This window comes from Lepidochelys olivacea, assembly GCF_965140295.1.
Source record: "Lepidochelys olivacea isolate rLepOli2 genome assembly, chromosome: 6".
In the NCBI taxonomy this organism is placed as follows: domain Eukaryota; kingdom Metazoa; phylum Chordata; order Testudines; family Cheloniidae; genus Lepidochelys; species Lepidochelys olivacea.
In genome coordinates this window covers 22,509,742-22,581,830 of record NC_140416.1, presented here as the reverse complement: position 1 = coordinate 22,581,830, position 72,089 = coordinate 22,509,742, and the positions used below count along the sequence as shown (strand labels likewise).

The window sequence follows — 72,089 nt, the reverse complement described above, 5'->3', positions numbered from 1 at the left end:
CCTGGCTGAAAGGAGGGACTGCGTCACGGGTGGCAGGGAACAACAGGCAGCTGTCTCTGCATCTGCCCTGAGCTGCTTATCAGCAGTGCCGCAAGAGCTTCTCCATTTAGGGCAGTGTTTGCTTTGCCCAACTGTGGAAGTGTGATAGGGGCTGTGATGAGACACACGTTCCCCTCCAGCCCCTTACGTCAGAGCTGTGTGCGTGTGCACTTGACTCTGCACAGACAGAGCCTGGTCTGCGTGCCATGTAAGATGGGGACTCTAAGAATCATCTCATTCTTGCTGCCTGAGCATGGGTTTCCTTAAAGTCAACGAAGCAAAATGTACCATAAAAACAAATGCCAACGCGTCTTGTGTGTATGTAGGCCCCCTCCTTAGCCGGGACCCTGCTGTCTAGCGATTCTTGTATGTGCCCTAGCATGGAATGGTATCAGCCTTACAGAAGAGCAATCTCAAAGAAAGAAAATTCCACCTCCGAAATATCAGGCCAGCACAGAAAACCCATCTGTGAATGCCACCCTGAACCAGTTCTAATCAGTCTTTTCTCTGCTTCTCGGGGGCTTGGCTTCCATGGAGTTGCACCAATGTAACGGAGAGAAGAACCTGTCCCCTGGAAGTTTTGCTGTGCCTTGTCTCATGCCTGAGTGGCACAACACACAATGCCCTTTCCTCAAAGGTAGTACACAGCTGGCACTCATCAACAAACCCCTGCACTCCTCCCCCCATCTCTTTCTTTGCACATGAACATACACATACAAACATACTTAGCCTGTCCCTTCTTGTGTCTCCATCAGAGATTGGAAAACCCCCTTCCTGCATCCTAATCCCTTCATTTCCTTCGAAAGCCCAAGAGGAATGATTGGATTTCACTTGGTAATTTGCAAAAAAACAAGTGCCAGGCACAGATGCTGATATTGTTGATGGTGCTGCAATTACACCACGTTTCTGTCAGGACCGCCCAGCTCATTACCCCTGCAAGGTTATTTCTCAGCCAATTTCAAGAATAAATGGCTCCCATTCTCTCCCTAATGGAAGACCACTTGAAGGGATGATTTGGTACGCAGAGAAGGAGACAACTTAGTGGGTGTCCTAATGACAGGTTATCAGGCACAACAATACCTCTCACATTACTAAGCACTGGCGAAAAAACTCCCCCAAGAAGTGCTAATCCTCCAGCATCTCAAAGGGACCAGCACGCTCTGGGGTAATGACCCCTTCGGAGCATGCACTGGACAGGTGTAAAGATAATTTGGGAAGAGGTGAACCTAGAATTTGTGCTGATAATTATTGTTTGTATTGTAGTAGTGTATTGGAGACACAGTCCTGGACTTGAACCCCAGTGTGTAAGGTGCTGTACAAACACAGAACAAAATGACAGACTCTCTTTCCCAAAGAGTTTCCAATCTAAGCTCTTCTGCCTCAAGAACATTCTTATTAACATGTATATTGCAGAGGGGCCTACCAGCTGCAACCAGATTAGCCAGCATTGTGCTAAGAAATGTGCAAACACATAATAAAGGACAATCCTTGCCACAAAAGCTGACATCTGCTGGCAATAATTTTAGTTAAGTTAAACTATGAAGTTATAAAGAAGGTGAAAAATGAAAAAACAAAAAGCAAACCCATATATTCCAAAATATGACAAAGCTTGAAAGATATAGGCAAAGCAGCTGGCTAATGTAAGAACCAAACCTTAGTCCCCAAAACTTGACACTGGGCCCATCACTAGATCTTTATGATTCAAAAAAGTCTGGCTAACTACTGGGTGCTTATTTGAACCAAAGCTGCAAGGTCTGAGATTTCCCAAAAGTGACTGGTGATTTTAGATGTCTAACTTCAGACCCCCAAATGGGCCTGATTTGCAGAAAGAATTAAGCACTCACCTTCTGAGAAGCAGGCTCCTACAGTGTGCCTAACACTGAGCATCCAGAAATTCAGGCACCCAAAAATCACTGGTAGGACTGTCCAGAAAACAAGATTAATGTTTGGTGAAAAATGTTAAGGTTTAGACATTTATTTTCTTTGTGCTTTGGAAGAAAAACTAGACCTTTCAAAAAATTTCTTGAAAAAACAAGAAAGAGAGATCTCAGAATAGCCTGTTTCCAGTGGGAAGGGTGTTCACTTGGGATGTGGAAGACACAGGTTCAAATCCTTGCTCTGTCTGATTCAGAGCAGACACTTTCACCTAGGTCTCCTACATCCCAGGCAAGTGCCCTAATCACTTGGCTGCTCTGGGGTAGGCCTCTCTCTGCCTGACCAGAAATTTCATCCTGGACCCGAGGAAATCTTTTCAACGAAGCAGCATTTTTTAATGAAAAACCACTTCACTGAACATTTCCTGACCAGTTTTAATCACTAGTCGCTTAAAAAATTCTTGACCCAAACCTTTTAACTTTTAATTCTTTTTTCATTTCTTTTAAGAAAAGAGAATGAATAGATGGGGATGGGTCCTCACTTTTATTGTTATTATTTGCTTACCATAGTGCCCACTTTCTAGACAGACAAAATGACTTAGTCCCTGCCTCAAAGATCTCACAATCTAAGAAGAGAGAGATGCTCAGAAAACAGAGGTTAGGGAGAAGATGTTACTAAAATGTTACTGTAATGCTTGATCAGGTCATGGGAAACACAACGTTTACATATGTTTGCAATATGTTAGCCTAAGTCAACTAGGTTCCCAGTAGGCAGCCTAGAAAAAGTGGATCTGCAGGAGGGACTTGAAAGTGGACATGCTAGAGGCCTTCTGGATGAACACTGGGAGGGTTCTCCATGTGTAGGAGGAAGCATGGACGGATAGAAATGGTTATGTGAGAAACTGACAACATCAGACTTTTCCCCTGTTTCTCTGTCTCTGGATAGATTGCCTAGGACTGGAATCCAGAGCCAATTTACCAGTCTAAAGTAGAATCTGCCCGCAACACGTTCTCCTGGGAGAACTGGAACTGGCTGTTCTCTGAGGTAGGGCAGATATTAACCAATCAGACCTGCTTTGCTCAGAGTGTGGGAGGAAGTGAAGGGTGTCTGCTGCCCCTCCCCCAGGGTGCTTGAGCCTATTTTTATTTTCCCAGCTGTTCTTGCTTGCATGTCTCAAATTGTTTCTCTTGGAGTCAACCTGCCCCTTTACTCAGAGGATCACAGGGAGATTGACAGTGCCACTTCCAATTCTGAGCCCGGGAGGGACAGAACTGCCTTGTTGCCTCTGGCAAATGATCAGCTCTTTTACGTTTATTGTAAAGATAGTGGTTTAGGATGATAAAAAGCAAAGCCACTGATAGCATTTAAGCTCTAGAAAAGTTTCACAGGGGAAAAAAAGAGCGGGTGTGGTTAGACAGAGGAGGGTCCCCACCATTGGAGTCATGGTGGTCATTAGAAGCTGCTCCTGCCTAGTTGAGGGAATAGAGGCCCCCAGGGACTGTTTCTTAGCTGCTCTACCCCTTTCCCCTAATCTCACTCAGACAGTCATAATTTTGAGCTGTTTGGTGTCAGGGCGACAGTGACATTTGCCAGGTTTTTAGAGCAATGTAAAAGAACATATTAAAGCTTCGGTTAGTCTATGTATCTCCCTAATCCTGATCCACTTCTGTCTCTCTCAAGGATTAAAAACCATCCTGAGCTTTCTCTCTCTTCAGGGAGGTCCTATGCTTCATCCCTGTGACAGAAAATCCGGTTTATTATTGATCAGACTGCCCCAGACTGAATGGGCCAGGTCCTCAGCTATTGGAAATCACTCAGCTCCAGTGAAAACAATGGAGCTCTGTCAGTTTACACTAGAGAGGTGCATGTCTCATTACAGCTTTACTGAGCATTGGGGGAGGATTCTGCAAGAAAATACACAGGGTCTCAGGGGAAGGATCCCTAGTTTTCACTTGGGAGCCCATCCCATCCCCCTAATACCAGATGAGTGGCTTGGGAAGTCAGATTTTGGGCAGGAGGCCTGAAATCAGCTGCATCTGCAATAGCAAAAGACATCATAGGAAAGTGTTAAACTAAGCTTCCGCCATTCTATTATCGAAAAGAAAAGAATCAAAAAGGAGATAATCCTTGTTTAAATATCACAAGCGGCAGCTGAGTCAGTGGGAGCCTTAGGCTGGAAATGTCAGGGAGGAATTTAGATTTTCGGAGCAGTTGCTAGCCTGCAATTATCATAAGTCACTTATGACGACCCCTTGACCTTCATTGCCCCCACCTGCACATCCATAGCAGTGGGAAGAGGAAGTGGAGACAAAACACATGGCCCGAGCAGTGGGAGATAAGGCAAATTGAACAGGATCCCAGTTTAGGTACAAGACAATTCCCTTCAGGCTACAGCAAGGTTTGTGCGTGTGTGTGTGTGCGTGTGAGATGGACAGAGAAAAAGATGGGGGCGGAATCACAAAGAAGGAAGGAGAATAGGGGAAGAAAAGAGAGAGAAATGGAGGCAGGGAAGAAGACAAAGCAAGAAGGTGGGAAAGAGATGGCAGATGAGGGAGATCATGGGCTAACTCCAGGTAAAGGAGGGATGGATTAGCAGAGGATGCTTTCAGCATCTGATTGCTTTTAGAGCTATTTTGAAGGTGGGGGTTGAGGGAAAGGAAGAAAGTTCCAACAAAGTCAATTTTTCTTCTGCATTGTCTCCTTCTTTGGTTCTCCTAATGTCCTTCTCTGACAACCCAGCCACTCTCAGAGCAATTTAGCATGGTACTATATTAAGTAGACGGAACCATCTCTAGTAACTCCTCTTGCTGGAGGTTGGGGTGTCAACAGGGATGGGCAGCCTTGAGAACATATCCTTGGAGGGCTGGGGTTCATTGTCACCAGATCAAACTCCCAAGGCCAGCTCTCAGCAAGACGATAAGACATTGCTTGGCACTGTGAGGAAGACATTTAGTTACTACCTGGGCTCTTTTCACTCCTGGGCATAGCTAGCTGGTACCCAGCTGAATGAGTCATTTAAGGGTAGTGGTCTTCTTGTGTTAAGATCTCAGAGATGGTTCCTGCTTGGTGGTTTTGTAGCAATGGGGCACACATATTGGATCATCAAACTACATTGCCTAGTCACTTTGAAATAGCCCTAAAGTGCAGTCACCCCAAAAACTTCCTATAAGGCACCATGGAGAATTCAGGGAACTAATAACTGAAAACAAAGTCCCACTTCAATGGCCACCTAAATCATCCTTTGCTTTATTTTTATTTGTCTGCATTTTTGGGGAGAGTCTCTCTTATTAAAGAGGTACCTTTCTTTTGGCATTGAGTGATAATGGGCCCCGATCTTGATCTTGCTTCCACTGGTTTTACACAGGGGAATCTCTGGCCACTTCAATGGAGTTACTCCTATTTTGCATCAGTGTGGATGAGACCAGAATCGGGCCCCATTTTTGCCTAAGGCTCCCAGGTAGGTTTTGGGGACAGCTGAGATTGAAAGGGGAGGGAGGAACATTAAATCATAGTGAGTTCTGGAGAATGTTTTGTACAAACGCGCCTTTGTACTTCTAAAAGACCCTGATGGCTGAGCCATCGCACATGCCACAAGGCAGGAAGTATTTTAAAATATAGGTTGTCGGTGTATCTCTGGATTTTGTAACTGCATTACATGTGGCCATGTTCCTAGTTCTACAGCTTCCTTGGACCTGCTGGTATATCCATTCTGTTTCTACACTGACTCATTGCTAGATTTGACAAAGTACTGGAGAGTCATGGATTTTGAGGCCAGCAAGAACTATTACATCAGCTAGTCTGACCCTCTGCATAAAACGCAGCATAGAATTTTGTCCCATTACTCCCATATTGAGCCCAGTAATTTAAGTTATAACTCCCAGAAAGGCATTCAACCTTGATTTGAAGACCTCAAGAAACAGGGATTCCCACACTTGCCTTGGTGGCTTGTTCCAATGGTTAATCAACCTCACTATTAAACATTTGTGTCTTATTTCTAATCTGAATTTGTCTGGCTTTAACTACCAGCCATTGGTTCTTGTTAATGCCTTTCTCTGTTCGTGGAGGGAACACTCCTGTAACAGCAAAGGTTATGGAACATATAACATAGTCAGAGTCAGATTCACCATTGTGTTACTCCAATTTTACATTGATATAAGTCCACTGAAATCAACCATGATACACCAGTGTAAAACTGCAGTAATGCAATGGCGAACCATGTCCAAGTCTTTTTGGTCCTTAATGCCAAGAAACTTGGATCAGAAAATCGCTTTTGATATATCCCGAAGGCACAAAAAGTGGGCCCAAAATGTGGAGTAAAAACAAACTATCCCTAACCCTGAGTGGGTTGAACGAGGCTTGTCACTGGTCAACATATTGTGTTCCTCTTTATCTGTAAAAAGAGGGACATAATGTTTTCTCATGCTCTTTCCCTTTTATTTAACTCATGAAAATAACTCATGATTCAGCTGGTGTGAATCAATGTAGCTTGCATGGACTTCATTGTGAAATACCGTTGGCAAATTCTGATTCAGAATTAGTTGAGTCTACATAATAAATCTCATCCATTCAATGCTGTATGTAAAATATCTTTCTATTGCCATACAAATAAGCATCTGTATGAAGTCAATATGGTGCTATTTCCATATGATCTGGGACTCCTAGCATAGCCCTTGATCCTAAAATTATATCAGACCTTTTGTTTGACAGATGGATCATTTTCATTCTCTGACGCCTGAGGAGAGACCCACCAAAGCGGATAAGAAGTGGGTTATTTTCTGTGCACGCAGTAGTACTGAGCTGCACTTTACTGTCATCTGTTCCTATTGTCTTCTTGGCTGACATGGAGCTGCTGCTGTTAAAAAAAAATGAGGAAAAGCGGTGGAAGGATATTTAACAGAAATTACATGTTACTGACAAGGGAGAACATTCAGCAAACACTGCCTGTGATGGAAACCCATGACTTTCTCTGTGGTTGCCACTTTCTATTTGCATCTGCAGTCAGATCCCAAAATGAGTTGCTGGGAAGCTCTAAGGGAAAGGGCATTTATAAATGAAGGGGTGAAAAACCTGGCCCCCTTGAAGTGCATGGGATTTTGGTATCAACTTCGATGGGGCAAGGATTTTGCCTGAAATCATTTGCTGTAAATAGTGAAAGTCTTCTAATCATTCCAAAGGGAGACAGAAACTGGTTTGTGAGCTTTGATACTGGCTTTCCACTCCCCCTTCTGTTGCTGGCACGAATTATATAAATTATTTCCTGCTATAGAAGGCTCAGAAACAGCGGACAACGGTAAAACTTTCAAAAGTGCCTAAATGATTTAGGTGCCTGCACCCCCTTTTCAAAAGTGACTTATGCACTAAGTATGAGAGCCTAAGTCTCATTGAAAGACAATGATTTTTCAGAGGGTGCATGCTCAGCACTTTCTGAAAATCAGGCCCCTCTAAGGTGTCACACGCTGGGTGCCCAAACTCACTTGTCATTTTTGGAAATCTTAGCCACTGCTTTGTATCAAAAACGACTCGTTTTCTCCAGACACAAATACATAGTCCATGTCGTGTAAAGTTTGCCACACCTGGTGGGCCCTGAGGGGTTCCTGTGCAGAGAGAAACTCCCTGCTTTCTTTAAATGTACTGTTCATTGCACCATTCATTCTTGCGCTTTGGCCTACCCTGAGGAGAAGTGTTGGAAACTCAGTCTACTCTAGTTTCAGCCCAGAGCTGCATTCACATTTAGCACATAAAGAATTACTGTACCCCTTTTTGAAACTCCACTGCAGCACGTTCAGTTTATGCCTGGTAGCAGGTAAGAACCTCTCAACTTTTCCTTTTTATCTATAGGGGGAGCCAGAGAGCTTAATATGCTAATAAATCTGGCAGCATGTAGGTACACACACTCAAATTTCACCTATAGATGGGGCCAGAGAGCATCTGTTCCCTGCAAACCTCCTAGTTCTGAGGCATACAGCTGGGATAGGTGAAAAATAAAGTGGTCATTTTTTTTTTGCTTGTACACAGTATTAGGGGACAGTCTGCTGGCAGTGCCACAGGGAAAAAGAGTCCTTTCCCAGATTCTTGCAAATTGCAGGAAAGCAGAATCCAGCACTCCTCTGGCCCCTCAGTTGTCCAGGTGGAGTTCTCCAGTCTTCCTGCTTGATGCAGGGAATATTTTCTAGGTTATACTCTTCATCTGAATTTGCTCTGTGGGAAATGGGGATATCTTAAAATAGGCACCAGGTTGGCGTTTACGGTGGGAGGGGTAGAAGCAAGAGCACCAATATAATTGTCCATGATCTCTGTCAAAATACAGCTGGTGATGGTCCTGTCTGGTGAATGACTAACTAATAAGATCTGAATGTCTCTCTCTTATTGCTTTTCAAATGTGTAATTTGTCAGAGACTTGTCAAATGCTACAAAGGATGGGTTGGAGGCGTGGTATATGCCCTGTAGACATAAGGTGACCAGATATCAACTGTGAAAAAAAGGGACACAGGGTGGGGGTAATAGGCACCTATATGAGAAAAAGTCCCAAAAAACGGGACTGTCCCTATAAAAACAGGACATCTGGTCACCCTATGTAAACACAGTGTGAGCGACAGGGCATGAGCCTTCATCTGCAGTAGGACAGGACTCAAGAAGGTTAAGCCAGTCAAAGAAGATAGTTGAGCAGAGAGAGCCTTTTGGTGCCCACGAAGGTGATACACTAAACTAAAATTACCAAAGAACCAGCTACATGAAGAGGAGATATTTAGGCATCTCGGAAATAGATCTACAAATGCACCTTAATTCTAACTTACGAAATACCCTACTGGTCCTGTCCTTAGGCCCATAGGCATTTCTACCATTGCACCTCTAACCAAACTTGTTACATATTCCCCTGTTCCAGTGCATCATCATCAGCAGCAATGCCTTCCCAGTGCATCAAAATCCCAGTTCACAATACCCCTTTCAAGACTTGATTTGCAGTTCAGGCCTGAAGTGCATGAGACGTACTGGGTTGGAACCTAGATTAGAACAGATGGGGATGTAGCACGATAGAGTGGAGATGCATTTGCAAAGCACTGTGAGGATGAACTACTTTTGAGTTTGTCTCCTTTTCATGACCAAGAGGATTTGTCCCTAGATAGAAGCTTTGTGGAAGGAGAATCCAGCCAAATACTAAAGTGCTTATATTGCTCTCTTCATTTACAAAGCTCTGTAGAGACATGAACCAATTATTCCTTACAATAGCACTAGGAAGTAAGAAGCCATGAAAACTATTAACGTAATCTACAGAGGGGAATATTAAGGCAGAGAGTTATATGACTGGCTCAAGGCCCCATAGTGAGCCAGTAGAAAGGCAGCCCTATGTTTGCTCCACTCGTTCATGTAGCTGCTCTGTAGATGTAATCAGCCCTTGACAATTGATTTTTTTTTTTAAATTTCAGATTGCTTCTGGTGTTTTGCCCTCTCAGCTTTTGGTATAAGGATAACCGTGTAATTTTTTTTTTTACAGTTGAGAGATAGTATTGCCAACTCCAAATGTTTAAAAATCCTGAGTCAAGCTACCCAAATTCATCAGCTAGGCTTAAAAATCACAAGAAGTAAAAATAAAATAACAATAATAATTTGGGCTCTTCATATTTGCACTCTGGTTTCCTTCTGGCTACACTTGGATCACATTTTCAGGCTTTGCTCCACAGCCATTAGGGCTAGAAACTTGAAAGCTGAGGTTCTCATGCAATCACCTGACTCCTGGAGCTTGCAGTAAAATATTAGCTATCATGAGATTCATCTTAGAATCACAGAGGGGCTGACCTCTATAGGGGGAAGTAAGAGGTGCATAGGCCTTGTGCTGACTCTACACAGGGTTGAATTTTACTCTGTGTAAAATATGTGCTGTCCTTAGTTGATTCTGATTCGTCACCTGTGTCGAATTTGGTGCTCATGGATGTGTGTTTTTTGTTAATGGCTCCTATGAGGTGGACTATCACAGGACACTGGAAGGCAGCAGAGAGGATTGATGGAAATATGGGCAAACCTCGTGACCTCTCCAAAGATCTCACAGCATTCTGATGTAACCGGGGAGCAGAACTATCTCCTCTGCTATTTATTTAATTTGTTTAATTATTTAATTTGTTTATTTGCTGTATCAATGTCCTTACAAGTGACATTTTGGGGAAATATCTACATTGGCTGTGTGGGTGTGAGGAGGTGACCAATTAGCTTTACAAGTCTTTACAAAGCCTTTACAAGTTTACAAAGGTTCCAAGGGAAGGTACACTTTATTTTGCCTCCTGCCAGCTGCCTGTCTGTTCGCTGCCCATATTTCCAAAGACCAAATGACACTTAAGTGCTTCCCCATTGATCCAAGAGGAGATCGTTGTTTTGGATTCTGCAGTGACGGTCAAATCATCAATATGATGTTTCTGAATTCTCACTCAGATGCTCCTTGGCCATTTCCTGGCTCTTGTTAGTGCTAATTGCTGCAGCATTTCTCCCTCGGATGCAGAAAGTGAGAGATTGTTATTTTTTTCTGAGACGTCAAGACTGAATTCTAAGCTATGGGGTCATGTGAAAACACCAATTTTGCATTTGTTCTTGGGAAAAAAAGTTCACCCTTTTGCTCAGAACCACGTTATTATCCTTCCAACATTTGATTAGTGTGAAATTTTCACAGAATGGCAATTGCCCATTGAACCATATGTGGTTTCAATATTTGGCTTGTTTCAGTGCAAAAACTGAGCTTTTGAGAACAAAATTTTGAATTTTAATACCATCAAGAGCTCTGCTTGAAAACAGGATCAAATATGAGTAAAACCAGGCCCATTTGCATTCCAAAATGTCCTATCTTTGAGAAGGGGAAAAATTGCAGAAATTTATCATAAAATTGAATCAGTTTCACAAATTGTAAAACCTCAGATTTTGAGGTTTTCAGATACTAAGATATTGAATCTGTGCCTCAGCTTGTGTAAATCCACTTGACTTTAGTGACGCTGCACTGATCTAGACCAGCATATTGTTTGATCCATTTTGCATGGTCCTGCTTATCTATCTCTCCACCTCAAACCATTGGCCTTGTGTTTCTTTTTAAGCAGACAGCGTAGTGATTTGCGATGGTTCACCTTCCCCACCCATTTTCCACGAGAATGAGGCTGTGAAGAAAAAAATGCTCTGGCTTCATATGGATCTCAGTCCACTGGAGGCAAAAGCCAGAAGCTTGAATCTGAGACTTAGTAGGTCACTGGAGATGTGGGACAACAGAGACAAGTCAGCAGTGGTGAGCAGTGGATAGAGGCTCAAAATTTTAGGGATCCTTGATAGAGTTGGGATGAATGGAGGAGGCCCAAAGCAGCATTTAAAATGTGGTGAAAGAAGGTCAGATAGCCAGTAGCATGGAAGGAGGATAAGGAGTACATGGGAGCATTACAAAGCCAAGGAGTATACAAAAAGACCCTTTCTTCCTCCCTTCTGTGTACTACACACCTATCATGTGGCCAACATCCTTGCTACCCCGGCAGTATATGAATTGTGAATCTGTTTCTCTGCCAGAGCCTTGTACATTAATGAGTTCCCAGTCTCTGAACACAGTCTGATCCATTGACAGCAATGCGCAAGGGCCAGATTCTACCTCCCCACCTCTGAGCATGGTAAGATCTACCCACCAGCATCCTAGTGACCTAATGTACAGGAGAGCAGCTCTCCATGTCAGATTCACACACCATGCCAACTGCCTCTCAAAACCAACTTGTCCAGGGTGCAGTGGTTTGGCCTCAGAGGAGCCTCAGAAGTTAACAAAGCTTTGCTTCTAACAAAACTACCCTGTCTCATTCAGAGTGCAAGGGCACAAGTGCTACAAGTCAGGGTTTGCTAAATAATACATGGCTGTAAAGTCAATGTGTACGTGGATTTTAATTATATTTTCCCCTCTTCCTCCAGTCCCAGGGAGGTTGCCAATGACGCTGAGCTGTGAGGTATCATTATGGGCTATTAAACTCTTTTGTGGCATTCAGTGAAGTTGAATGGAGCTGTGAATGGAAAAAGCACGATTTGATAGAGCTGGCTAAACTCTGTTGTAATTGCTTAAAGTGGCAGACTATAATTATTCAAGACTATGGAAGGAGGGGGGAGAGAGAGAACCACATGGGGAACTGAACTCCAAAATATGGTCATTGGTAGAACACTGTATTGTGCACTGTTGGTCATATGAGATTTCATCCCATTGCATAATCAGTAGGTACTGGTCACTTTTACAGTAATATACATCAGCCCTTTAAAGCATATAGGGCCAGTTCCTTGGATCTGGTTGGGCTGCACTCAGTGTAGGAGCTGAGGCTGGGGGAAAGGTGCGTCAAGAGCTGAAATGAGTGCTGCTGTGTTCCCAGTGCTCTGCTCAAGGACACTCAAGGGTGCAAAGAGAATTTTTATTAGCAGAGAGTGACACACCGTACCTCAAAGTAGCACACTGTAACCCCCATGTTCATCATTCATATATGGGTGTACTATTTTATACAAAGCATGCCATGGAAGATATCATATGAAAGGTCATGATCTCCTGAAACCCATTATTCTGTCAAAATATGGATATTGTTGGTGTGTATGAAGTTATGAGACTTTGCTGTATTGTTGTTATTGAAATATTTTATCAGTTTGGGAGTCATGCACGGCTAGTTCTCCAGTAACAACAAAGGAGGCGATCTACACCCAGGCAGGTGTTAAACGACCATTAATCAGCAGCGGTGTCGTCAACAAGAGGTTTATGTGAGAGAGTTGTGCAGGCACCACACAATGGGGATTGCCCAACTCAGGGACTCAGTAAAGCCCACCAGGACGCGTCTGGGCTAGTATTTTCCATTTTTCAGGCACATAGACTGAGGGTATAAAATAAGAGACAGTGACATCATGTGATTATCTTTCTCCTTCTGCACCTATGGTGGAAGCAGCAAAAACAATGGGAGGAGACAGACTTGAACTGAGGAGATTGGTCCCAGGCTTAAAGGGAAAGCCTATGTATTAAGGACTGTAACCTACCTGCGACATCCAGTGGGGTGAGAAAAACTGCTTGATCCAAATACTGCCTAGTCTAATAAGGTTTAGGATTAAGACTGCATACATACCTTTTATTTTCTTTGGTAACTATCTCTGACCTTTTGTGCCTACCACTTATAATCACGTAAAATCCCTCTTTCTGCAGTTAATAAATCTGTTTTATATTTTACCTAAAACAGTGTGTTTTGGTTGAGGTGCTCAGTTTACAAAGGCTAGTGTGGATCCTCTCCACATTGAGGGAAGGGTGGACTGGGTAATGAACTTCCACTGGTCAGGCTTCTGACCAGGACAAGACAGTACAGTTCTGGGGTTCAAGGCTGGAGGCTTGGGATACTTGCTGGTGCCTTTTTCTGGATGATTTGTGAGTGGCTCAGGGAGCTTTCATGCAATTTAGCTGAGTGTGGGGCTCCAGATGCTGTTGTACTGAATGATACAGTGCTTGGAGGGGTTTGCTGCTTGTCACTAGCAACTGGTTCCAGGTTGTACCCCAGTACCCTGTTACAGAGAGGAGGGTGTCTGATTTATTTTTGACTTCCAAGAATGGCAAACATCCTGCCTGAAACCTTTTGGGGAATGGGACATTGTGATATTTGAGTGGAAAGCAGAGCTTTGGTTTACATGTGGGTTCCTAACATAGTGCCAACTGGTTTATTAGAGGACAGACGACAACATTTTCCTAGGAGGGACAGCTTTCCCAACTCCCAGACCCTCCAAGCGTCTCTACACATTTAAGCAGGTTCCCACTGTTCAGCATATTAACATTAATTAGACTCAGCAACATGTCATCCTAATGATGCATCAAGGAAGGCCAAATCCAGCCCCCTTGGTGGACACACCTTTTCCATTGTGGGAAAAACAGAATGATTTCTGGCTTCCTCTGATGCCACAGCAAATCCCAAAGAGGCAGAGGGGCACCAGTAAAATTCTAGAGTCATAGAGGGACTATGCCGCAGAACTAGAGGGACAGTGTGGTCTAAGGGATATGGCACTGGATTGGGACTCAGGTGACCTGATTCTATTCCCAGCTCTGCCATGCTGTGTGACCTTGGGCAAATCACTTCACCTCTGTTTCCCCTGTGTCTATCTTTTCTATTTAGACTGTGTGCTCTTTTGGGCATGGACTGTTTCTCCCTATGCAAAGCACCTAGCAAAATTTGGCTCTGATCTCAGCTGGGGCCTCGAGGTGCTACTGTAATACAAATAATTAAAAACAACACCACTGCAAAGGAACAGTCAGAGTCAGAGGTGCTGGTCTCAAACAGAGGAAACACAGCCACTTCAATGGATGATTTAAATGGCTTCTGTTGGAATGGAAGTATTTTTCCCCTTTTTTCTTGCTTTGGTGTCTTCAGAGTGTTTGTTTTTCAGTGAAGAGGCCGTGTAATCCCACATTCAGTCTGTGGTACAGTGAGGAGGAATGTACTGGTTACTAATAGTTTGGATAGTCTAGAGTCATGTTTAGACCAGTTGGTGAATGGTAACACCCACAAAAGTGCGCTCCCTACCATCCTGCTTCTGAAATATCAAATGAGCTCTGCCTTTGATGTCAAGTCCTGAGTCTTTACATTATGCCTCTGGCCCCACTGAGACAGCACGCCCTTTCAGGCACTGACAGGAAGTGCTCTTTCACAGGGCTCTGATTCAACTAGGAGCCTGGGTGGTAAGTGATGAGCAACCTAATGGTGCCATCCATAGCTATAGGGCAGGGGTGGGCAAAATTTTTGGCCGGAGGGCCACGTCGGGGTGCGAAACTGTATGGAGGGCCGGGTAGGGAAGGCTGTGACCCCCAAACAGCCTGGCCCCCGCCCCCTATTTGACCCATCCCAGTTCCCATCCCCTGACTGTCTCCTCCTGGAATCCCCTATCCCCCACAGGATCCCACTCCCTGTCCAACCCCCCTGCTCCCTGTACCTTGACTGTCCCAACCTATCCACACCCCTGCCCCCTAACAGGCCCCCCGGGACTCCCACGCCCTATCTATCCCCCCGTGTTCCCCGACCCCTGACAGCCTCAGAACCTCCGCCCCATCCAACTGCTCCCTGTTCCCTGACTGCCCCCCGGGACCCCAGCCCCAACCGCCCCCTGCTTCCTGACTGCCCCCTGAAATCCCCTACCCAACCCACCCCCCCTGCTGCCGTGCGCACCGCCGCTGCCTCCTTACCTTGCTGCTCAGAGCAACAGGAGCTTGCAGCCCTGCTGCCCATGCGGTGGTGTAAGTACGTGGGAGGGGAAACAGCAGGGGAGGGGCCAGGGGCTAGCCTCCCGGGCCAGGAGCTCAAGGGCCGGGCAGGTCGGTCCCGCGGGCTGTAGTTTGCCCACCTCTGCTATAGGAGAATGTGATGCATTTGAGACCTGATCCAAAGCCCACTGAAGTCAGTTGGAAACTCTCCATCCACTTCAATCAACAGTGGCTTAGGCCATTGATGCTTTAGTAGTATCTTGGGCCTTTGCACATGGTGCCTGGGGCCATGGGCATAAACACTCTTCTGCTTTTGGGTGGGGTTTCTAAGAAGGCTTGATGGGCTGTAGAAGAATATGTGAGAGGGTGTATAGCTATGCTGTTATATACACATGATTTGGGGGGCATTAAGAGATACCAAGTAAAACACCAACTGCTTGCATGACTCTCAGGGCATGGCCCAGATGGTAAGCTCATTGGGTAGGTGTGATGCTGGAGACTTAGGCCAATTCTAGGCCTATGTAACAACTGAAAGCGTCAGGCAAAATGCTGGTGGAATGTTATTAAAATTAAGCTGTTAAAATTGAAGTAAAATATGTAGTGTTTGGACTTTCCTAAATACTGGTGATCTGATAACTGTAATATGCATATGTTAATCTCTGTATTTCTCACGTGAAGAGTAACATCTGTGCATGTGTGTTACATAACTCTCACACGGCTGGGACAGACCCATGAGAACAAGAGCCATTAATCATTGCAGAGTTTCACCCATAGAAATGACTATACCTCTTAGGGGACGAATGGTCAATTGATACTCATTAAAAAGCAACATGTCTAAAGGAAACTCCTCAGTTCTCAGTACAGTAGGTAGAAACCAGTGTACAATACAACAGAGAAGAGGAAACTCCCACCCAGGGATGAGTAACTCAGGATGTCTTCACTGAACAATTACCTCATGGACTCCTTCCCATCACCTTATTCATCTGTGAGCCTAGGGCCCGAACAGGCACATAGCAGGGTTTTCAGATAAAAGCTGCGTAGGGGAAGGAAACGAAACCAGATTCTTTTTACCAGAGAGGATCCAGGACTTTGTGTGCCAGATAAAGGACCCCTAGCTTCCACAGCTGGGATAAGTCTCAGAAGCTGAACCTACGGGACTATGTTACTTAGAACAGAAGTTTTATAAGATAATAACCTAAGTTTGGCTTGGTCTGAGTGTTTAATATTCTTAGCATTGTGCAAATATCTCTTGCTTCATTTTCATTTAATTAATAAAGCCTAAATAAGTTTATTACAGGATGAGACTGAGCATTGCCTTATTGGATGAAGGAGGGAAATCTAACGAGGAATTGACCTGTGACATGTTTCTAGTCCTTTGGGAACAGAGGAAATTGGATTTTCTGATATATTACTGTGAAAAGAGCCTAATATCACAGGGTCCACTCACTTAGAGTCAAGAGGGACTGGGCTTCCAAGGAGATTGTTTAAATTCTATATGAAGGCTGGCAAAAAGTCTACAGCGTTAACAACCAGTGTGGTTAGCTGGTGTGTTTGAAGAGTCACAGCTGGCACTGGGCTATCTTCCTTGTTGAACAGTCTGCCTTGAAGTGGAACCTATAGTCTTCAGATACCAAGTGGCATGTCAGTATGGACTGCCTTTTTGTTCTATGTTTGTACAGTGCCTAGCACAATGGGTTCCTGCTCCATGACTGGGGCTCCCAGGTACTATGGTAACACAAATAAATACATACTAATATCCTTGCTCAGCTAAGGCCCAATCCAAAGCCAATGGAAGTCAATGGGCGTCTTTCCATCGACCATCATGTGCTTTAGATTAGGGCCATAAAGTATTATGAGTGTGGTCTTTTCAGCTGAGTGCCCCCTGGGCAGTTTAGACAAGTGTACACCAGACAAGCAGATTGCTCCCTGCATCCGAGACACTTAGTAAGGGCATTTATTACAAACAAAGTTTTAAGATGTACGAACAACCAAATTAATCCACCCCAAAGGTCTAAAGTAACAGACATTTCACTACTATTTCTTCTGTATCATCAACACTAGAATCCAACAGCAGGTGAAATGAACATCCAAAAGACAGACTAACAGTGCTGTGTATGATAATGCCATTTCCTTAATCTCTCTCATCTCTGGCTTACCCTTTAACAAGGCACAGTCAGAGTTGCTTTTGCTTTTTTGGACCAGTTCAGCTAAGCTGCCTCCAACGGTGTTGTTCCTGAAGCAGAAGTGGAAACGGCTGAGATCCGGTAAATCCCTTTATACACACGCACCGTCCATGTATGAACATGATGCCTATACCCATGCAGAGAGAATCCCATGGCCCGAACATCAGAAACATAGCGCTAGAGAACTAGCACTCTTGCTTCATCTTGAATCCCTTTCAAATGCTTTCTAATGAAGTGCTCCTCTTTCTTCCCGAACAGATTCATTATTTAGTCCAACAGTGGTGGAAACCGCAGGCAGGCATGGCTCTGGTGGGGCCAGTGTTTAGCTAGGCACACACACAAAAATTGCATTTGATATTAGCACAAATTGCACACCCAACAGAATAGATGATTAACTGAGACACCAGGGGATGGAAATGTTAGAGCTGTAGACGGTCTCCTAGCAGGTGGGGGTTGGTTTTCGTTCGTGCACTTCTTGTTTGGATGGGCTGCCCTGCTCCTCTCTGAACTGGAGAGGGGTCTGACCCACCCTGAGAGAATGGATGGTGGAAGAAGCTGATCCTGTGATTAAGAAACTGGCCTAGGGCTTGGGAGCTCTAGCTTCAGTTCCCAGCTCTTCCACAGGACTTCCTGTGTGACCTTGGTAAGTTGCTGAATGTCTCTGTGCCTCAGTTTCCCACGTATGATAATGGGGGTAGTGATTCTTCCTTTTGTCTGTCTTGTCCATTTATATTGTAAGCTCTTTGGTTCACTGTGTATTTGTACAGCTCCTAGCACCAGGGGGCCCTGGTCTCAGCTGCAGCTTCTAGGCAGTACTTTAATGCAAATAATAAATGCTAAATGAAGCCATACTTTGGCTCTTGCTCATCTCTAGTCCAAACTTGAACTAAGATTGAGGCATTAGTAATAACTGCTTAAGAAGCACAATTTGGGAAGCAGGGGAGCTGGACTGATGGGCCGTAGTGACTGTGCAACCCACCACAATGGTGGGAAGCTCAACTGGGGGACTCAGCTCCATGAGGCAGGGACTGGGTGTGCTGCAGAGAGAGAGTGCATCAGATCTTGCCAGGGAGCTGTAACTTGTGTTGCAACGCAGCCATGACCCACTCCTCCTGGCAGATGCACTGAACAGTGCTGACTGTCTCCAAAAGGAACTGCACCCAACCCTCCTTGTCCAGAAGGAGACTCACTCATGGTGAAATCTTCATCAGCTTTCCTCTCCTACAAGCTGTGTCTCCAGCTCTTCCCAAGGCATTACTAAGATGATGATGGGGTACCAAAAGGCAGCACCACCCCAATACATTTTTGTGCATGGGGGCACAAATAAGAGGGTTTCAGTTGAATGCCAGAGGAAAGGTGGGTGTTAAAGAACTTGCCATTTTGTCTCCATCTCCAAGTAGCACGTCCCTGACACTTCTCTCTCTCCCAAGCAACTGCCTGTATGCATTGCCTTTAGAAACACCCATTCACCACTAGAAGTAGTGGAAGACTCCTGGGGAGTGGGGACAGAGACCTTTAGAAAGGATACAGTAATAAAATGAGGCCAAATTGTGGTCAGTTGAAAAGGGGATAGAAGAAACAGAGGAGAAAGGAAGAGGTGAGTCACTTCAGTTTGAGGGACTGGCCTCTCCTGGACAGAAATCTTAAATTCCATCTCCATGAGCATTCAGACCTCAAAATCTTTTTATTGACCATGGGTGAAATCCTGATGTATATTAAAGTTGATGGGAATTTTGCCACTGATTTTAGAGGGTCCCAGATTTTACCCTAGTTTCACTCTATTTCTCCCAGCAGATGCCTCTAAGGAAATCCTAGATTAATTACTGATTGTGTGAAAAAGTTGTCTGTGGAACTCATTGCCACAAGATACCATGGAGGTCAAGAGCTTAGCAGAGTTCAAAAAAGGATTGTTTTTTTCATATGGCTAAGAATATCATCCTGTGATGGGGAATGTATTCCCCACTATCATGAAATGGATAACTAGAACTACTGAGCTCAAGGTACCTGGCTTCAGCTGGTGGGTTGGCCAGCCCCAATTATTGATCAATCCAAGCTGTGGGTTAATATAAAGAAAGGAAGTTGACAGTAGTAAAGGATCTGCAGGGAAAATGACAGGAACTCTGCAATCACCGTCTGGGACCACAAAAGGGTGGTAGGGCATTTAAGGTTATACTGTTTGCTTGAGATTTTGTTGGGGATTCCAGGGGAAAGCCTTGTGAATCCTAGCCCTGATAGAAGAGTGAGCCTAAAGAGGTTGTGTGCACACTCCTAGAAAAACGGGTGAAGGACTGTAGGACTCTCCCTTCATTTTTCAAGTTAAATGTTTTCTTGGTCAGAACTTTAACCAAAGTGGGGGTCAAGCAAATTTATATTCAGTGCAAATGCTGGAAAAGTTTATACTTAGACAATAACCCACATACTGAGCCCAACCCACAGGGCTGGCCGTGCTGTGTTCAGCGCTTGATCCAGTGAGGAAAGAAACGAACAAAGATATCTCTACAAAGCCTGGCACACACTGCTCCCCTTCCTCCTCACACCCCAGTCCAGTTGCTCGCCAGGGGCCACTTCAGCCATTGGCACAAACTAAATCACAGACTAAATACTCTAATTTGTTTCTCTCTGCCAGTAGCCCCCAAGTGCCATTCCAACAGCCAAGGAGCTCAGCAGGGCTTTGGCCACATGCCACTCCCTGCTTCCTTTTCCAAAATATTTTATGGCGTCTATAGTGTATACCTCAGTCTGCTCTCCCCTTCATACAGTGCCTAGAACTATCAATGGGAGTAGCACATAGACACTGAGCGGGACAGGGGCCTGCTTTGGTTCTATGATAGACACAGCGTGGCAGGATCTGACTTCAGGAAGGTGATGTAGAAAGGTTCCTTGTGTTCTGAAGTGCTGTCCTGCACTTCAGTTTGGTAAAATTATTTTTCATCTCACATTTCAAGCAGCCAGTGTTTAACAGAGGAAGAACAGTAGGTTTGAGAGACACAGAGGGGATTAGGGATGAAATTAAAGGCATGGAAAGAACTCGGTGCTCAAAACATGAGAGAAGGGGTACTGCACGTGAAGATCAGGGAGGCAGAGGTGACTGATAGCTGGGATAGCAGACTCCCTGTCTGGTACTTTGCTCATTGCTTCAGTCTTTACCTCTGTTTTGAGGCTGCCCCTCCTAAAGCCACTCTCCTGCAGCAAGCCATGGCATAACCATATGTCTTCCTCAGTTTCCCTTTTCTTCACACGTGCAAACGAATATTGTCTTTCTTAATGGCAAATTCAAATCCTTTCATTCATATAAAATGCCACGGTCCTAATAGTAAAACCAATTTCTCTCAAAACCACCCAAGTAAAATAAGGGTTACAAAGTAGCAGCTCTCCAATCCCATACAAAGGTCACCGTTCCCAGGTCACCCACTCAAGAGTCATTAACTAGCCAACCCAAGTTCCTTTGCCCTGAGCCATGGCCCCACTCTCCAGACCTCCTACCTGATAATTCCAAGACCCACTTCTCTCCCACAAGTCTTCTCCCATAGCCCCAAGTTAGGTCTGCTGAAAGAGGATCTCCTCAGAGTGTTTTATTGCCCCAGAACTCCTCACCTTTGATTCCTATCCCTGCTCAGAGGAACCTTCCTCCAGGACCAACCCCTCATTCTTGGGTTCTTCCCACACCACTCCACTCAGGTCACTCTGCAGTGTTATGCTCCCCAGGCTTCCTTGCTGTGAGTCCTACCTCTGCTCCTTGGGACCTCCCTCTAGGATCAACTGCTTGCTTCTGCGGCCAGCTTACATTGACAATGCTGGTTCTTTCACTCTTCCTTGGGACCACTTCACAAGCCTCCCAACTGTTTTCCTTTGCACTCATCATGATCAGCTCTTGGTTCATAGAATCATAGAAGATTAGGGTTGGAAGAAACCTCAGGAGGTCATCTAGTCCAATCACCTGCTCAAAGCAGGACCAACACCAACTAAATCATCCCAGCCAGGGCTTTGTCAAGCTGAGACTTAAAAACTTCTAAGGATGGAGATTCCACTACCTCCCTAGGTAACCCATTCCAGTGCTTCACCACCCTCCTAGTGAAGTAGTGTTTCCTAATATCCAACCTAGACCTTCCTCACTGCAACTTGAAACCATTGCTTCTTGTTCTGTCATCTGCCACCACTGAGAACAGCCTAGCTCCATCCTCTTTGGAACACCCCTTCAGGTAATTGAAGGCTGCTATCAAATCCCCCCTCACTCTTCTCTTCTGCAGACTAAATAACCCCAGTTCCCTCAGCCTCTCCTCGTAAGTCATGTGCTCCAGCCCCCTAATAATTTTTGTTGGTCTCTGCTGGACTCTCTTCAATTTGTCCACATCCCTTTTGTAGTGGGGGCAGGGGGGAGACCAAAACTGGATGCAACACTCCAGGTGTGGCTTCACCAGTGCCAAATAGAGGGGAATAATCACTTCCCTTGATCTGCTGGCAATGCTCCTACAAATACAGCCCAATATGCCACTGGCCTTCTTGGCAACAAGGGCACACTGCTGACTCATACCCAGCTTCTCATCCACTGTAATTCCCAGGTCCTTTTCTGCAGAACTGCTGCTTAGCCAGTTGGTCCCCAGCCTGTAGTGGTCCATGAAATTCTTCCTTCCTAACTGCAGAGCTCCGCACTTGTCCTTGTTGAACCACATCAGATTTTTTTTGGCCCCATCCTCCAATTTGTCTAGGTCACGCTGGACCCTATCCCAACCCTCCAGCATATCTACCTCTCCCCCCAGCTTAAGTGTCATCCGTAAACTTGCTGAAGGTGCAATCCACCCCATCATCCAGATCATTAATAAAGATGTTGAACAAAACTGGCCCCAGGACTGACCCCTGGAGCACTCCGCTTGATACCGGCTGCCAAATAGACATCAAGCCATTGATCACTACCCATTGAGCCCGACAATCTAGCCAGCTTTCTATCCACCTTATAGTCCATTCATCCAATCCATACTTCTTTAACTTGCTGGCAAGAATACTGTGGGAGACTGTATCAAAAGCTTTGCTAAAGTCAAGATATATCACATCCACTGCTTTCCCCATATCCACAGAGCCAGTTATCTCATCTTTCCTCCTATCTCGTTGCTCTCCTCCTGGTTTCCTGGTACTCTTTCCCCTCAACTATTCGTCTCCTTCTCTCTCTCCTCTGCCCCCAGGCAGCTGTCATCTATCCCTTCCTGACTTCCCCACTTCTCTGGCACAGATGTGTACATTTAAACCCAGTTGAGAGGCAGCTATCGAGTCACAGGTGCACTAGACCCTGCTCCCCCATAAATGGGCCAATTCACCCTCTGACAATGGTATTTGCACGTGTTTAGTGCTGGCAACTGGAATCCAAAATGACCAAATTCAGTTGAAATGTATTTGTATGCAGTATTGGGACAGATCCTCAGCTGGTGTAAATTGGTATAACTCTGATGTCAAGAAAGCTAAGCTGCTGTACACCCACCAATGTGCTGGTCAAAAATATCCCTGTGCACTGATACAGTTTTGTCATGCTCCTTGTACTTTCCAATTTAACTATAGTAGATGACAAACAACAAAACTGCAACAATCAAGAGACATCAAGCATTTTATAAATGGGGCTTAGTAAGTCTAGATCTCAATGGGGGAGTACCCATGACACAACATGGCAACCACCAGTACCATTGGTACCAACTTGGTAGTCTTAGTAGAGAGGCTAAGGTCCGGATAGGCCATCAAGACTAGCCTATCAACTCTCCACTGATGATGGTTCCTCCCAGCCAGAGTTGGGAGCCCATTAGGGAGATAACATGAGTCTTACAATGCTGCGGCCCATGTAATTAACAAGAGAATGTTTCTGGGACACCTCCTTAGCTAATGCAAATTGACATAATGGCATTGACTTCAATGGTGCAATGACCCTTCACGCTGGCTGGCTCTCAGTCTTAAGGCTTGCAAGCCAGCAAAATGCATTAACGCCATTTTTAAAAATGATCAAAAGTTGTTTCCAATAAGTCCAAAAAGGAAGTTGTAGCAACACCAAATCCCCGAGGCAGCCCCTCAGCTGGTGTGAATCGTCATAGCTCCATGGATCTTCGAGTCATTGGGTTTGGAGTAATTACAGCAAACGGAGCAAAACCCTGAATCCTTCTCCTATTGTTCCAATTAGATTTCTTAATTTAAAAAAACCTTCCCCCTCTCCTACCAAGGATTCTAGTCTTATTTACGCTGGTTTTACACCAGTCTGACCCCTTTGGGCCAGATCTTCAGCTGGTCTTAATCAGTGCTGAAGTCAAGAGAGCGGTGCCAATTTACTGCATCTGGAGATCTGACCCTTTTGACTTCAGCAGAGTTTTTCCTGATTTACACCAGCGGGGGTGTATGTGAGCTCAGAATCAGGTCCAAAGTCAGCATGCCATGTCCTATTTCATTTCTATTATTAATTATTATTTTGTCTACATTATTGTAGGGCTGCAGACTAAAAAGGATAGAATGGTCTGACTCTTTTTCTCCCTTGGTTTTATTCTTTTGCAGCATTAAAGCACTTCAGCTCAGCGTAGCCCAAACTGGAGAAGAAAGTGGGGGAGAATAAAACGCACAGGACCAAGGAGTGAACTCCATTGCAGGGAAGGAGAGAAAGAGAAACAGAGCGAAAGCTTTTGGGTGCAGGAGGAGAAAGGCTGATGGCTGGTTTGCAGAGGCAGGGTGTCTGCAATCTTTGTAGCAATTAGATTTAATGGGACAGAAGCGTTTTTCTCGTCCACATCCCCCCCTCTCTTCTCTCCCCCTCAGGCTAAAGGGAGGGAGGTGGGGAAGGGGGGGGATGTGAAAGGGTCTTTGACGTCAGACCTGCCCTATAAAAGCCTGGCAAGGAGAGGCAAAGCTGAGAGCAGAGCCAGTACGACAGCAAGGATGCCAACCCCCAACTCCTCCACTTCTTCAGCCAAAGGCTTCCGCAGGGCGGTGTCAGAGTTGGACTCCAAGCAAGCCGAGGCCATCATGGTAAGAACCCCCCAATCCCACCACCACTAATACCCAGTAGTCTCCAGAATGACTAAAGCTGCACAAGGGACTGCAACTATAGCTAGATGGACTAACAGAATGATCACTTTATTTTGAAAGCATCACTGCACACATGCATCTAGGCACTCAGGGTTGGCAAATCAGAAATCAAATCCAGCCTCAATAATTCATACACACAAACTAATACACAATACATATAAATATTGGAAAACAAATAACCTTAACTAATAATATAATAAAACTGCCCTCTTAAACTAGAATAACCAATAGAGCGGAAACAAGAATAACAAGGAATCCCTAGGGTAAAAATGCACTTTGAAAATCTAAACACTCTCTAGGTTTTATTAATTTCACAGCACTAAGCCAAAGAGTGTTCTTCTTTGCCAATTGAAAGAAAACACGTCTTTCTTTTTTCCAGTGAAGCTACAAGGTGGTGGGAATTCAGGCAAACTTGCTAACTGTTACTATGTAATTACTGCAGGGTCTGCTTCCACCCACAGAGATTTAGGACCATCGGCTCAGTGTGTGGAACAATCCCGCATGCAATATAACTATAAGTGAGGGGAAGATAACACTTCATGCTGAGTCTTAAACTACCTTTAAAATCTGAATCCAGGTGAGTTTCAGATACACTGATTCAGTTGTCCTGGCACTAGGGACATGCAGGGCGTTTTAGTTAAAAACAGTTTTGTCATCTAGCATCAACTGATGTCCCTAGGAGACATTAAAGTCAATGAGACGATAAGGCACGCAGCATTCTGTCGGATCAAACCTTTAATGCATAGTTTGTCCCTTGTTGTGGCAGTCTCCCTCTCTTCTAGATGTCTATTACAGTGGGCAGCCAACCTATGGAACAACTTCCTAATGCCCCACAGTTAGGGCACTATAGGATCTCAAGTGATTGCTTTGATTAGCACCTGCATTTGGCGAACTCAGTTTAGTGCCTTCTATGGTTTTTCCCAGTTATCAGTAGGTAGGAGATTGTAAAGTTTTTTTTTTAAATGGATCTTACTGTGTGCAAAGAGCATGTATTGAAAATCTGGATTTAAGATAAGTTTAGAGTTTGTCTATGCTGTAAAGTATATATTTGTTTTAAATATCCCTCTGCTTTTCCTAGCAGTGACCGTACAACCTTTTCCCTAGCAGAGTCAGATGAGAGCTGCCCCACATAACCTTCACCCCCCAAATTAAAGTTCCCCTCTTTCCTACCACTTTCCAGAACCACAGATATTTGACCTGGAAAGAAAAGATAGCCGAGGTCATCTAATCCAATACATAATTGTTATTTAATATTGTGTGTAAAACTGGGTTTGACTTCTGATATGTTATTTGCAGGGAATGGAGCTTTCCATTCTCTACTCTCTGTATTTTGCTGACCCACCCTTGCCTCCGTTCTGTGCAATGCTGTGTGTTTTGTAAAATCAGCTACTGTGCAAACAACAGAAAAGTTTCCTAGACACTGTAGCATGCTAGGAAAGAAGGGAAGGAGAGCTAGGAAATGAAGAGGTAAGCAGGATTTCTGTAGTACACAATCATTGAAAACCACGGGCGTTTCCATATCTCACTTTGGCATTTTCCAACTAGCACATAGTGAACTACAAGGTAGTTAATTCTTAGAACCCTCTTAGTGGAGATGCAACTTAGACCAGCAAAAGAATACTTTGGCTGGCGTAGTAGTGAACTCTTAGAACACTGGCACTTTCCAGATTGCCATATTAATGCTCAGAAGAACATCCCTCTGTCTATGGTAACAGCAGGAGCTGACAATGAAGGGGCATTTAATTGGTGCTGTAATACAATTCATGTGGGTATTTAGTCTTTAAATGACAAACGTGACCTTGAATGGTCTTGTTTAGCAATACTGTCTCCTTCATGGCACCCTGGGAAGGGTGTTTAGAAAAGCTCAGAATGAAATTGTGTTGTCTCCTTTTGTCCCTTTTAGTGATTCTCTCCCTCCGCCCAAAGGGCTAATTTAAAAATTAAGCTGGGCTGCTGAGGGGAGCACTTTAAGTACTGCAAAAAGAAAAGGAGGACTTGTGGCACCTTAGAGAGTGAGCTGTAGCTCATGAACTTATGCTCAAATAAATTGGTTAGTCTCTAAGGTGCCACAAGTACTCCTTTTCTTTTTGCGGATACAGACTAACACGGCTGCTACTCTGAAACCTGTCATTATGCAAGGCTTTAAGTACTGTTTTACCAAAGCTGCTGCTCCTGAATTATGATAGACCCCTTCCTCCCATCCCCCCACCTTTCTCACTTTGCTTTCAGCACTGACAAGCTTATATCAGACTTCAAGTTATTTCAAAAACCATTGCCTTCGTAGGGAAGGGGACCTGGAAAAGCTCAGAACAAAATTGTTAGGCTTTAATAACAGATGACAAATCTGAAATGCACATTTAAGACTCTGTCTTTTCTTTTTTAGTTTATCCTTTTTACTGCACCTTTAGCAGAAGGTTTCCACATTCCCATTATTCATTAATCAGATTTAAATCAACTGAGGCTCTGCCCCTGCATTTCTGCTATTTATTGAGTTTGGCCCAGATTTTTAAACCTATTTCAATGTTGATATGCTTAGCATCACATTTAACTGATTTAGGAATCTAAATCTCTTTTTCAAAAGGGATTTAGGTACTTTAGAGTCTAAATCTCACAGCCAACTGATGGATTTAGACTCCTAAGTGCCTAAATCCCTTTTGAAAGTGAGATTTAGATTCCTGAATCATTTACTTGTTGTGATGCTGACCGCAGCAAAGTCTATATCGTTTTAGAAATCTGGACCTCTATGTCTGGGACAAGCGGTCATCTTGCTTCAGTGTTTTAACATCCTGTCAGTGATCTGACCCCTGCCCCACAGACTCACCCTGTTCTAAAGGAGCTGTTGCATTTCCTTTATTATGATGATGATCATGGAGCAGGACCCTGCTGTGCTTGGCGCTGTACAAAAACAGAACGAAAAGACAGCGCTTGTCTCAAAGCATTGAGGATCTAAGCCTTGTCTACACTAAAAAGGGTTTGACAGTATAACTGGACCGTCAAACCCCCTTACTGGAGATGCAGCTTATATCAGCAAAAAAGTGCTTTTGCTAGTATTGTTTATATCAGTTCCTGAACCAAATAAGCTATACTGGCAAAAGGAAATAATGACTCAGTATTGATCAGTATGCCAGGCTACAGTAAATGTTCTTAACAAGTAAAATCCTCTCTGTTTCCTAGATTCTTGAAAATTATAAGCAGGGGAAAAGCCAAGTTGCTCTGGTTACTCAAACTCAGAAGGCCATACTCTGGAATCCTTATTCACACTGAGTCGTCCCGCTGAGTTGCCACAATTTCAAGGGGGCTGTTGGAGGAGTAAAGTACCACAAAATGTCAATCATGGATTCAGAATCTAGTCCAGAATAAGCAACCTGATGCTTAACAGAACAAAAGTAATGTTTTTTACTGTAGTAAGAATTCTAAAATACACATGAGATGAACTAATCTGCAAGCTGATTCAAAACATACCTTTCAATAACGACTCCTAATAAAAACAAGCATTACTGGGAGAAGAGTCAGTGTGGAAAGAGGAATCAATTTTGTTTGTGTGTATCTAATTTGCAACTGGTAATGAAAACCCTGTGCAACTGTACTGAGTTACAACTTTACTCCCAAAGGGGTTAATAACATTCTAAAAAAATAGCAAAGAGGAGGGTAAAGGAAGAGAGACCAGTGTGATGGAAAGCAAGCAAGCAGACGGAATAGAATAAGCCGTGGAGATGGCAGGCAAATATCATCTCCTCCTCCCCGCAACCACAGACCCTCCCAAACAAAATCTAGTATCTTGTTAACTTACCCAGACATACTAAGTGAATGTTCAGGTGACTGCCTGCCAGCTGCTAGGATGATTCTACAGTTCTTTCTAGTAACCAGCTGTAGAGGAAACAAAACTGATTCCCTTTAGATCCAATGCAGTCTGCTGCACATCCATGAAGCCAGCCTTAATCATGCAGAGGAGGAGGTGTCACATAGTAAATTTTAGCAAAGCTGCAGTGTCAATGTCTGATTATGTTGGGGACTGAATGCCAGCATAACTCACCGAATGGAAGCAACTTGTGTCAAGTGGATGTTTATCAATGATCTGATCTGCTGATTCTATTCTGATTTTCATACAACACAAGATCATGCTTTCAGAGCCCTTTCCAGTTGTCCATTAGATGCTGTGATTTACATCTGTCACGCATGGTTCTTTCCTTCTTTCTCTTTTCCTCTACCCAGCCAAAGCTAAAGTTTGTTGAACTTCAGGGCACAGGGCAAGATGTGTCTTTTTGTTAAAGCATTGCTTGGCTTGGAACGTTGAGGAATTGATTTGTTACAGATGGCTGGTTTTGCACAGGGGTGTTTGTTCTTTCTATCGTGGGAAGTTTAAATTAATTTGATTAACTTTAAGCACTTCCAGTGGGATTTAAACCCATGCTTAACTGCTTCCTAAATGGGGATGCTTTCTTGAATTGGGACCTAATATATTTGTTAGATGAGTTTTCTGTTTTGACATGAACACATACCCAGTCCTCTATACCCCATTGTGGACCTGATCATGCAGATAACCTGTGATTATTTGTTCAGATGTGTGTCTTTTATACTGCAAGGAACAAACGTGTGACAAGCTTCAAATAGCATCATATAAGCGAATCTTTAATAAAAAAAGTTCTGGGGGCTGGTGCATGGGTTGATGTATAAAAATATGGTATAAAACAGAAAACTAGATAAGTGCCTGTGTTTAAAATGTGAGGAAAGCTTTGAGACTGGCTGCATATAAGATGCGTGAATGATTTTAAAAGAAAATACACTGGGTCAGTGGAGGAAATTAAAAATACAAAAGAAAAAAAAAGAAGGCTGAATGGTAGAGCTGGTTTAAATTTTGCAAGATTTTTTTAAATTTTCCCCCCAAAAGCCTTTTGGGAGACTTATGGACATTTTTGAAATATTTTCAATGGAAACTAACTGAAAAATGTAGCCATCTGGGTTTTAGTCTCTTGGTGTTAGTCTTCTTTGTGTTTCTTCATAAGTCATGTCTTCTTTCTGTCATGCTGAGTTATCATCATTCATCATCAGGTTTCGGGGAGTAGATAGGATGAGTTATGTGGTAGGATTCTTCTGACAGTTTTAAGGTTTTTTTTTATTATTTTGAATTTTGAAAACTTCCGATTGTGACGTAGAAAATGTTCAATTTTTTGAAGAAAAAGAAAAAAGAAAACAAACGATCAGTGAGAAAGAAAATTTCTCTATTATGAAAACAAATGCTTTCAAAACTGTTAAGAACTCTTTTTTCAACAGGTGAGTGAGGTTTGCACCTGGCTCTACTAATTAAATAAAGGCACTTGAGCAGGTGGGGAGAAAAAGGAAGTGAGAGATTTTATAAAGCTTTAAAACCAGGCTTTAGTATTACTACCCACCTAAGGAAGCTCACATATACCCAGCTGTAAGGAGCAAAATATTCAGTGACTGTTTATTGTATGCAGGACTAATCTTTATTAGTCCTCCTGTTGGCATATTCAACACATCTGAAGAACTATGAGTGGGTAAACCTCAAAAAGTTCAGAGATTTTGCAATACAAAAGGAAAGAAGGGCTTATGTTTGAGGTCCTGAGTTGGGACTCAGAACTGGCTTCAGTTCCTGCTGTGTAACAGATTTCCTGTGCAAAATTGGGCAAGCTACTTAAGCTCTCTGTGCCTCAATTCCGTATCTCTAAAATGGGGATAATATTTCACTTCTCCCAGTCTTTCTCTGCCTTGTCCTCTAGACTGGAAGCATTTTTAGGGTAGGGACTTTCTTACTGTGCCTGTAAAATGTCTAGCACAATTGGGTCCTGAGCTGAACTGGGGTCTCTATGTGCTACTGTCATACAAATAAGAGTTCCCTTTGGAAAAGCACCCAAAAGTTTGGGATATTGTCAACATCTTATCTGAACTAGACAAATCTCTTATGCCTGCAAACTTGGGTTGGGAACAGGTTTTCTTAGGTGCTCACAATGCTTCCTGTTTCCGGCCTGGCCAGAAATAGCTGAAACAGCTTTTCTCCTTCCACTCTTCCCTGCAATCAGGGAGCACAGAAATAAATAGCATTTCAAATTTGGGGTAAAGATTCAGTTTTATTGCTTAACCCATTCTTACTCTGTTGCTAAGTCATGCCCTGGGAAGGAGGTATATTACCAGCAGTGTGCTGAGGCCAGGTTGACTGGTCGTGGCTGGGATGGACTTACAGCTTTTCCAGTCAGACCTAACAAAACATCATGAATGTATGATCCCATAATGAGCAGTAGACACAAGCCTGGTGGGAGTTTCTAGATGGACCATCTTGCTCTCTTATAATCCAGTTAGGGCCGTTTCAGATGGATTTGAAACTATTCTCTCTGATAAAAGTGGTAAAAAAAAAGACAACCCAGGGAGCCTATAAAAGATGCTATTTGCAGTCCATAAACCTCCACAGACATACCCCTGCCTCAATGTTTGGGAATGCACATAAGACACATGCGAAAAAGGGATGGATCAGTTTCTCTACTGGTGTAAATGGATCTAGCCCAATTACATCAACAGAGAATGGGGTCCAAGATCTGTTTTCGGTGGCAGTGAATAAAAGGATCACAAGTAAAAAATGGGTGGGTTGGCATATTCCCTCTACACTGGAACCTACCACAGCATGAGAGGACTAACCCTGTAAGGCATTGGGAACCTGTGACTCCCATTGAAACCAATGAGAGTTGAAGATACTCAGCTCCTTGCAGTAGGCATTTGTGAGATCTGGACTTCTGCCTCCAGTAGAGGCCAGGGTTTCAGGGTGTCTCAAGGCTCTAGAAGAAGCTTCTTTATTATGAAACAACACACGAAAACAATAGAATTCATAATGCCCAGAGCAAAAACCCAGGCTCAACCTTAGTAATACAAGAAATACACTCTTTTGGTTAGCTATAGTAGGGAGTCTAAACTGGGGGAACCTCAACTGCAAAGGCAACGTGCCTCAATCGGCATCCAGAAGAAAAGGCGTGAGTCACTTGGGGCTTGATCCAACCCCAGCTGAAGTCAATGGGAGATCTTTCCATTGACATCAATGGGCAAGAGATCAGGCCCTACTTACAACAATGTCTATGACTGCTCTGCCACCCGAATTATTTGGATCCTGTTTTGCAGTGGAACAGCTCCAGTGCCTGACTACACTTACTGCCAAATTCAGAACCTTGAAAAGAGGCTGGACCTAGACTGAGGTTTGCAGAGCCAGATTGCTCTAGTTGTCTCCAATAAGAGCGGTTCTGCTCGTCCTTGAAGGAGTGTTACAATGGGGATCCAGTGATGGGAGTCCCATTGTTCCTTGGTGGTCGTAAGGACAAGATTGCTGCTTTTTAACTCTGCTCTCCTTCCAGTCTCCACGGTTCATCGGTAGACGGCAGAGCCTCATCGAGGATGCCAGGAAGGAGAGAGAAGCGGCAGCTGCCGCCGCTGCCACGGATGCTGCAGAGGCCACAGAAACGATTGTCTTTGAGGAGAAGGATGGGAAGGCCATGTTGAACCTTTTCTTCATGCTTAAGGGAGCGAAGACTTCATCGCTTTCCCACGCACTTAAAGTGTTTGAGGTGAGCGGCTAACCTCCTGTACTGCACTCAGTGAACACTGCATTTGATGTGGGTGGAAGGTCTGTTGCTGTAGTATGGGGGAACACTGCCAACTCACAGGAATTCAACTGGGTAAGGGTCTAGTTTAAGATCTCCCTAGTATGAATTATTGATTTAATTCTTCAGGGCTTAACTGGATGAATTCAAATATCAATGGTCGCATTAACTTAAGCAGTACACTCTATTCATTTACTGGTGTCTCTATCACACTCTTCCCCAGGGAGACCAATACAAATGAGACAGACCCCTTGCCTGACAATGCTGTGATTGTAATTCCAGGCTCTGGGCTTGCCTTTGACTGAACATTGCCCAGAGTAGGCCAGTACCCAGCACAACTAAAATATAAACAACTGTGGATTTGTATTCACCTCTGATTCTCATGGGGCCCTCTAATGACCCACACTCTGCACTGTTGTCCACCTTTATAGCAAACCTGGAACACTTCAGAGATTGCAGAGTTTGGACAGAGATTGTAAATGAATCATGCAGCTCCCTCACATAGCCTCAGTCACCCCCTCGTTCAAGGCTCTGCCCATCTCTGAATCATATCCTCACTAAACTTCAGTCAAAGTGACTGGACCAACTTCAGCATGAGCATAAATCAACATAGTGCCCATTGATGTCAATGATACCTACTTACCTCAGGGATGAATTTGGTCCATAAACTTTCAAATATTGCATTGATTTCTTTCATTACTGCATTCTGAATATGCCCATGACAAGAAGCATTTCTTACCAATGTATACAATTGCACAGGGAGATGGTAATTAATTGGGCTTTCCCAGTTAAAAGTAGCATTATCTATGACATTGGTACCAGGGATGGAAACTCACACAGGTAAATTCTGCTTATTTAGCCAGTTGTCAAAGATAATGATTGGAATTTATATAGAACCTTTCATGCAGAAATTTTAAAAAGCAGATTACAAATCATGAGCCTGAGTCTCTTCATTTATATAGGTTTAATTCCATTGTCTTCCGTGGTGTGAATGAGACAAGAATTAGGTTGTATATGCATGTATGTGTGTGCGTAACACCTTAGTCCCCGGTGAAATGCAGCCACTTCTGGGGGTGAAACCTGACCATCATTAACAATACACAGCAACACTACAAAACAGTTGAGGACAGGTAGAAAAGAAAAAATATTCAGTTGAAATTGCGTGTGTGTGTGGGGGAGTTTAGTTAGTAATTACCCAAACTAAAATTTGATCAGGACACCTCTTCTAATCTTATGGAAAGCATCTTGGGATCTTTAATGACCACAAGCAGCCTTGTATCTCTTGTGGAAGGATGGATGGATGCAGGATAGAAATGTATCAACTAACAGTATTTAACCCTGGGTTCCTGTAGCATATTGCCTTTGCAGTGGGATCTGTGGACCAGAAGTGTCCATAAGGCAAGCATTTGAGAGCCCTGTTGGTCTTGGTCACAGTTGCTGTCTCTTTCTAGGAAGTTTGCGGCTGCCAGAAAAGGCTCAGAAGCGCATCAACAACAGATTTCAAATGCAATTTACAACTTCTCTGGCATGAGATGCCGTGTGATTCTCATCCTGTGAATTTTATAGTGTCCTGCACTTAGTAGATGTGGGTGGTATTTATTTTACACTGTCTGTGTGTATGTGTGTGTGTGTGTGTGTGTGTGTGTGTGTAAAATATATTCCAAAGCAGCAGAGAACAATTTAAAAAGTCAGGCAAGAGCTCAGGGTGGCTTTTATTCAAACGGCACCTGCTTCCTCTTGGGGCAATTTACTCATTGCATGAGAAGCTCTCTCAGCAGAAGTGCTCTCTCAGCTTGACACAGAGAAAGTTTTTTTTTTAAAAGCCACAAGCGTGTCAAGTTACAACTGGGGAAGATTCATTTCTCAGATCCCTCTGGCAATGCAGGTACAAGATATGAAAACAGACGGGTGTAATGACATTTGCCTCATCATGAAACAGGCTGCAGGGAGGCTGGTTTCACTCTGCTGTATGCATTACATGCAGCCAACGCATAGGTAATGCAATCAGAGCTGTCAGATTAATGCTAAGGTATTGATTATTGGGGGACAATGTAATAGAGAGGTGGGTAGGTACATTCAAAAACATGGTCCTAAATTGAATTTATCGGTGACATTGCCTCCGTTCCTTCTCCTCATTCTGCCTCTGATTAACTAAAAATCACAGCTCTTCCTCTACTGAAGAGCTCAGAGATTCAGAAAGGGCTGGGTCATCATCCAGAGAAGTGGGTTTGCAAGGGCCAGATTTCCCTGCACCAGGGAAAACATCCAGGAAGCTGTCAGAACCTTCCTGTGGATGCAAAGGGCCAATCCCCCTTCTCCGCTCTTTATCTCTGAGTGAATTAAGTGCTGGTGAAAGATGCCAAATGGATATCCCTGGAGACCAAGCAATGCTCAGAGGTACAGCATGGGCAGCTGCAGAGCAAGCTTCCCATCGCATCCCTCTACCCCCAAAGGACCTTCGCCCTAACTGGAGGGACCACCTCTCAGACTGATATCATTTCAGTAGTCATTCCCCACTGAGATGCCAGTTGTAGGAGTGAGCTTGATGACATCAACATCTGTCCGCAGGACTGAGGCCACCAAACTCATTTCACATAGGTCATTCAACAGCAATCAGATTAACTCTCAGTTGTTACCAACCTGAGGCCTGCCTCAATCCTGTGACCTAGAAGTGAAATCCTCTTGCTCATGGCACCAGCCTCCCCAGAGCCAACCCATCTGCTTCCAGCTTTTGCCATGGAGTGGGACATAGGCATATCTATCTATCTCTCCTTTTTCCTTCTGTCTAATCAGAGTCTGGTTTAGTTGGTCAAACTTGTCTTTTTTGCCCCATTGTTGTAAGCCCGATGCCAACTCTGTCCACATATTTATTCAAGTGGCACCATCATAGGACCTAATCACATTAGCCACGCCATCAGGGGCTCTCATTCACCTGCACATCTACCAATGTGATATATGCCATCATGTGCCAGCAATGCCCTTCTGTCATGTACATTGGCCAAACCGGACAGTCTCTATGCAAAAGAATAAATGGACACAAATCTGACATCAGGAATCATAACATTCAAAAACCAGTAGGAGAACACTTACTGTATGTTCCATTCTATGCATCCAATGAAGTGGGCTGTAGCCCATGAAAGCTTATGCTCTAATACATTTGTTAGTCTCTAAGGTGCCACAAGTCCTCCTGTTCTTTTTGAGATCAGAAAGGCAGCTAAAAGCAATGCCCCAGACAGCCAGATGTTGGTACAAGTTTCCCAGGTCTTGAAGTGGCTAATAAGACCATGTGCGGTGCTTGTTTTTTCCCCCTTGGTAAGGACACAAGTAAGATTAAACACCAGAGACAGAAACTGCATTTTCTATCTTTTCTGTTTTTCCCCCCCCTTTTATTTGTGTTCATTTTGTTTTGTCTGAAAGGAAGCAGGATCAGACTTTGACAACCAAAGCAATAACAACTAACTTCTGCTCTTTTCCTCAGAAGGACAGACATTGCCACCAATAATAGCATCTAAATGACTGTCAATGAAGTGTTGTTTTTTCCTTCCAAAGACTCACTACTTCTAAAGGGAAAGGGAACAATGGATGTTACAATAAAAGCCTTACTTAATACTTTACATTTCTGATACTTTACCTCTCTTTCTTTTCTATATCTTTAATAAAATGTTTTTTTAAAATTAATAAAGTGTTCGTCATGGTGAGGTCTCTGTATACCAAACTGTTTAAAACTGTTTAATGTTGGAGCGTTCCAGGGTCATGTTAACACTTTTAACTCTTTGGGCTCCTTTATTCCATCTAAATTAATCATTTCAGCACATGCACTAAAATGAAGTCTGTTTTCCTATATCCAAATGCCTGGGGAATAAGCAAAAGATGTGATAGCTTGAGTTAAAACTCTAGCTTGCACCTGCATTCAGTTAGTCTGGAGACAGCAGAGAAAATGAGCCACTTGAGTGCTGCTAGTGAGAAACAGACTAATTTATAAGCTAGTTAAACTCTGTTAAGATATCTGACTTTTGGGGCTCTCTCTTTCATGTTTAATAAAAGAATTAGAATGATGGGACAGATCTGCACCTAGTGTAACTCATCTTAGGTCCATTTAGCTTCAATGGAGTTATGCCAGTTCGTACCTGTTGTTGGGGATCTCGTAGCGGGTGCTTTGGGATTCTCCAGTACCCAAAGCACCCAGCAGCACACCTAGCTCTGTCACTGAGATTGGAGGGTAGGGCATGAGGCCAAGCTCCAATTCTTCTCAAGAAGCAAGATGTTCCAATGGCAGCATGAGCACTGGCTGATCTCCTTTGATGCTGCTGCCTTCCCTTTGTTGGGTAACAAAGATAACAGGAGCCAAAGGAGGAATCTTTCCCATTATTTATGATTTCATAAGTATCTAGTAATTAACTACAAATGGAGCTGAAGGAAGTTAATTATTAGATCTTCCATGTATCAGGAGTCAAGGTATTGGAAGGGAAGCTAAACCAATCACAATGCTCTGTGAGCCAGCCCAATGGCCAACCAGTATCACAACCTGTTAACATGCTGGAGATTAGAGTGAGAATATTGCTTCCAGGCTCAGAGGGGATGGGAAGACAGTGGAAGTAGCATGCAGACCTGCTGGCTCGTGTGGGTGGTGAGAAAGGACAGAGGTGGTGGTTCTTCATATTACTCTTGAGAGATCCCGGTAGCTTTTTTGACAAGAGTCTGTGAAGGAATTTCCTTGACTGAGATTTCGTAGCTGTGGTATAAGATCCTTAAGGAATTCAGAGGAGTTGGGTGTAACATATGAAAAACTGACTGTGTTTTGGAAAGAGAGAGCCACTCAGTGCGTTTGACCCTGTAGCTCTTTCAGAGAGAAAAGACAACTCATAAATGATGTATAGCATTGTCAGTGTCTTCACTGTCTTTATTTCAGCACCTTGGCCAGTGCACAGGACAGACACTGCCTGGTAAATGAAAGCTATATCCTCACTTCGCGTTTTGCTTCCTTTTGAGTAACACTGGCTGACTTCCATGCCCATTATAGGCATTTGAGAGATAGGAAGTGTACTGGTGGAATGTCACTTCCTTATGTGTACTGCAGCTGTTCAACATAAGTAATAAGGTTCTGCAACTACAACAAATTGCAGCCATTTGTTTGCGCACTCTGAGCCGAGAACTTGTGCTTCTTGACTGACTTTGGTGCCTCGCCACTTTGGAAACAATTAGAACAGTCTGAGGAGGGCAATATTCCATCTACAGGAAATGCCGCCATTTAGAAATTACTTTTTACCCGAATCAGAGTGAAAGCCAAAATACTGAAAAAGTTCATTAAAAAAATTCTAAAAATTTCAAATAGGAAAGGCTAATTTTTGACATTTTAAATTGAAGCAAAATTTTTGTTTCAAATCACCATTTCAAAATGAGACATTTTGTTTCAAAATAATTTTTCTCATTTTGATTCTCCCAATTTGGAGAATTGAAAAATACGTCACCATGGTTCACATTTTATTGCGCAAAATTTTTGACATTACAAAATGCGGTTTAATCTTGCAGAAAATGTCCATTATGATGTAATGGCATTTTGTAATGGGAAAATGTTTCAGTCATAGAATTTCAACCTACTCACATTACAGTATACAAAAGGGATGGAATTAACAGGAAAGTGTCCTGTTCTAGTTTCAGGAGTTCCCAGCTCAGGATCAGAAATACCCATGCTCCTACCCCACAGGCATCCTGAAAAGAGCTTGTGTTTCTGGACTTTCTTCTCCACTTTAATTTCACCCGCTGGAATGTTTGCAATGCAATGTTATCAGCGCCTGTATTTTTACATTATATCTTTCCCCTCTTCCACCCTCTAAAGACATTCGAAGCTAAAATTCACCACTTGGAGACAAGGCCCAGCAGGAAGCCTCGGGCCGGGACCACTGAGCTGGAATATTTTGTACGGTGTGAAGTCCATAGCTCTGATGTCAGCACTCTCATGAGCTCCATCAAAAGGGTGTCAGAAGATGTGAGGAGCACTAAGGAAGACAAATGTAAGGAACTTTCAGCTGTTTTATTTTTTCCCCCAAGTCAAACATGAAGATTGAAATTTAGCAACCATGGCCCAGGGATTTCAGCACTCACATGCCAGGGGTCTGAATAGACTAGACTAGACCAGAATACTCCTCCCAGCAAGCTCCTCAGATCCCATCTTTTCTCTCTCACCTTCACCCCTTTCAAGAGGTGTCTGATTCCTTCTTCCAGGTCTGAAGAGCATCAGGATTAGAAATGTAATACCCAACACCTAGCACTGTACAGCTTCCACCCTGCATATTCTAGCCAGATGTCTGTTTTACATTTCTGACCTTTCTATCCATGTGTCAGTAACCCCACATGTGTTTGGAGGGTGCTCTTTCTACACTAGAGAGACACTAGCGACCAATTGATTGTCTCTAAGGGCTAGTAAAATGAATCCTTTCTAGTTGAGCAAGAATTCTACTTTGATACAGCACTAAGATCAGAGGATTTCTCTCTTTCTCTCAGCTTTCATTCCAGGAGCAGCCATTAGGTGGGTGGTAAGGGTAAGTTAGCCCTGGAGGTTCATCAGGAAAAGTCACTAAGAGCTTTAATTTTTTTCCTGGTGAGATGCCAGCACTCCAAGAATTGGTAAGTGATTTAAACAGGATATTGGCTCAGCCTTTATATTTGGACTAGATAGGGAACAACTCTGGCTAAGTGTGCCCAACAGACACAAAGAGAAAGGAGAGCAGAAGATGGGATGATGGAAAAGTGATCAGTCATGGGGGCTTTCCTTACTATACCTGGCGTCAGAAGATCATATGCCTTGGGTCCTGGGTATCACTCTGCTAATCTGGGGCCATTATTATCTCCCTGCATTCCTTGTAATTCCGTCCCTTCAGTGTTAGCTGATCAGTGATGCATGATCTCTCTCTGACCTAGCGATGCAGGTGAATAGCCTGGTCCAAGTCATTGGATGATTGTTCCCTATGTACATTCAAGCCTGGGAAGGCTGGTAAAATGGATTTGTTCCCTTATCACCTAATCCTTGGTGTACCTGAGCTTCATCAACAGAAGCAGTGAGAGGTGTGTGGGGGTAATGCAGGATCCTAGGTGTCTTACAGTGACCATGTATTATTTTACCCTTGGGAGGGTGAAGCTGCTAACAGTGAAAGCCAGTTTTTTTCCAAGTAGTTTCCTTGTGTCAGAAACTGTCATTGTGCTGGGAGGTTGAAAGGGAAGTCATGTTTGCTCATGTGATGGAGGTCAGTTTATTATATCTGGCTGTGAGATAGGTGTACCATACGACGGGCTCATGGGCAGTCATGGAGCATAGTCATTGAAGCACAGCGGTGTCATGAGCAATTAAATCATTTGGAATTGACGTGATCATGTGTTTATGCATGTGCCACATCAGGTCATGTGTGTGCTATGACTATCTCCTCCACTTGGCATGAGATATACTTAGCTTAACGTTCACTTCTATGGTCTTATTTCTCTTTACAGTTTACTGGTTTCCAAGAAAAATCTCTGAACTGGACAAGTGTCACCACTTGGTCACCAAGTTTGACCCAGACTTGGATTTGGATCACCCAGTGAGTTGGTGCATTCAGACATCCTCAATTTCCAGCCATGTGTCTTCCAACAGAAGCAGAGAAATGGAAAGCACCTGTGATTAGAACTAGTTGGGAATTTTTTGACAAAATATTTTTCCATCAGAAAATGTTGATTCTGCAAAACCAAAAAACTGTTTTCAGGAAAAGGTCCATTTGGAGTCATCTTTAATTTAAAAAAAAATGTTTGAAAAAAGTTTCAAAATTGTTGAAATGTCCCATTTTGAAGATAAGAAATTTGGGGCAGGGGTGCTTGTTTGTTTGTTCAAAAGGACTTTTCATTTTGAAATTTAAGCTAATTATAGCGGGGCTTAAAATACAAAAAGATAAAAATCAAAAAGGGACTGTTTTGATAGACTTGAACCAAAACTTTTGTGGGATAGTCAGCACATGAATATTTTTGAGATTCTGACTTTTCATCCAAATTGGGAAAGGAAAAAGATTTTCAAAGTGTCAAACATTTTCCTAGGATGGGAAAACCATTTCTGGCCTAGCACTACCTGTAATCCCACCTTGTCTATCTCCCTGTAGCCAGTACAGGTTTAGTTCCTGCAGGATACTGTATTCCTCAGTGCTTTGTCTAGTCTAGTTTGATCAAGAGATGGGGCTTCTACTACATTCCTAAGGAGATTATTCCCCAGTCCAAAAGATCTCACTTCTGAGGAAATTGTCATGGCTATCCAGCCTAAATTTTAACTGGTTCTGTTTCAGAATCCATTTCCCAGAGACGGAGTAAAGATACTTTGTGTTTGGCTTGAAGGACCTGGCTTCTCAGAAAATGAACAGACAGGACATACACTGGATTGGGGCAGGGCCCAATTCTCCCTAGAAGGAGAATACAGAGCTCTCACTTTGAGATGGGGAATGGAGTTCCCTATGGGTATGAAAGGAGGGGCCTCTGTTGTAATGAGGGGCAGTTGCTAACTGTTAATGTGCGGGTGTGTATATCTCCCACACCGTAGGGCCTATATTAAGTGTGTGTGTGGTAGTGTGGGAAATGAGAGAACTTTCCTGTATGAAATGTTAACTAACTTAAATGCTTCTTCTCTGTTCCCTTTTGCCACAGGGATTCTCTGACCAAGCATACCGGCAGCGAAGGAAAATGATAGCAGAAATTGCCTTCCACTATAAGCAGTAAGACACTTTCCAAACGTATGTGTAGGAGCAATTTCATCGCACAGTGCCACCTGCTGGGAACTCATTAAGCTACTTCCATAAATCTGTCTTCTGTCAACTTATCTTCTCTGTCCATTATTTTGCCCTTCCATTCTCCCTTTCCAATTTCTTTTCTCAGTTCCTCTGCTTTCTGCACTCATTTCAGCTTCCTCCCATGTTTAAAAATCTGCATGTTCATTAATTCATAGATGTTGAGGCCAGAACAGACTTGCTGCATAACACAGGCCATAGAACTTCATGCAGTAATTTCTGCATCAAGCCCATAACTTTAGTCCAAGCTAGAGCATCTCTTTTAGAAAGATATCCAGTCTTGATTTAAAGACTTAAAGTAATAGAGAAACCACCACATCCCTAGGTAAATTGATCCAATGGTTAATTACTCTCACTGTTAAAAATGTGTGTTTTATTTCTAGATGGAATTTGTCTAGCTTTAGCTTTCAACCACTGGATCTTGTTATATCTTTTTCTGCTAGATTAAAGAACCACCTACTATCAGAACTCCCGTCCCCATAAAGGTACTTATAAACTGCAAACAGGTCACCTCTAAACTTTCTCTTGGATAAGCTAAATAGATTGAGCTTCTTAATTAGGTCATTATAAGGTATGTTTTCCAGACTTCAAATCACTCTTGTAGTTCTTTTCTAAACCTTTTCCAATTTTTCAACATTCTTTCTGAAGCATGGATACCAGGATTAGACACAGTAGTCCAGCAATGGTTTCACTAATGCTGGATACAAATGTACCTTCCCTGTCCCTACTTAATATTCCTCTGTTTATGCATCCAAGGAATGCATTCCCCACCCCACCTCAGCCCACCCACTTAGTTACAGCATTGCACTTGGAGCTCATCTTACCAAGCAATCCAGATTGGTCTTTATAACCGACTTGACCACATCATTATTTTTTATCACTCCTCCAATTTTTGTGTCATCTACAAATTTTATCAGCAATAATTTTGTATTTTCTTCCAAATCATTGACAACAATATTGAATACCATGGGGCAAAGAACAGATCCCTTGGGGGCCACACTTCCCCTAACAAGATGATGATTCCCCATTTACAATTACCTTTTAACCATCGGTTAACCATTTAACTTTAATAATTGCTGTTTAACACCCTCCCTAGTTACTGATGGAATAGAAATTATTTCATTATCACTATAAGGCATGAATGCATCATCTTGCTTCTTTCCAAATACAGAGCAAAATTATTTATGGAATACTTCTGCCTTTTCTACATCATAATTGACAATTTTATCATCCTTATCTATCACCAGGTCTATCCCAATGTTAGGATTTTGTTTGTTTTAGTATATTTAAGGGCAATAAGAAGGAAATCTTTACCTCTACTGGCCACACATTTTCCATTGATACCTTGAGCTTCCCTTATCAATCATCTGCATTTTCTAACTGTCCATTTGTATTCATTGCTATCAACTTCCCCATTGTCTGTGTGTGTGTGTGTGTGTGTGTGTGTGTGTGTGTATATATATATATATATATATATATATATATATATATAAAAGAAAAGTAGTAATTCTATTCTATTCTATATATATTGCTACTTTTCTTTTTCCTTTTCTCCAGGATGTTTTTTTAACAAAAAAAGACTTCTTGTGGTATTGTGGGCAGTCACATTTTGATATTTAAAATTTTCCTCCCCTCCCACTCAGTTTTACTCATAATTGTCAGCTTTGGGGAATTGTCCATCTTAAAGCACCAAGTGTGTGTGTGTGTGTGTCTGTGTCTATTTATACAATTCTTGTGATTTATCACTTAGAACATTGATCCATAATCATTCCTGTTCCCGTCCTTCTGAATTGTCAGTAACTGAAGTAGCCAATAGTATCTTTAATGCTGCGTGTCGCTCCCTCCCCTTCATGCGAAGCCTACCCTATGAGCAAGGGCTGCGATTCCCAGTGTGCATACACAGACTCACACTAGCTTGATGAGCGTTAGCACGAGTCCAAACAGCAACATGGCTGTGGTAGCATGGGCAGTGGCACTGCCTAGCTGTGCCAAGACCAAACCGGCCTGAGCCCTGTGGGCATGTTCTCAGCACCACTTAGCCATGCTGCCATTGCCCATGCTCCCACAGCTACAATGCTAGTTACACTCTAGCTCTCATCAAGCCAGTGTGAATCTGTGTGCGCAAGCTGGGAATCGCACCCCGAGCGCCAAGTGTAGACATTTTACCCTGTCAAGGAAATATAGGCTGTCCAGTGATTTTAACATTCTGGTCACGTGACTCCTCCCGCCAGGTTTCAGTCATACCAGTCATCAGTTTTTTCCTACCAAATGAGCCTAATTCCTCCTGTTTATTTCCCAGCTTTCTAGCATTGGTGTAAAGGCAATAGAAGAATTGCTTCTCCTTACGGCCCTTGCTGCCTTGATTCTTTACCTTCAAGCTACGTTGAGGCTCATATGTTTGGAGCATACGTGCAGGCTTTCACTCTTTAGCAGCTCCCGCAGTGGCTGCTAGTTTAAAGCCCCCCTAGCCCTATGTTCAGTTCTAAGCCCCAGGTCGACCCATGCTAGCCCTACATTCATATACTAGCTGTGGCTCTAATTAGCCTTATGACCAGAGCTGAGCAACTAATAGCGTTTCCAGTTTTCGCTGGCAAGTCTGAAAAATTGAAGAAAAAAATAATTTCTGGGGGGCACAAAAATGAAGTTTTTTTGACAGGTTCAGTAAATCAAAATACTTGTAAAATGTTGTTTTGTTTGGCCCACCATAAAACATTTTGTTTTGATTTTGAGCATTTATAATATATTTTTAAAAAATTATAAATAAAATGAAAGGCACCTTTGAAACAAAGTTTCCATTTTTCTAGAATTTTTTTAGCTTTCATTTTGATCAAAACAACGGAACAAGCTTGACAGAAATTCACTAAAAGTTTTGGTGTCACTGAATCTGCATTTTTGGCTGAAAAGAAGTTTTGATCAAAAAGTTTGGCCCAACTCTACTTATGACCCATATGTTTCCTACTAGACTTGTGCTAACCCTATGCCCCATATGCTAGACATGTGTTAGGTTTAAAGTTGTCTAATCCATATTATACTGTGTGGAGATATTGTGCATCGTAAACTTAGCGCTCTTTTCTCAAAGGGAGGGGAAGCTTTCTTAAGGTTGGGGCCCCAGAGTGTATAGCATGTTGTTACTGTGTTTCCCCATCTCCCATCGCCCCTAACCCCATGTTTGCCTTGCAGCGGGGAGCCAATCCCTAGAGTGGAGTACAGGGCAGATGAGATAGCTACCTGGTGAGTGTTGATTTAATGTAAAATCCTTTCTGACTCCATCCGGCTGAATTAGGAACCATGAAAGAAATAAAAGATTTTGTCCCATTGACCAGCTGTGGGGGAGTGTGCCTTGGGCAAATAGAGAAATCAGAAAACAGTAGTGCGTTTATACTGGGGCCAGTACTGGAAGTTGAGAACAGAATGGTTGTGGTGGAGTGTCTTAAAAAATATATCATGAAGGTGTGGATGTTGCCTAATTGCCTCTCTGTAAAGAGCTCTGACTGTCTGCAAGGGACTCCTTGGGAGCTAAGGGAATTCTAAGTGGGAGGGTCCAGGAGGCCCATCCCTAAAGAACAAGAACATCAGATGTTGCTAATGTTCGTAACTCAGAGAAAGTGGTGCAGCGTGTGAGAAAACCTGACCCTGTTAGTCTCTAAGGTGCCACAAGTACTCCTTTTCTTTTTGTGAATACAGACTAACACGGCTGTTACTCTGAAATAAATCAATTTCTGCGGCTCCTCCTCTCTAAGGGCTGTACCTAAAGTCCATTACAGGTCCACTTCTTATTCTTTCCAGAGGCTCCACTTAGGGTATGTCTAAATTGTTTTAAAACCTACAGCAGTGAGCCTCCAAGCCTAGGGACAGGGTCGGGCTTCAAAGCCAGAGCCACGACGTCTACACTGCTGCTTTTAGAGCCCCAGCGTGAGCCCCATGAGTCTGAGTCTGTAGACCTGGGCTCTGAGACTCACTACTGCAGGTTTCTGTTTGCCATGTAGACTTACCCATGGTGGGAAGGACCACTAATGAGAAGATGACTGATAGGGGGAGCTGCTGATGTGTATTTTCTGGATTGTCCCTCTGCTGTCTCTCTTAACTGTCTATCACTAGTGTGACTTTTTTAAACAGATAAAGCCCCTGGGACTGGATTTTTGTTCCCAGATAGAATGAACTCTCTTGATGCACCCTTGGCCTTGAGTTAGTTATCTTCAGATACAGGAATTGTCCCTGTGAAGGTGCCCTCTGAATTCTCCACTCACACAGTCAGCAAGAAGCATTTGGGTGGAGAGTGTACGTGTGCACATGTGCTCGAGCATGTGTGTGTAAACAGATACAAACTCAAGGGTTAAAAACAAAAACACAAACAAAAACAGGGAGAGGAACTCCAGCAGAATGTGTCCTGGGTCTTGTCTGTCCTGATGAGAGGAGCAACAAAGGCCGGTAGGGCTAGATCCTGAATTCACACCCTCTCTCCCATCTGTCACTCTGAAGGAGGGAGGTTTACACCACACTGAAGAGTCTGTACCCGACTCATGCCTGCAAAGAGCACCTGGAAGCCTTTCACCTGCTAGAGAGATTCTGTGGCTACAGCGAGAACAACATTCCTCAACTGGAGGATGTCTCACGCTTCCTGAAAGGTGGGTGTGGGCGCATTCCAGGGCCAGGAGTGGGATCACAGTGTCGTGGGTATCAGCATGTAAATCCATGGAATGGCTGGGGTGCGTTGCAAGGCAGAGTGTGAGTCTGGAGGAGGGAACTGGAGGTTAGGATAAAGAAGTGCTTGCTATGGGGGCCAACAGCCTGAACTGGATTGTAGGGTAGTACAAATGAGGGAGAGGTCTAGTGTGCTCCAGGAGTGGGGGGGAAGGGGTTCATGCAAGAATGTGTACTCCTCTGGAGGGAGGGAGCCAGCGAGCATTCTGGGCCCCAGTCTGAGAATTCAGGATGGTGGCAGGAGTCAGTGCATTGAGGCATGGGCTTCTAGGTCAGAAGTGCAAAGAAGGATTTGTGGGGAGGTCTAGAGTGGAAATGTGTGTTCCCAGCACAGGAGTGAAAATCAACTCAAGGAATGTAGGGGCAAGTGTGGGCTGGGACTGAGAGCCCAAGCACTGAACTCTTCGTATATGGACTCCATTGTACCCAGTGGTGAATTCCAGCATTTGCCCAGTCACCATGTCCTCTTGGCTTGCAGGGAATTTGCTGCCTATTGCAAGTACATATGCTAGGTCTGCCAAGGTAAAACTGAAGACATTCACTTACAGTACCATCGCTTTTTCTGTAAGTGCTGATAATACTATCATGACTAATGAACACCCCACCCTGAGACTCGGCTCAAAGGACTTTCACTATATAAGTAGGGCCCTACCACATTCAGGGTCCATTTTGGTCAATTTCACGGTCATAGGATTTTAAAAATAGTAAATTTCATGATTTCAGCCATTTAAATCTGAAATTTCATGGCATTGTAATTGTAGGGGTCCTGACCCAAAAAGGAGTTGTGTGTAGGTGTGTGGGGGTGTGGGGGGGGGCAGGGAGGGGGTCACAAAGATATTGTAGGGGAGGGGGTTACAGTACTGCTACCATTACTTCTGCAATGCTGCAGGCGGTGGCATCGTCTTCCGAGCTGGGCAGCTGGAGAGCGGCGGCTGCTGGCCGGGATCCCAGCTCTGAAGGCAGCAGAGTAGAGGTAAGGAGGGCCTGGTATGGTATTGCCACCCTTACTTCTGCGCTGCTGCCTGCAGAGCTGGGCGCCCAGCCAACAGTCGCCGCTCCAGACACGCAGCTCTGAAGGCAGCACAGAAGTAAGGGTGGCAATACCGCAACCCCCCTCCAATAACCTTGTGACCCCCCTGCAACTCCCTTTTGGGCAGAACCCCCACTTTGAGAAACGCTGGGCTCCCCCCATGAAATCTGTATACTATAGAGTAAAAGCACACGAAAGACCAGATTTCACAGGGGGAGACCAGATTTTACGGTCTGTGACACGTTTTTCATGGCCGTGAATTTGGTAGGGCCCAATAGATAAGTGGTGGCTTGGATTATTTCAGAGAGAACTGGGTTCCAGCTCCGACCTGTGGCTGGCCTGCTGTCTGCACGTGACTTTCTATCCAGCTTGGCCTTCAGGGTATTCCAGTGTACGCAGTACATCCGCCATGCATCCTCACCCATGCATTCCCCAGAGCCGTGAGTATTGCTGGGTACAATGCAGAATCTTCCCTATCCTCACACTGCTCCTGACACAGTGTATAGCCAGGAAATGGGATTCAGCCCTCTAGCAGTGACTAATCCATCCTTCCTCTTTTCTTTCCAATGGAAGGGACTGTTGTCACGAACTTCTGGGGCACGTACCGATGCTGGCCGACAGGACGTTCGCACAGTTCTCCCAGGTAATTAGGGCAGGTGGTTCCTTGCACTGAAAGCCCAGCAATGGGTCCTGATGCTCAGAAGCCATTCTAGGGAATGGTGTGAGAACTCAAATCTATTCCAATCCCAATTTCTCCCACCAGGGTTACTCAGGGATCTGTGTAGTTATGTTGGCTATAGGGGAGCCAGTTCACTTCCAATTTTTCCCAGCAGTATGGTTGGGAATGGCATGGGAATAGTAGCTGTGTGGGAGCTTACTCCTAGCATTGCCCTAGCAGGAGTTATTGTAGGGCATGCTATAGAATCACGGACTAGAGCTGGACAGAATATCGACCACAGCAAACAATTTATCCAATGGATTTAGGCCTCCCCACCCCAATTATCCACAAATCAAACTTTGCATTTTATGAACATATTCATTCTTGGTAACTGTTCCTCAAAGACATGGTGTGACTGTATTTCAGTCCACAGGTTGTTTGTACCCTCTCTACTTCAGGCTGTGCTTTTTACTCTTTGTTCATTTCTGATGGGTAACTGGCCACCTAAATCATTAGTAGTAGTAATATTTTTATCACTATTGACTAGGAGCCCTAGTCATGGACCAGGACCCTGTTGTGTAGTTGCTATGCCAACACAGAGCAAAAGAAGGGCTCTGCCCCAAAGAGGTTACAGTCTAAATATGACAGAGGGCTGTAGACAGCTGGGGGAGTACAAGGAAACAATGAAACAGTATTGGTCAGCATGATAGATTGTGTTCTCAGGGCACCAGTAGCCAAACTGTTTTCACGTTTTTTGGTCAGCATCGTGGAAAAGGAAAGTTCTAAAGACAGATTTCAAGGAAAATAATGAGGCAGCTTTACAGATGTTTATGGGGAGCTCTTCCCAAGCAGGAGGGTCAGCTTGGAAGAAAGCATGAAGGTCCTTGTTTGAAAATGTAACACATGGCTGACACAGCCTGACATTCGCTGATTGGAGGCGGAAGTTGACATCTTGATACTGAATGAGAGAGGATAGGGAGGTGGAGACAGGCCATCAAGGGCCCGGAATGTGAGGTGTGGTATCATTTCTGCTTACAAACTAAATGGACAAGACAGAGAGAAAGGAAGTATTATCCCTCTTTTGCAGATGGGGGACAGAGGACCAAAAGATTAAGTGACTTGCCCAAGGAGTCTGTGGCAAACCAAGAAATAGAACCAGATCTCCTGAATCCCAGCCCGGTGATTTAACCACGAGATCATGCTTCTTCCCCCTGCACTCTCAGCCTCTGTAGCGTGAGGTGCTAGAGGAAATGATACCGAAGCAGCTGCTACAGGCCGAGCTCAGAATTAGTGTAGTGCCACCCTGCTGCTGGTTTCTGAGCTGCTGACTAGCGGGTGGTGTGAGAAGTCCATCAAATGAGTGGCATCTGAGTAGGCCAGAAGCCAAAGCCATTAGCGAAACTGACTGGTTTGAAATGGCTCTGGGTGCAAACCATGTCTACTCTTTAACCCTCTTCCTTCTCTTCCTAGGATATTGGCCTGGCATCATTGGGAGCCACTGAGGAAGAGATTGAAAAACTTGCAACGGTAAGTTTTCCTTTACTCTGAAGGGAACCCTGTTCCCTTAGCAGAACTGGTGAGCTCCTTCTCCTTCTTGGGTATTAGTGGCTGGGATGATTCAGGAGGATGTGGTTTAGTTAGGAAATGGGACAGTTTCTCCTGAGTTCCATATAGGTTCGGTAGAGGCCTTAAGATCAGTCACTAATGTCCTGTCTCCAGATGTCTTCATTGTCTCTCCCGTCATGTTCGCTCAGTCCAAAGGGCAGATGTGTCACCGGGGAGCCTCTGTTGGCTTGTTTCCCACACGGCATGCTGCATGACACCACTGGAGCATGTGAGTGGAGAACACAGAGTTCTGGTTCCCCTCTTAGGTGGCCTTCTCCAGAGCGTCACCTACCACCCATGAAACATGCAGGGCCTAGTCATGGGGCTCTGCAGCGTCTGTTGAAGTGAATGCTGTGAACACAGTCTACCTCACCCGCAGTGATAGAGGTCAATTACAAAAGGCCAAGGTTGAGCAGAGCTCACCCGGCCACACATTAAGTTTCATGGACAATGGCACTCACGGTTCTGTATCAACTGGCATCATGCTGTCAAAGATGTGGGATTTACTGTATAGCATCGAAAGAAATCTCCGGAGCTGGGTTACGTTATATCCCTTTCCTTTGAGTCTGCCTAACCAAGTTCAGCTTCAAGGCCCATTCACAAAGGTATTTTGTTGATGCTGAATGCTCAGTGATATAACCAGATTATTTTGTACATTATTCAGAGAGATGCGTGAACCACATCGGAACTAGCTGGCCTTAAACACCTGTAACACAAGCAACTGCTTGGTGCCCCATACTATTGGGGACCCCAATAAGACCATTAACTCGCTGTCTGTCTCACTCCCTCCAGCAGTGAAACCAAACAGGGTGGCACCATGCCCCTCGGATCTTCCAAAGGGGGGGGAGGGAACAGGCAGCTCATGACCAGCTATGAAGGCGTGATTTATTCTTGAGAAGGTCTCAATTAGTCAACACAAGTCAGACATGACAGTGATGGGCACAGTGTAGGCAGACAGGCTAGAGAGATGCAAGGTGTTCCAAAGCGTATGAGTTATCTGATTGGGGTTTGTGGCCGGTGACCTCTCTGGTTCCTTCCAAACCCATCTAACAGCCCCAGGAAGGCTGTTCTCTGATCTGAACTGTCTGCGGGGCGGTGAAAGGAAAATAAAGAGGAGGGGGAGGAGGAGTGACTCCTTGCTTGTTTTTCTCTTGCCTTCGCAGCTCTATTGGTTTACAGTGGAGTTTGGGCTCTGCAAACAGAATGGAATAATCAAAGCTTATGGAGCTGGGCTCCTATCCTCCTATGGGGAGCTAATAGTAAGTCTCAACCTACCTTGTCCTTCTCTTCTCAGACACGTTGCAGAAAAGGGCCCCTTTTCCCTCTGCATACCTCCAGTTTCTTTAGCTAATCTACTTTCCGCATTTCTCTCTCTCTCTCTCTCTCTCTCATGTACACAAACTTCCTTCCCCTCCTTTAAGTATTGGCTTTTGTTCGTGCTTTCCTCAGCACTCCTTGTCGGAGGAGCCGGAGGTCCGGAACTTTGACCCAGATGCTGCTGCTGTGCAGCCTTATCAGGATCAGAACTACCAGCCAGTGTATTTTGTATCCGAAAGCTTCAGTGATGCCAAAGACAAACTCAGGTAGGCTCCAGAATGGAAATGCTACCAGGGCAACTAAGTACACACAGTTAATTATATCATGGCCTGATTTCCTCCTTGCATCATTCATAACAATACTTGGTACTTTAGCTGAAAGTCCCCATTTATGACCTCAAAGCACGTTAGAAACCATAATTAATTAGGCCTCACAAGGCCCTACAGGCAGGTAAGTATATTAGCCTCAGTTTTAGGTAGGGAAACTAAGGCACAATGAGGTTAAAGCAATTCTGCAAAGCTCACGCAGCAGGGCTAAGACCAAACCCCAGGAATTCTCACTCCCAGACCTCTGCTCAAAGCACTAGGCCACAGCGCCCACCTGTCCAACCCTTAATCGTTCACAGGCATTAGACCTGTCAATTGCAGTGAGATGGAGGGCGGACTGAATGAGCTAAAGGAATGCATACTTCTATCTCTACTACCTGACTCCTATCAGAAGGGTCACAGAGTGACTAGCTCCACACTAAGTGGTGATATGGCACATCTGCCAGCCATGCTGTTATTGCAGCGTATGGCAGAGACCAGACTCATGGCTGGTTGGGGATCCCAACGTCTGTGGCCCAGTTTTCCCCGGGATCTTCAGGCTTATGTGCCCTATTCCTACCACACTGTTGGCCGGTAGCTCTAACATACAACTGTGTGAGTAGTGAGCACCCATGATGGGCAGGAGAATCTGGCTGCAGTTTAGAAGGTGCTGCAGGACTGTATTCCTTCCTCTGTAGGGGGCCGCTCTGAATAGTCTATTGGACCATGCAAAAAACTGAGTGTAAGTGTGTTCTCCTGGGCACAATCATTTTTCTATTTAGTGTCGGGGGAAATGTATATTTCCTTTAGCCATTAGCAAAGAAAAGGTGGTTTTTTTTAATATTACACAATGTAAAGGCCCAGGACATCTTGAAGGTGGAATGCTTCATTTTAAATAATGTGCTAAGAACCTGCCATTTTTAAGCCAGAATCTTTAGGGAACCCCTGAATATGTTAAAATATTCTAGCATCACTTCCAGGCCTTCAGGACTCAGTAACCAAGATTTAAGCACTCTCAGCTGCCTTCTTTAAGAAATGAGGTTTCTTTTCTTACTGCCAGATAACGAATTATCCATCTGCAGTTTTGAGAAACCCACATGTGTGGATAGAGGATTGCTTAGAATGTCTCTCACTGGTGGAAGATACCTTAAGGCCTGATCCTACTGAAAGGCCATTGAGGTATTACACAAGAGTTGAACATGAGGTTACTTCACTAGTATTATTATTACCCTAGCATCTAGGAGCCTCACTTGTGATGCTCAGGGATCACTCAGGCTCAGGTCCACAAAGGTTTTTAGGAGCCTAAGCGTCAGGTCTGCAAGAGATCTGCTTTATTCTCTGCAGGTTCCAACTAGCCTTGCATAACAAGAGCTTCACAGTGCCCTGTCCATACTGTCTGGGAAGCTCAGCCCCTGAAATGCACTCCACAACACCACACCAGTTATGGAGTAGGACCCCATTATGGTAGATGCTGAACAAAAAGATTTTACAATCTGGCAGCTATTTAGTTATCCATGAAGCTACCTACCGAGGGGATGTTGTGTTTCTATGCACCAAGAGAAGCAAGATCTCCAAGAAGTTCTGAGATATGGATCCTCAAAGGGCCCACATTTCTAATTATTAATATTTTCCCCCAGGATTCTCCCTATCCCAATTTGCAGCAGACCACTGCAGTTCCAATAAGACCACCATTGTCAGTAATGTTAACTCCTTCAGTGCCCTGTCAGAGCTTCTTTTTATCTCTTGAGCCACCCTTCAAAGAGCTATTAATTCTAGTCCGAGTAAAAATGAAAAATGGTGATCAATAGAGGCATAGTTAGGAGAGAGAGGAAGGTAATACATCTAGCCAGAAAACAAGAACCCCATTTAATGAAAATTTTCGACATATAGTTGCATTCCTCATTGGAACAAAACTAGAACTTCTTTGGGAAAAAATATTTTTGTGGAAAAAAACCAAGGGAGACCGACTGACCCGTCCATGTCAGTGTAGCCAATAGCCTAGTGATTAAGGCAGTCCCTGTTCTGAGTCAGGCAGACATTTCTTGTTGGAAAATGCTGATTTGTTGAAAATTTTTCAACCAGGTCGAGAAGATAGTACATTTCCCTAAATTAACTGCAAGTGAATGGCATTTTAAAGACCACAAGAGGGTGCCAGAACCTAAGGAAAGATAAATATTACTTGATACTATAAAGCCTATCAGTAAAAGATGCAGGTGAACCAGGTATTACAGATCTCAGTCAAATATTGGCAGCAAGGTGAAATGTTTAACACTATTGGTTATTCTAGTTCTCTTATGCTTTGGGTGCTCATCATCCCACTCAGTCAGTCCCCTGTCCACCTCTATCCACATGAACTTGCTGTTACCTGTTTACTAGTGTCAATTACTGCCATCAGCAATAATGACTCATGTAACTGGGCCTCATCAAAAATACTCTCTTTAGTAGAACAAACTTGTTCCCCAATCACTGTAAGCTTTTTTCGGTTTTTCAAACGTGGATGTCTAATGTCAGGATCCTAAGTCCATATTTATTCAGTAGTGGAAAATCATGTCACTTATTTAGGTGCCTAAATATTGGCATAGGAACCTAACCTCAGACACCCAATTCTGACAATCTTGGCCTTTGTTTGTTAACTTATCCTGTGATCTTTATTAGGTCTTTGTCCCACATTTTGGGTTTTAGAAGGTTGACAGCTATGGACCTGATTTCTGAGAGGTGCTGAGCATTTACACCTACAACTGAAGTCAATGGGTTAATGTGGAGTCAGGTGCAGGGTTACTAATTGAGAGTGAAGTACTGATTTGAGTCAAGACGCTGTACAGAGAAGCTATGCAAACTTCCCCTTCATGCGCAGAGCTCTGACAACAAAACCTCTCTTTCCCCATGGTCCACTCTTGGTTCCAGATCTCCAGATGTACCTCTCTCCTGCAACACTCGCTGCCATTCCATTCCTGAGCAGACTATAAACTATGGGCAAGACTTTCAAAAGTACCTACGGAGCCTAAGCCCCAATTAAAATCAATGGGACTTTGGTTCCGAAGTCACTAAGGTGCTTTTCAAAATTTTACTTAAGGCTTCTCTACATGAGATGTCAGCCTGGTCTAATTATACAGCTATAGCTAAATCACTATAGTTATACAGGTATATCTTGTCATGAGGACATTCTTATTGCAGAATAAGTATGGTTTTTTTTTCTGATTTAGTTTAAACTGCTTCCAAAGTGACCTAAGATAGACTAGAAAAAGACCCTCTTATTCTGGAATAAGAGTGTCCACACAAGGAGTTATGCTGGTACATGGAGAAGCAGTTTCTATTCACATGCTGCCTTCTACCAGCATAAACTTCCCCATGAACACAAACGCTCAGTCTCCAAACACCCTAACACCTCAAAAGTATTTAAACACCTAATTCCCATTAAAATAATTGGTTAGATACCTTTTGAGGTTGTGGATGTTAGTCACTTTGCCCTATGCCAAAATGGATGGTGCTTTGTCATCTACACCAACATCCTCCCAGACGAAATTCACTTTCACGTTTGACTTAAGGCAACATTTTAACCTTGTTTTCAGAGTTATCTTAGCCCAATGAAATGTGCAGGAACAAATTATCCCAGGAGTGACTCCAATACATGGAAATACACTAGGGATATACCGAGACTACATCGCTGCCACGGTCATTGGGGATAACCTTGATGTTGGGACAAGCGCAGATTTTTTTTTTTTGAAGTTGTCAAAAGTTAAAATGGAAAGTGATTGAAAGCAGAGAGACCGTTTTGAAGATATTTCATGGCAGCATATGCTCCGCCCCCCATTGTTTTCAACCCACTCACAGCCACTTTCTACTCATTACATTGGCTTCTACCCTCTCCCTACAGAAGCTATGCGGCACGCATCAAGCGACCCTTCTCGGTGAAATATGATCCGTACACCCACAGCATTGAGCTCCTGGACAACTCGCAGAAGATTCACCACTCTCTGGAGAATGTGCGAGACGAGCTTCACTCCTTAATTGACGCACTGAATGTAATCAGTTAATACGAAAACTGTGTTCCTTCCCTCCCTTCTGCCACTGGGTGCTTCCTCCTTCCACCATCACAGAGATGGCTGCTGCTCCGGCACTTTGCCACTGTGCTTTCAGCCAGGCCCTGGGCAATAGCTTCAGCCCATTCTCTCTTAGGGTTTGTACTGCTGCCCACCACCATTTTATCTCCACAGTCATTTAAAGAGGAATGGTTGTATTTTGAGATGATCCAGTTTGAATGGAAGATGGAAGGGTTAAGGGCCTGATCCAAAGCCTACTGAAGTCACTGGGAGTCTTCTTATTGCCTACAATGGGCTTTGGGTCAGTCCCCAATACAGTGTCACACTACAGTCATTATACATGAGCTGTGGGTCAGACTCAAGTGCAATTAATGGAATTAAGAGCACAAGAAGTCAGGAGACCATTACAAATGTTGGACATAAGGGATTTTTCATTTAAGATCCCACAGGAAACATGTTCATTTAATTAAAAAAAAAAAATCCCAACAGCAGCTTCATGAAGAAGCAGCTGCCCTGTATTCAATCCCCTGGGAGGGCAAAAAGGCTTCTAAGTGAATCCTACCAGCTGCAGGTCCTAGTTTGAGCTGAACTCCTAACCCAAATTAATCTTCTAAAACTGGGCTGGGCTCTCTGGGCTGGAGTAAACTCCAACAGCTAAAACAAGCTCCTGAGCTAAACAAAACTTCCAGGCTGGAACAAGCATCTGAGCCACACCAAACTTCCAAGCTGGGATGAGCTTGTGAGTGCTGTCAGCCTCCCGCGTAGAAGTGAACTCCTGAGCTATATTAACCACAACCATCACCCCAGAACTGGAGCAGCCTTCTGACTAGACTGAATTCCTCATGTGGAGTGACCTTCCTGGGCCCTGTAGCCAGTTCTATAGACCCTTAGCCCCCACCCCAATGGAGTCTGGCCAGTCGGCCCCCTCCATCTTACCCAAAATGGAGTCTGACAGCTAGCAGCAAACAGCCTTTTCTAGCTCCAAGGAAAACTCCACCAACATGTTAGCCCAAGCTATAAATACCTCAACTGTATTTTCCCTAGGATAAAGATAATTAGAAGGAGGGCAGAAGAAACCAACTCTACAGTTGAGCTCTGTTTTCCTACCTCCCACTGGGACTTATTAAGGAGTTTTAATGCAAACACCACACATCACTCATTTAACCCATTCTCAGACTTACTCGGGGGGCGGGGGGGCCCTCCGGGCTCTGCCTGCTCAGTCACAGAGCGATAATAACTCAAAAGGGTACGCTAGCCTGCATTCTGCCATCCTACCAGTGAGGGCGCTCATTCCAAAAGGGAGGATTTTAATTATTTTACATTGCTCAAATACAAGAAACAACTAAATATATATAGTTACTGTAGCTCCATTGTCCCATTTCTCTCCTCTCCCAGCACGCAAGCAGGCTGAGTAAAGGGAACATCGAGTGGTCAAAGGTGCTTTAGCAGGAGTGTCTGACGCTTTGATTCAGTCAAAGCAATTAAGAACAAGCTTAACGTTAAGCACATAGGTAATCCCACCAGTGGTAATCTTTGTATTGACTTCAGTTGTGTTGGATCACACCCATCATGAGATTGCTCAGGTGCTTAAAGTGAAGCATGTTCCTAAATGCTCTGTGGGGTCAGGTCTGAAAGCTACAGTGCCATTTCCCCAGGCCTCATGACATGTGGAGGCAGTTTGTATAAGAATGACCTGGAGAATGAACGAGCAACTGGTCACTGTTTTAACTCTCCTTTAAATGAAGCATGCTGGGAGGAGTCGTCCTGGGGCAGGGAGGAGGAGGAAGATTCATCTGATTCAGCCTTTAGTTTATTCACTGATATTTGTGTATACTAATGCCTCAATGAATGGTTCTCTCACTGTCGTTGCTGCTGCTGTGGATGGATCTGTCTGTCTGTGTAAAGAAAAACAATTTATTTTTCAGTTCAGAGTCATGCTGCTGCTCACATATGAATAATAAAGATTATATTTCTGGTCTAGCATCCTGGGTTTGGTTTCTGTGTCTTCTCATCTCCAAACCCAGACGTGGCCCCATGTCTGCCTGCAGGACGCAAACACAATGGGGATCTGCTAAGGCAAAAGGTCTCCAACTTGTCCCTTATACAGAACATTGACTTAGCAATCCATTGTGTCCGAGGGAACAGGCTTATTTGTTGCCTTCACAAAGTGGTATTAATTGCACAGTTACTCGTGTAGCGTTAGTGGAGATGTCTTTTTTTCTTACTTGTAACACCAAACAGAAGTTTGCTTCGGCCTTGCCTTCACTATCCTTTCCCCCTTCTTAAATGCCCCACGATTACTACCACAAGTTCAGTTCCAGTGGTGTCAGTAATGGTAGGAGTGGTAGCCTAGCCAATGTGTCTTTTTGTCCATCTCTAGGGGTTGAACCACATGGGGTACGTCTACGCAGCCAATGGCAGCAAGTCTCCCAATCCGGTCAACAGACTTGGGCTTGTGCTCCTGCTCTAAAAAATAGCTGGATAGACAGACGGCATTTTGAAGTTGCGGCTTACCCCGGAGCTCAGGCTCTGCAGCCCAGCCCGCTTCCAGAGCTAGCCCGAGCCACAACTTCAAAATGCCGTCTGCCCGGCTACTTTTAGAACATTAGCACGAGCCCAGGTCAGGTTTGTGAGTCAATTACTGCCTCCGCACGAATGGGATTGGTCTTCTGGCTCAAACGTTGGTGGCTTCCTACTTTTAGATCCAGAAGCCCAGGGTTCAGCCGTTGCAGCTGACTTCGGGATCATCGAGGGATGACCATGAACAGCTGAGGGATGTCATTCCAAGTGCACTTGTACAGGAACCGACACGTTATCAACTGGGGGACACACAGTGATTTTGATGGGAATAAAAAATGCACCTGCTGTTGACACTCTCTCTGTCTAGACCTGCTCTGAGCAGAGATACAGGCAAGCCGGTGGCTAACACAGCAACAGCTGTCTACAGCACCGGGTACATGAGTGCACTCACCAGAGGAGCCACAAGTAAAAGTGGGAAATTATATAGAGAGAAAAGTGGCATGTATCTCGCTGAATCAGTTTGTTGAGTACGACAAACTTTGGATCAGGCCCAAATCACTGCACAGATCAGTGCAATGATGTGGTTCGAGTTTTTATTCAAGAGGATTTTGTCCTGAAAATATCTAAAGTATTTCCTAGGAAATACTTTGTTTTTAGCAAACAAAAAATGGTCCAAGTACTTTTTTTTTTTAATAATGGCATGTTTTTATTCTTCAGTGACATCTTTAAAAAAAATAAATCGTGACAGCTGGCTTTGCTGCTCCACAATGGCAATCGGTGACCTGAAGCACTGCCGAGTGTGTGTCACGCTGCTGGTGTGGGTATTCACATAAGCACGTGTGGACTGATTGGGATAAAAAAAGAACTGACCTGAACCATCACCCAAAATTCTAACCAAGCTCAAATTTTTTTTTTGGAGAGGCTAAAAAAATGTTCTGGACTTTTCTTTGAGGTTTCAATAGTCCAGCTCCTTTGCAGCTGGGTATTATTATGTTTGGGACTGCGCGCAAACGTCCGACAGAAAAGCTGGTCTGCAGCTATTTCTGGCTTGGCCAAAAGCAGAAAGTATCAAATATCTCATGAAAATGCCTGATTGAGAGATTTTCAGCCCCATTTTGCTGACTAACTAGGTTTAGAGAGATCACATAAGGATTCATAGTTAAAATATATAAGGACACTGACTACAGAACAGAAGTCATGCTGAGCTAGCATTGCTGAGTTCTCAACATACAACTGCCATTACAAACTAAGCAAACACATGACAATCATTATACAGCTTGTTTTGTAGACTTAGATTAATAAAATGAGCTTTGGGGGCCGAATGTTCCAACCTGCACACCCTTTATATATTTGTATCTATGCCTTGCATAGATACGAATTGGGATCTGTGCATGACCATGTCAATATGTGCACACAAATCCTGGCTTGCATATACTCGCTGGGTACTGTACATGCACAAGTCATGTTTGTGCTCTACTGTGAATGGAGGAGTTTTGCTTTCAAAACCTAACTAGAGATGGACCCATCTCCCCCCACCAGCCAAAAAAACCAAACCCTGCCACTGAACAACCTAGAATTTTGAAGAGCTTGGATCCAGATCTAAATTTCCAGTGTCAAACCCTGGCTCCAATTCATCTGAGAGTGTTGGTTCATCCAACCCTAACGCAACCTCCAAACCTTTAGAGGTTTGCCCCGCATTGACAAAGAGAGAGATGTGTACATACATTGCTATATAACACACTAGATTCAGCCAGAGGGATGCTGGAAGTGCTAATTAGGAGTGAAACACAGGTGCTTTTTGAGATGTAAGTCAAAGGGATGGCAGATCGGTGACTCAGAGTTAAGCAGGAACCATCTTAATTGACCTTGTTGGAGAAACAATGACGTAAGATCCATTTTTATCCTTGCTGTTAAACGCTTTTATCCTTTTATTATTTACGATGATTTACTATGTCTACATGCTTGGTAACTGAGCAATGAAATGATTTCAAAAATATTCTTATGGCCTGGGGAGTATTAGATATCCTCTTCTGATGATCTGATGTAACAAACAATAACCCGAGAGAGAGAAAAATAGTGAGAAAGGCAAGTTGTTCATTCTTATTCCACTGAGGTCAGCCCTAAATAACTCTTCTGCCTCCCTTTGGGGGCACAGACAAGATAACAAGGACAACAATGTCAGAGCAAAGTACCGGGCCCCTCGATTTATAGCTAAGGCCAAACCACTAACGAACAGATTGGAGCTTTCTTTCTAAACATTGATAAGAACTGAGAGGAGGCAACTTTGAACTAATGGGAGCAGATCCTCAGCTGGAGTAAGTTGGGAGAGCCCCCACTGGTAGTGATATCCCAATGCCTCCAGTCACTTCCACATCACAGTGCAAGCAAGAGGGAGTCTGAAGCACCAGATGCAGGCTGCACAGCTGACAGCCCCTCTGAGAGGGACAGCTGAGAACCAGCTCTCCACTAATCATCTCCCCTAAGAACCTAGAGATTCATGTACCTGTCTCCAACCAAACCACTCTCCAGCCTACCACTGGCTTAGTTTCTGTGGACCCTGTAATTCTAAGGGTGGCTTATCAGTGGGATTTACACCTCGTTGTCTAGGTACCTAATAAGCCAGTAGTCAAAATCTACCTACCAGTTACTGCTGTGCCTCTAAGCCTTAAGTACTCAAAACAATCCACTTATCCAGTGATTATTATTGGCATCTAACCCCAAGGGATTTGATAGATTTCCAGAATAATTGGGAATGTCTTAAAGACCCAGGTCTCTCTCTGTGTGTATACACACCAGAGAATTAACTCTTGTGTAACCTCATGATGCTTCACAGGGCTGAGGCTATTCAAGAGTTAAGTGTAATTGATGATTCAGAAAGTTATGGATAAAATAAACTACTTCCAGGCACAAGCCTCAAAACAGCAGCCACCCCTTCCTGTGTCTCAGTTTCCCCATAGGTAAAATGGGGATAAATAATGTCCCTGACCCTTTTTTATAACGTGCTTTGAGATCTGCTGATGAAAAATGATCAGAACTAGGTTTTATTAAGAAATCCTGTTGGCGCAATGGCCTTCAAGTCATACTGACTTATTTTCAATAAGAAATACTAAATTTGATGTTAAGCTTTGATGTTAACTTAAACTACAAACCTCCTAAATGATCCAGACTTCCATCACGAACAACACAATCTTCTTCACTTTATTGCTTTAGAAAGAAGCACATGTTGAGAAGCTTAACCAAAGAGGGAAGTGTGGATAGAAAGCAGAATCATCGGAGCACCCAGGGATGTAAAAAGGGATGAAGGAATTGGGCCAATTGATTCCTCCCTGTTACAATGTCACCGCTGGATGAAGGAATTGTAGTAAGAGCTGGAGTCAAGAAGCCATGTGTTGTGTATAGCAACAACTTTATTAAGCCTTCTGCCTTATGAACAATGCTATGTATTCTTAGGTACCAGTATATGGTACTCCTTATATTTATTAGCTACCGATCCATATATACAGATATATCTCCTTTCTCTAGCAATCTTGTAACAGATCAGATCTGATGGTAGAATCTTATAAAAAACCCAAGGGAAATGTCTAGTTCACTGTTCTGGGTTTTGAATCAGGCGCTCCATTTTATACTGTTACACCATTCCTCTGGATGGCACCCTCCAAACAAAGAACAAGACAAAGTTCCCTACCCAGAAGAGCTTGGAAAGTTGTGAAATCCAGTCTGGTAGCAACATTGCTCCTTTGGCCTCATAGCTGGAGGGAAGATCAGGTCAGCCCATAAGAGGTGTGCCCAGCTGACAGCCTGGATTAGTTTCTAGAAACCAACTGGATTTCTTTTATCCCAGAGAAGAGTGGAGTGAAGTCCTTGTTAGCTTGCACAAAGTCCCTTTGGATGCAATGATATCTCTCATTGTACGGCTCCAGATAAGCCTTTATTGCTCACCACCACTGTTCTCCAGCTCTAGGCCTCCATCTCTCCTACACAGGCGGAGATTCCCTGCCACACCTGCAGGTTGAAGCTACATCCCTCGTCTGATACCATGGGTTTTAATTCCTGGATTTAAATCCCCTTCTTGCTGCCAACTCACCCAGCATTTCCACTGCAGATCCTGCATGTCCTTGATCACTTTGTTATTGTGTGTAATGCAGTAGCACACTGCGGCTCCATTGTACAATGTGCTGAGGATTTAATATGAGCAATAGGGAGTTAATCAAAGGCATAGTGAGAAACAGCCCAGGAGCGTCCAGTCTAATGGAACACAGGATTGGAGGGGAGAGGTGAAACAACTTCCCCTCTCTGTTGTGTGACCTTGGGAACAGACCCCATGTCTCCTGACTCCTAGTCCAGTGCCCTACCCTCTAGACTACATTACATCCTCATCTCCTCTTTTGATTATGCTGAGCACAAGGATTTAGTACGAGGGAACAGCACATGCAGAATGACACAGAATATGGGTGCTGGGTGGCATTGTGAATTGATGGACTGGCTTTTTACTGTTGGGCTCCCGGAAGCTCTGTTTTCCCACCACAGATACAAAGCAGCTGCCACTGACAGCAAGGGGATTTACTTGCATAATGCAGCTAGAGAAACAGACCCCTGGCTTCAGATCCAGATTAGATCGCCGTTATGAGTTGCCTTGTTATGTCCTTTGCTAAGTGGACAGCATAAAAGCTGCTACACAACACTTCAGATCTTTATGAACATTTTGAGAGGCCCCGTTGCTGCTGGATCAGGAAGATGATGCATTGGCAGAAAGGTATGGGGAAAGTTCAAAGAGTGCTCACATGCATTATGCCTAGCTCAGCTACTATTGGTTTAATATGCAATGAATTCGCCCACAATTGAAAGAAAGAAGATGACGACAACAACAGGTGATCCGTAGAGGGAATGAGTCCATGGTCTCTGCCCCATTTCCAATAAGAAAGGTGTCCATATAACAAAAACCATAATCTCAGCTGACAGAGCAACTGACTAATCAGCCTGCCAAGGACTGAACTTCTGTACCTGTTTGATGAGAAAGGGCTTCAGTTTTTACTGCTGATCCATATCCTTTCACAAGCACTTAAATCCAGACTGAGAGCAGATGGGTAACAGCTGGACATAGTTAAACAGCAGCGTGGTAAGATCAGGCTGGTGAGAGAGCTGACAGTGGCACGAGGACAGGGCAGCCCTAGCAGTGAACAGTGAACACAATACAAGTGAGGCAGCTAAAGCTCTGGGTGTGACTGGTGGTACCAATTGGTTTACTCACCGAGAACTTGTTCATCTCTGAATTTGACCTTTGGTTTCAGTAGAACTTGCACAAACTTGTAATGGTTAACCAGTTCCCCCATAATAGTCCTGTTATTTTTCAGGACAGCGTTCGAAAATGCTAGACAACTACTGTAGTAAAGGATTTATTGTGCTGGCAACAGACTGTAAAACCTGATTACACGACGCTGAGGATTGCCTAAGCCAAGTTCCCATTGATATAAGCTCTTAGGGTCGGGGGAGGCACAAGTCTTGCTGGAAGATATCAGCTCTGGACGTGACTTGAAACTATGTCACACAGGGCAGAAGTCATGAGCAGTTCAACAACCCTTCTCAACCCCCCACAGTATGTCCTTCTGTCCAAATGACCAGAGGATGGGGCAGTGCAAAGGGTTTGAACACACTGTTCAAATCTGGCCTAAAAATCAAAGAAATGTTTAGGACATTGGCCCGTTTCCATCTAATCAAGTGACGATCCAGGGGTAGGTGACAATGAGACTGACTGAGCTGGTTGAGATTTTTCACACATTTTTCATTGAAAGGTGGCCTTCTTTCAAAAGCTCAACTCTTTGCAAAAATTTGTCTTCATTGACACCGTCCTCCTTGCACAAAATTTCCCAGAATGTTTTTATCAATATTTTATTGAAATTTATATCAGAATCATTGTTGATATTTTTCATTCACTGAAAGCCCATGTTTGAAATTAAATATAATTGATAATGAACTTTTGGACCCCCTCCCAAAAAAAAATCATAGAAAGTTTTCACAAGAAGTGTAAAATGGGTCTATTTTGAACCCCAAAACAACTTCAAAATTTTGAATTTTTCCCCTAATCATTTTCCCACCATCTCTAAAAACTGAGCTGTCTGCAGAAAGGGAAAATGAATTGAACAAAAGGTAACACTCCAATAGTCCTAGTGAGTGCTCTCAACCACTCAAACTATGGCAAACCCATGGGAATTACTGTCTGGACAGGTGCAGTTTGGCTGTTCTCCTTTTCCACAGCTAGCTGCTATTTTTTTTCCTGAAAAGATCAACGCCATAATAGACCTCCTGCGTGCATGCTACAGAAACAGATGAGATTTTCAAACCTGCCTAAGGGATTTGGATATCCAGAATTAATGGGAACTATACAGGGAGGGATAGGCCTATGGCCAAAGTCCATTTAATCACAAAACAAAATTGGTTTTGGGTGCCATTGGAAGCAGTGCTTCAGACATCTAAGCAAGGCCCATAAATGAAAAGATAAGACTAGGACAGCTGGAGTAGCAGGTGAATCAATGTCATATGGGCCACATCCTTGGCTGGTGTAAATCAGAAGAGCTGTATTGACTTTCCTGGAGCCATGTCAGTTTACAACAGCTGAGGATGCTTCCCAAAATGTACAAAGTGTCACAAGCCCTTGATCTAGAGCAGGCTTCTCTTGGAAGCAGCCCCAATAGCACTTGGCCTGCTAGGTTAGGGAAATTTGCTGCCCTCCAGCTCTAAAGCATAGCCAGCAGGCAGCAGCAGCCCCCTGCATAGGCAGACATGCATGATTCAAGTGGCTGCAAAGGTTGCTTCACATAAGTGAATAGGAGCGAGGATAGTTGCTGGGACATACTGATTCCTAGGTAATGGGGCTTGCATTCAGACTTTTCAGGATGCTGAAAGGGTCCTGCTTATCAAAGCTCATTTTAAAACCTCCAGAGTTTGCGATAGATGTGAGGATGGAGGCTTTAAACAAAGAGATCCGGGTCTCTTCTCTGCAGCAATCTATCACGGGCACCCAGAGAGTTTATGGTCCGGCCTTTCTACCATAATGCTTTTGATGCTTAATAGCTGTCACTCGTGATTAAACTGACAAAGAGCAGGGTTGAGAGCAGACATCCTTTCAGGGTGCCTTTGCTCAAGGCACACTGTTCTAAGGTGTGGAAAAGAGAAGAGGAATAGGAGATATAAACAGAAGTCTAAACAAATATTTAATGGCATAGCAGAGACACATTGAATACTCCTATTCCCAGTCATACAAGAAAAAGGGAGCACTAAGGCAACAGATATTTTAGAAACGTGTTTCCTATTTAGCAGCTCTTGTCATTAACCTGTGGAACTCATTGCTGTAGGATATTATTGAGGCAATCAGTTTAGTAAACTATTGTTCTTCAAGAGCCTAAGATGTGCAGTATATTGATAGGGTACACCTAGCCACATTGCAGGAGGGGGAACTAAAAACATGTAACTTGTAATGGACTTGTGCTCCTAAGTCATGTATGTGTTTTTGCCAATGCCACCCATAATGTCAGAAGCTTAACAGGCTGTGGGATTCATTACTTTGGATCAGTACATTGGGGAAGATTGCCAACAACACAGAGATGTGGTAGGCACCCGGTTTCTATTTGCGGCTTTGAAAATCTCCTGAACATTGTATCTCAGTTTTGTGATTTAGGCAGCACTTACTCTAGGAAGCAGGTAATGCCCTGTCACAGCCCAGTGGAAAGTAGGCCTGATTAATCGAATTCACTGTACTCAGATCTTCTTGGCACCTGAGCCCCTATGCCTGAATATGCTGCCAGGAGACTCAGTAGTGCACCAAAAGGTTTTTTTGGGGTAACGGCTGGGGGAGGGGTGTTGGTGGGGATAATGTTACATATTGTGCAGAGAACCTATTAACTTGTTTGAATGTCATGGCTTAGATATATTAGCATGAGAAAGAGAGCGAGAGAGAGAGCATATATAGCAGAGGACATGACTGATAACCTTATCTTAGGTCTATGTGGGTAAATAAATCCCCTCTCCATCCATGTATCAGAGGTTTGCCACTTTTCACAAGACTTTCTGCTCACAGAGTCATTTAGCAAACACATGATACTATATGCCCTAAAAACATGAAGATGCCAAACAGGAGTTATTACTTAGGGAGCACTGATAGCAGAGGAAGACATGGTCCCTTACCTAAGGACTTTAGGTCATTAATTTAGACCGATTCAGCTCTCATCATTTTTTACATTGGTCTGACTCTACTCATTTCAAAGGAATTCTGATTTATACAGGTATAAGAGGACAATTGGGCCCTTAATTTCTAGATTAAACCGGCAAGAGAGTTAAGAGATATAAGGTCCTGAATTTCAGAGGTGCCGAGTGCCTGTAACTCCAGTGAACAGGATACCAGAAGATGGTCCAATCCCAGGAGTCCAGATTTTTAAATGCATTTCTTTTGCTGTGGGTCTTTGCAGAAAAAGTGTGTTTTGAAGAGGGTGGTACAAGTGGATTGGCAGCAGCAGGCAGGGGAGCAGGAGGAAATGAGCTCAGAGATGTACAGTAGATGAAGTCAAGAAGCTGCAACCTGGTGTGATAGATTACAGCAGTGTAGACCTACTTAATATGGTGCTTTCTTTTCTCTCTTTGATGAGCAGTGAAATAATTAAATGTGTTGACATTTAAAGTATCGTTGTTGGCGTCTGGCTAGCACCCATTGACATGAACAGAGCATCTCACACCTCAGAGTTATTGTTTCAGGCTCTCTGCAAACTCAGGTGCAAACATCTCTACAGCGGTTACACTGACTTCGTGTTCTGAAGGTTTTCTTCTCAACCATACCAGCTAGAGACTGGAGAACAATAGGGAGTTCCACCCACACCCCACACTTTGGGAAACAATGGGCAAGAGTAAATCAATAAAGTGGTCAGTGACAAGGAGCGTGTTGTGATCATGAATGATTTAGTTGGGGATTGGTCCTGCTTTGAGCAGGAGGTTGGACTAGATGACCTTCTGAGGTCTCTTCCAGCCTTGATATTCTAGGATTCTATGATCAGATAGTTAGAAAGAAGGGTGATTTTAGCAACATAATTCTGTATCGAGTGGAGGGGAGTCAGATGAGTTTCAGGAGGGCCAGAGGAAGAAGAAGCTACTGAAGACAAAAGTAAGATATGATCCAAGTTGTGGTTTTGGAAATACATACGGAGTTTCTGGTCATGTCTGGTTGCTTTCCTGCATGTGAGCTGGTTGCACTTGAACCTACAACTCCATCTGGGATCATATAGATTTCCCTAGGATGTTCTTTCAGTCTCTCTTTTGCTCATTCTCACCCAGCCTGCATTCTACCATGAACCAAACAACTACTCCTCATGCTTTTTATCTTCCATAATTCCCTTTATTGCTGTGCAATAGAGACACAAAGGTAATAAACCTCTTAAGAGGAGCGGAGATGTGCACCTGTTTTATTTCCCCTATTGATTTTGTATCATTTGGATACCAGTACGGAAGTGCAAAATAATAATAATAAAAAAACCCCCACACCCTGTCTGCAGTGTGTAGTTTTATATAGCATCTTTTTATGCTACAAGTGCTTTCCAGAGTAACATAGCATCTGGACAGGCAAACGTAGCAGGCATTATGCACTCAGCATTCAATATGAACTCCTAAAAAACTGGAATGACAGCAACCTCCCATGTATTCTGAGGAGAGAGAGACAGAATTCTGCAGCTAGCTCCCTACATTCTGAAGCATTCCAGTAGAAATTCTGTGGCATCTTATGGTGAATTTAATTTTTTTGGTTTTATGACTATGAATAATTTAGTCAGTACAGTAGCCCCTCCGTTATTCATTCTGATATTTAATTCTATTTATTTTACTCTCTCCTCACATTATAATATGCTAAATATTATTAGGATCCAGAATTAACACACTAATAATATAAATGGGGGTAGCGTCCACCTCTCCAAGCTATTCCTTCTGGTTGTCTGCAGACATCAGGGCATCAGTTTACAGTCGGGTCACAGTTTTAAGCTTTCCATTGGAACCCTGAGGGCAAGGAACCTAATTTGTAAAAGATTCCAACACCAGAAAAGACAATTGGGATAATCTGGTTTAACCTCCTGTAAAACACAGGCCATAGAATTTCCCTGAAATAATTCCCAGAGCATCTTTCAGAAAAACATCCAATCCTGATTTAAAAAATTGCCAGCAATGGAGTAGAATTCTGCAGAAAATCACATGGCAGCAGAATCATGGAGTATACAAACCCCATGAAGGTTAAAACTTGTTTCATTCAGACAGGTGGATGGGCAGTATTAGTGAGGACTCGGATAATAAATGATATCCTGTTTTCTGTTTCACCCCACCCCTACCCCTGCACATGGCAGGAGCCTGAATTTCAGTAGCCCACCACAGATAATTACCTTGAAGGATATGTCTACATTACAAACTTAGCTCAACCATGATTCACAAACAAAAGAGCTTATAAGCAAGGAAAATTTGAGAGATTAAGACTATTCTCATGCTTTTGTAGCCAGAGGCAGTTCCTTGCTCAACACTGCTGCAGTTTACATTTCTGTTTATTCCCACCATCCCCACGACTCATTAAACAGCCCTGCTTGTTCACCATCCACCAAGGGCCTTGGAATTTCATTCTGCCTCTCAGTCTTACATTTAAAAAAGAAAAAAAAAATCAGATAGTGATCTTGAGATCTTTGGGCTAGCATGAGAAAATGTGACCTCACTGCAAAATAACAGTCCGCTCTAGGCCATCAAGCATGGTAGTTGTCTGGACTACTGTAACAAGCAGCACACAGTTGAGGGGGTTTGTGTCTGGATGGGGGAGTGAGTTAATGGGAACAATTAAGCTAGACTTAAAGATGAAGCTCTAATGAGGAGAAAAGTCTCAGCTATACCCCCTATGTAGTCCTGCATTGTAAAGGTCACATACAAGCCTAGGGCCGTTCTAGAACCCACAGCCTTCTGACCTAGAGGTGAGAGCGTGAAGCCATCCTTCCTTGTCCATCTGTAGGATAGAGCTTGTTGCATGTTATTTTTTTTTTTTTTGACAGATCTTTTCTCCATTGAAAATGCTGTTTAATTGAAGCTAAAATGTTTCACGGAAACATGTCAGTTTCAAGGAAATTTTCATCAGGAACGTGTTCCAGGTCCAAGATACAATTTCTAGTATATATATGTATATGTGTGAGTGAGAGATACAGATATCCTTCCCTCTAATGAAGTGTTTTTTTCCTCTTTAACACCTGGCTATAGCACAGTCTCATCAACAGCTTGGCCTATCGTCAGTTACTCGGTGGGCTGAAATTAACCTAACATATTAACGTGTTTGCTTTTCTCTAATTTTACACTTCAGAAACAGCTGTTGAGACTGGCAGCCACTTGGCCCCCTCAATCCCGGCAGTGCCTATTGCCCAGCATTAGTGTAATCATTAGCGCTTTAATGGCAGCATTATCTCCTGCTAAAAGGGTCACCACAACTCAAGGCAGAGCTTCTGCCAAGTGAAAACAGGCTACAGGTGAAATGAGATGGAAACTACAAAGTGTTGCTTCTATCTTAACCCTCCTAAAGACCTGTTGACACTGTGCAGAGAGGACTGAATGTGCCTAGGCTGCAAAAATTTTGGCCAGGGCGTTGCTGAGAAGGTGGAGCTCTGATTAACTCCTGTATCGTTCGGACAAATCAAAGGATATAAATACAGCGAAAGGAGGATGGGGGAGTCACTAGAAAGCAACTCTTGCCCCTCCAAGCAGACCTCACTTCTTCTCCTGCTGCCACCTAGTTAGGTAAGTCCATTTTCCTCTCTATCTGTGTTTGTTTTTCAATCCCTTTCCTTAGGAGAATGTGGTACCAGTGAAAGGTGCTGGCTTGACAGCTCTGGCAAATGATGTCAGCTATCTGCAGCTTTGGCACAGCATGGGGAATCAAAATTTCCCACACTGCCCTGCCCAAGAGCTTCGGACTTGGCATGAATGGGTTACCTATCCACAGCCAGTCAGTCTTTGTGCTCTCTCTGCAAGGACAGCAGACAAGGGTGCTAGTCAGTTCCCGCAGCGATGGTGGTTTTGTGATGTTCATAGCACAGGTGCGCACCGCAAGCGGGAAGAGGTGACGGCTGAGGCTCAACAGCGAACGTCCATCTTGAGTGTTTTCCCCACAAAATATTTATGGCCAGGAGCAGCCTGCTAGAAGGGGGAGAAACCCACAGGCTAACATTTAAAAAGCCCAGCTCCTTATAATTGGGCATTGAGCGCTGCCTCCTTACTGGGCCATGGCTGAAATGCATTGGTAGGATGGGTAAGGAAGCTGGCACTGCTATGGCACAAGCAGAAGCTGCCTGATCAGGTCTGTTTCACCCCTTTGTGTGCACCTTGGGATTAACATGGCAGATGACTGCAGCATTCCATTCAAAAGACTATAGCCCAGGTCCTGGTGTTTGGTGTAGCCATCCCCTAACTAGCACCACATGACTAACATAACTGGCCATAGAAGGGTCGTCCTGCTGTAGGAGGGTCCTCTGCTGCTGCAGAGATGCTTTTGTGGCTCTTACAGCACAACCCCTCTCCCCACCAGCGCTGGTGTAGGGAACATGACTGGGGTTTCCATGTGTCCCACTGGGCCCTGTCTGCTTTGCTGCCCCAGGATTTGGGGAGATCATAGGCTACCTTTGCATTCTTCCCCCTGAGGTTCCGAGCTGCGGCTGATGTGCAGGAGTGAAGAGCAGTTCTCTGTTATTTCATACTCAGGCACTTATGGTCCAGTCACGTTCTTTGGGGGAAGAGGCCAGGGGGCGATAAGTTAGACATGAGCCATTTTCTACTTGACTGGGTTCCATATGGACTGGCTACGAGCTGTTTTTTAACAAGTATTATTTTTATTATTATTAACGTAATATCACATGGGAGGTACCAAAGTTTCTCTGAGACCGGGATTCATAAAGCACCCTCTCACCCATGATTCTGTGGGATTGTTAGAGGGGGCCCTTCCATCATCTTGCATTGACTCTCTTGCCAAAGGAATTAAAGGGTTTAAGATGCACGACGATGTAAGTCTCCTATTAAACTCTCTCCTACTCATCCTCCCTGTCTCTGCCTTGTTCTCCACCTCCCTCCCTCTTGTAGCTTTCCTAGGTCTCACCCCTCTCATCATGGCTCTCTGGATCCAATCACTGCCTCTCCTGGTCCTCCTTGCTCTTTCCGGCCTCACGATCAGCCATGCTGCTGCCAACCAGCACCTCTGTGGCTCACACCTAGTGGAGGCCCTCTATCTGGTGTGCGGAGAACGGGGCTTCTTCTACTCTCCCAAAGCCCGACGGGACCTCGAGCAGCCCCTAGGTAAGTCAGTTCTTTCCAGCCATCCCACTGGCCTCCCCTGCAGCTCACATCTGCTTCTTCTCTGTTGGAAACCACTTCTCTTTACGCAGCAACTCGCAGGCCCTGTATAGATGGGTAGGAAGTCTATTGCTGAATCATAGCGAGAAGATGCTTCTCCATCACAGGGTGGCCGGTGAGGAAAGGTGAAGTCTGTATGGCAAGAGTTGGCAGGAAGAAAACTAGGGCACAGCATGTCTTGATTGTGCCATCTGTCCTTCAGGGCAAGCTGTTGAAATGTTAGCAGCCCTCTTCTCTTCAATGGGGAGACAATGTATGAAGCAAAGAAATGATGCTAACTATTATTAATTTGTTCTGTGGTAGAGCCTAGCAATCCCAGTCATGGACCTGGACCCCATTGTACAAACACTGGAAAAATCATGTTTCAAATGAAGTCTTTTTTTAAACGCAAAGGCTGGCTGGCTGGTCCTGCAGTAAAGTAACATGCTGCCATGCTGTAGGAATGATCACTGAAGGCTCACACTTGTCTCCTCCCTTGGAAAGCAGGGGCTGGGAACGGTGCCGTTCCCAGCCCCTGATGGGCTCACAAAGTACTTCATGCTGCCAAATGGCTGCCATGGAAGTGATATTGACAGGCACCACGGCTCTTCTCAGCCAGTTGGCTGAGCACAGGACGTTTGAAGGAAGAACAAGGCTTGTCTACATGGTAGTCCAAGATTTCAGGTGCATTCCAAGGGAAAGAGGGGCTTCTCCATGTAAAAATGTCATGAAATCAGGAGCTCACTTGGGCGCCAGTGACACTGTATCATCTGCTTGACTGAGGTGCAGAGTGAATGGACTTGTGTCCAAGCTGTTCTGTTTGACAGTAAAAGGACTGGCTGGAAAATTTCAGTTGAACAGGAAGCCCCTTTGTGCTAGGAGCTTTTCAAACATAAAACAGGGAGCCCCCGAGAACTTGTAACCAAAGACAAACAAAAGAGCCAGGGGAAAGTGATGCAATAATGGAAATGGTCACAATTTTTCCATCTAAACTTTTGTAGTTGTACAATTGCTTTTTTTCCCCCTTCCAAGCAAAAAAATTCATTTCATTTGAAGTTTTCCATGTTTTTCATTGAAAAGCCAAAGATTTAGTTTGAGAAATTTTCAGTTCATCAAAAATGTGTTGAAAATTTTTGTAAAAGTCCTCCATTTCCCCCCCAAACTTTTCACCAAACATAAACAGATACCATGTTTCAGTCATCCTTAGGCTACATGCAACCACTGAAGAGGAAAAGGCTATTCAAGATCCAAGAGGCAGCACATCCAACCTCACAACTAACGCTTGCCCACAATCCCTTGGGTAGTGCAGACTCACAAGATGGGGACCCTGAGACATTTGCAATTCCAGCCTAACTCACCTCCATGTAACAGAGCAGCATGTTTTACAATCGTCTATTACCAGCCAGACACCTCATTTAGCTCAGAAGATCTTTCTCCATCTCTACAAGTCCCCCATAATAATTCTACACCCTCTTCCTTTTAGTATTACCAATACCCATCCAGCGTGGCCCCTCTAATGAATTACAGAACCTGGTTGGAACATGAAATACAGGAAGCATGACCAGATTGCAAGTGTGAAAAATGGGGATGCTTCATTTTTTTCCGGGGAGCAGGGTATAGCTGCGTATATAAGAAAAAGCCCCTAATATCGGGACAGTCCTAATAATATTGGGACATCTGATCACCCTAAATACAGGGCCTCTATATGCTACAATATTAATAAAGGGAAAATAAATTCAGTTTTCCCCCTATTTTCCAACCAGCTCTATACAGGAAATACTGACCACTATAAAGAGATATCCCA

At 43.9% G+C, this 72,089-nt stretch overlaps 2 protein-coding genes across 2 annotated transcripts in view; both read left to right on the top strand.

Moving 5' to 3' along the window:
• The first annotated feature begins 24,180 nt into the window (after positions 1–24,180).
• TH (tyrosine hydroxylase) lies at positions 24,181–56,366 on the top strand. The gene is made up of 13 exons (XM_084630735.1): positions 24,181–24,288; positions 31,701–31,910; positions 37,783–37,957; positions 39,429–39,517; positions 40,602–40,669; positions 43,922–43,972; positions 45,221–45,366; positions 46,777–46,912; positions 47,046–47,115; positions 48,601–48,657; positions 49,899–49,994; positions 50,185–50,318; positions 54,232–56,366. The coding sequence occupies exons 1-13, from the start codon at positions 24,199–24,201 to the stop codon at positions 54,389–54,391; spliced, it is 1,482 nt and encodes a 493-aa protein (XP_084486861.1). The 5' UTR covers positions 24,181–24,198; the 3' UTR covers positions 54,392–56,366.
• A 12,253-nt stretch (positions 56,367–68,619) lies between these two features.
• The window catches only part of INS (insulin), a 3,780-nt gene continuing 310 nt past the window's right edge, over positions 68,620–72,089 (top strand). Inside the window, exons 1-2 of the mRNA XM_084631391.1 lie at positions 68,620–68,701; positions 70,037–70,249. Coding sequence (XP_084487517.1) covers positions 70,063–70,249 — 187 coding nt within the window. The 5' untranslated portion in view covers positions 68,620–68,701; positions 70,037–70,062. The remainder of the gene's footprint in view (positions 68,702–70,036; positions 70,250–72,089) is intronic.

Bases quoted from the DNA above. Each gene is read 5' to 3' on its own strand.
- TH (XM_084630735.1), top strand. From the start codon at position 24,199: ATGCCAACCCCCAACTCCTCCACTTCTTCAGCCAAAGGCTTCCGCAGG. The intron at 39,518-40,601 runs GTGAGTTGGTGC...CTTTTGCCACAG, and splicing joins ACTTGGATTTGGATCACCCA to GGATTCTCTGACCAAGCATA. The intron at 48,658-49,898 runs GTAAGTTTTCCT...TTGCCTTCGCAG, and splicing joins AGATTGAAAAACTTGCAACG to CTCTATTGGTTTACAGTGGA.